This window comes from Phalangium opilio, unplaced genomic scaffold, assembly GCF_054372755.1.
Source record: "Phalangium opilio isolate 3A_F unplaced genomic scaffold, DU_Popi_V2 ptg000240l_1, whole genome shotgun sequence".
Classification (NCBI taxonomy): domain Eukaryota; kingdom Metazoa; phylum Arthropoda; class Arachnida; order Opiliones; family Phalangiidae; genus Phalangium; species Phalangium opilio.
In genome coordinates, this window is record NW_028324224.1 from 608,084 (window position 1) to 680,172 (window position 72,089).

General features: G+C 36.3%; 1 protein-coding gene and 1 long non-coding RNA gene across 2 annotated transcripts; both read left to right on the forward strand.

Annotated features, from left to right (window-relative positions):
- Positions 1-16,745: 16,745 nt before the first annotated feature.
- LOC149612614 (uncharacterized) lies at positions 16,746-17,110 on the forward strand. Its single transcript, XR_016376375.1, has 2 exons — positions 16,746-16,865; positions 16,925-17,110. It is a non-coding gene; the product is annotated as an uncharacterized LOC149612614 (long non-coding RNA).
- Positions 17,111-38,911: 21,801 nt separating this feature from the next.
- LOC149612615 (uncharacterized) lies at positions 38,912-48,337 on the forward strand. Its single transcript, XM_089858396.1, has 4 exons — positions 38,912-39,125; positions 39,191-39,649; positions 47,717-47,983; positions 48,162-48,337. The coding sequence occupies exons 1-4, from the start codon at positions 38,912-38,914 to the stop codon at positions 48,335-48,337; spliced, it is 1,116 nt and encodes a 371-aa protein (XP_089714522.1).
- The last annotated feature ends 23,752 nt before the right edge of the window (positions 48,338-72,089 follow it).

Here is a 72,089-nt window from a genome sequence, read left to right on the forward strand (position 1 = left end):
ACTTTTTCAAATATCTCGATAGCAACCAAATCAAGACCCGGCGCTTTCCCCCTGGCAAAACCTCCTTTTACATCCGACATTTCGTCCCAGGTGAACGGTAAGTCATCCGGGGTATTAGGGAAGGCTGAACACTGAGTGAGTCATATGTCACCAACGCCCGTTACTAATTTAATTAGTAATCTTACTACTATTCTCTCTCTAGTATAGGTAGGTTCATTACGAACAATTGAAGCTATAAAGATGAGAAGAATAATTAGGGATCCTAAAATTATTGGAATAATTAGAGAGACAGAGAGATGATGAACTACTTTTACTTTGAAGTAGAGCTGCCAATTTGTACAATTACATGGGTTGCTTTCGCACAGTGTACCGTTCCGTTAATTTATTACAATTGTTGTAATAATCTTTTTAAAATCGTTAAGCTATAATTTAAAATACGCGTAAAATTTAGATATTAAAAATAATAACTTAATTAGTCTTCGAAGCGAATAGATGAAAGTTCAGTATGTTACAGAGTCACGCACAACTTATGTGGCTACTTCGTTTATTAATGTCCTTTGTAGGTTAAATTTTCGGCCTAAATCAACAAAACATTTTGATATCGTTCCGCGCGATCCTACGTGTAGGCCAATAGTTTCCCACTCTATCTTGTCAGGGTAATCGGCGAATTGCGCGACTCCAAGACCTTTTCCTGGGAGATTTGACCATTCCTCGAAGGCGTTTTCCGTAATGTGTCTCTGAGTTTTTATGACAAGATCGCTGTACCTGTTGGTCCTAACTGGAGGCATAGTTTATCCAAACATTCCAGACGTTCAGTTTCGAAGTTTCGACATACCGAGAAGGCTGGATCATCGTTATTAATCAGCTTCAAAGCGAAGCTGTAATGCTGTAGATAGGCCTCCCATGACGCACATACAATTCCTAGGCCTCGAAGCTTTCTTGGGGAATAGAACACTATATCTGGACTGTCGCTTGGAATTATGATTATTTGTTTGACGAGATGACGACGCCACGGATGAAAACATTGATGTCCTTCAGAAATAGCTTGGTATAATTTTTCCATGGGTCATTTTGCAATGGATAAACTACTAAATTAATCTAATGTATAAGGAAGGTTTTTTGATTGGTTGTTTCTTTTTTTGTTTTAGGCACTGAACTAAAATTCTGGCCCTTAATGTGTGGTTAAAATTCCAAAAATTTCTATTTAATAGTTAATTTTATAAAAAATAAAGTTAAGGTTGGTGTTCATTTCCATAAAACTAATCACAGATTTTAAAGAAAAATTGGAAAATTTCCATAGAATTAACATGGGAAATTTTCCAAACTGTAGGCCCCACAAAAATTGTAGGCTTACCCTAGAGTAATACAGCACTGCTTTTCAATCCAAAAATTTATTTAAACTCACCCAGTAATCTTTAAAAGTAAAAAGTAAAGTAACAAAAAATACAAATAGAAAGATGAGCTTCCTCTCCTCCGTCAGCAGCCAAAAGATATCCTCCTGGTCCCCGACCCCTCCTTTTATAGACACAGGGTCTCGAGTCGGGTCTAAGGGTTCCTTCCCCCTTGACATTTGGTCAGGGGTTAAGTCTCTGTAGGAATTCCGACGAGGACAGTTGCGCGGTGCAATAGGACTTTCTTAGACCCACCCTAGAAGTTTTACAAGCGTATGCTCGTTCCGCTGCCACCCCAAGCTCGCTAATTTTAACGTTATGAGGATTATACTTTCGTCTTTATACCACGGAAATAGTCAAATTGTTAGAGCGATTAGCTAGCTTAATGGACATTTTGAACAATTAACGTCATATACTAGATTACCAAACAAAGTTTATTACACTCGCTTAACGATTAAATAAAAATAAACAAGGTTTAATGTTAAAAATAATTAAACTAGGTTAAAAGGGTGGTTTTAAGAATACATAAAATTAATCCGATATAACAAGCGCCTACCAATTGTGAATTAAGTTACCAAGCGCCTACCAATTGTGAATTAAGTTACCAAGCGCCTACCAATTGTGAATTAAGTTACCAAGCGCCTACCAATGGTGAGTTAAGTTACTAAGCGCCTACCAATGAGTAGTTAAGTTACCAAGCGCCTACCAATGGTGAATTAAGTTACCAGGCATCTTAAAAATTGTGAATTAAGTTACCAGGCATCTTAAAAATTGTGAATTAAGTTACCAAGCGTCTAACAATTGTGAATTAAGTTAAGAAGCGTCTACCAATGGTCAATTAAGTTACCAAGCGCCTACCAATGGTGAACTAAGTTACCAAGCGCTTACCAATGGTGAATTAAGTTACCAAGCATCTTAAAATTTGTGAATTAAGTTACCAAGCGTCTAACAATTGTGAATTAAGTTACCAAGCGTCTAACAATTGTGAATTAAGTTACCAAGCGTCTACCAATGGTGAATTAAGTTACCAAGCGCCTACCAATGGTGAAGTAAGTTACCAAGCGCCTACCAATGGTGAAGTAAGTTACCAAGCGCCTACCAATGGTGAAGTAAGTTACCAAGCGCCTACCAATGGTGAATTAAGTTACCAAGCGCCTACCAATGGTGATTTAAGTTACCCAGCGCCTTTCAATGGTGAATTAAGTTACCAAGCGCTTACCAATGGTGAATTAATTAACCAAGCGCCTATCAATGGTGAATTAATTTACCAAGTGCCTACCAATGGCGAATTAAGTTACCAAGCATCTTAAAAATTGTGAATTAAGTTACCAAGCGCCTACAAATGGTAAATTAAGTTACGGTGAAACAAATATGGAATGACTTAAATTTTAATTAAATTAAATTAAATTAAGACTGAAGTAACGGATATTGTAAAAAGTCTTGGTTTAAACAAAGTCTAAAAAACAAATGACAAGACTGACGTTTATCAATTGGCTGAAGTCCAGATATTGAAAATTTTTAATTACTCTTATTCATTGAATCCCTAATTACTATTTGATTCAATCAACTGATTTTACTGTTTAACGATCTATTCCATATAAAATTAATTTAAAAAGGTACATGTCTACGCTTGTTCAAAAAACAATTCATTTTCCGAAAATATTTTATCATGAAATTCATTATTTTGAAAAGATTTCTTGTCGATGTTCAATATTTTGCAAGCACCTTGACGGACAGTTTTAATATTTGCTGGCAGGTTAATTTTTCAATGTTGCTTAATGATAAATTATTTTAGTACGACTAATTGAAAAAAATAATTTCGTTTAGCAACAACCTTGGTCCTGTGTGGTTTCTTTTAGTAAGTAGCACTCCTTTTATGTGCTGGAAAAAATATGAAATAAATAAATTTTACGAACCACCTTGCATTCACTAGGTATATGAGGTGTCTCAAATCTTTCAACGTGCCAAAGAAAACCAAAAATCTGCCCCGTTCCTCGAGTAAAAGCATCGAAAGCCTTTTGTTAGCATAGAAGGGACTTTTTTTAGTTTCAATAGCATGGCTCACAATAGCATGCTATGAAAATAAAGAATGTAGTGGTTAATGAAAAAAAGCATAATATCGGTGCAATGAACGTAAAAATGAAGGTTAAAGGTTGCCAAAGGAAAAAAAGGTCAATTCGTACACTACGCCCGGTTAATGTAATTTAAAAGGCATTCCTCGTTGGAAACATAATAACACCTATTGATTTGGGGGGGGATGTTATATTTTAAAAATCCCACAATAACATAAACTCCCAACCTCTGACCTGGGAATATGCATACTACAATTGCTCCCAGCTCCGACCTCGAATCCTCCTATAATTTGAATCAAAAATATAACCTCCATGACATTTAATTCATTAAAAATTGTAAGCAACAAGATGACCCTGGCCAGATTAGAGACCCATGATTTGTAAGGCTCCAGCAATCGAGAACGTTTTACTTGTTAAACACTAGTTTGTACACAAGCATAAAAAATTCATATTGCATGGTATTTTTTATACCTGAATATCGAGAATAGACAATTCCAGATGAGAAGGAAACGCCTCTCGACGCACTACCTTTAGCAGTGCTAAAACCCTTAATTGAAGAACAGCTAGTTTTAGTCATTAAACCCTCCATGAGTTTACAACCTAGACTTAAGCCGATGCATGCTTATAACATGGACTTATTCCCAGAAGCGTTTGAAAAAGAGAAATAGTTGAGTTCTTTTCCTTAAAAATACCAAACTTTTTATTGTGTGATAATTTAATTTAGTAATTAAATAATGAACCAGGCATTTTCCAGAAAAGAGGCTTATATTAAGGAGAATATTTGGTGATAGATCTATAATTGATAGTCTTTGGTTAGAAAACAAATTCGAACAATTCCACATCAAACGTAATTAGGCTTAGGAAATACTTGTAATATACACCTTTAAAACCTAAAATATGGGTTATTTCAAGCCCAAATTCAAAAATAAATTCTTTTGCCTCTTAATCTACTTCTGCCATATAATTTATCTTGTCTTTCAACCCCCCAACCTGAGTTTCAACTCTTTTGTTTTACTACCTACCTAGTTGGGACAAGCTGACAATAAAAAACCCCGCGTTGCCTAGCACTGTTACTTCATCAGTGCAGGTTTGTTTTAGGGGGAGAGGAATCCACTATAAAAAGAGAGAGAGGGTTGTCGAGAAATACCACATATTAACTAGCTGCTACCACCTCTAGTCTTTAATTAAATGGGGAACCAACTACGGACTAACCGCCGGCCTTTCGCCGATGTCCAGCCGCCCGCTCGCCGATGTCCAGCCGCCCGCTCGCCGATGTCCAGCCGCCTGCTCCCCGATGATCCGCCGCCCGCTGCCGATGTCCGGCCTCCCGCTGCCGATGACCTGCCGCCCGCCGCCTATGTCCGCCCACTCGACGCCGATGACCTGCCGCCCGTCGCCGATGTCCGCCCACCCACCAAGTAACGCAGGAAAGTCCGGGGGTGTGGTACATTTAAAATCAGAGACCTGCCCCCCCAGATGCGGGGCCCACCGAGCCGTCCACCAGCGCCCCGACCGCAGGGCCTCCCTAAAAATCGACCCACCACTTCGTCGGCAAAAGCTGAAAAAATGCTTCAAATGTAGGGTGGTGGGCCACTCTTACAAAGTGTGCGAGGCCACGCGTCCTGGTCCCAAAAAACGGAAGGGGGGCCAAATATTTTATTTTAATTTTTAAAAAAAATAAATAAATAAAAGAAATCTTTGCAATTTTGTTCTTTAACCTATCATATATCACAGTTATTATCCATATTAACAGAGAGGTCTGGTGTGAGCTTTAAATTTTACATTCTAATTTCTATTTCCTGCTGCCAAGCAAGGCAAGGAAATATTTTTACGTTTTGAGTGAATAGCCCTTTTTATGTGCAGCCTTTAATTAACAGTGCTATAAGGTTTAGCAAGAATTCTTTTCTTTTTTTTTGGAAATCCTCGAAAATAGTAATACTAACATTGTAAAAACGCAAAAAACTACATGCGTTTGGCCTTGATATTATTTCTCAAAGTTGTCGCGATTGATAGTTTCATGATCTACACCTTTTATCTCTTTATTTCAATTGAAGCCATGTATTGCTGGGTTCCGTCACGTCATAGGTTAATAAGATATGTTCCATAAGTTTGTCACAGATTACTGAGAGCTTGTCATGAAGTGACGTAGGTCAAACGTCATTGATTCTCATAGAACGACGCCTGGTGAGGCGCTATCAAGGACTTAGTACAGACTAAATAGGAAGAAAGGTATAATAATGATTTATTTACGGGAAACGAAAGCAATAACTGATTATTGTGACCCGCGTCATGACACAGATAATAATAATAAAGAAAAAAATAAAATAAATTATAAAAAGAAAAATAAGAAAAACGAGAAAATAGAATACAAAAAGATTAAAATAAAACAGAATAAATCAGCACTTACACAAAGCAAGTAGGCTTAAAAAGGTTAGCACCAATCACGCAATTTGTCCAGTCTAGATTTAAAAGCAGCCATAGACGACTGCTGTTTAACCGCGCTAGATAGATAGTGTCATACTTATGGAACCTATCTTATAAACTTATGGTCACGTCCATTTCTTAGTTTAGGTGGAATTTGATGGGCTGGGATAGCTCAAAGTGTAGTCATAGTAATAATATTAAGTTTTACTAGCATCATCTTCCATTTTAAAGAATTTCATAAAAAATAAATTACTATGAATGCACAGAATTATAAAAATATAAAGTTTTAATTAGGGTTTAGGAGGAGGAACCCTCTAAATAGAGCTACCAAGTCGGCGTGAAGATAGCGGCTGCCTAAAAAACCCGAGTTTCAGGGGATGGCAGCTTTGGCCTATAAAACTCGTAATATAGCATAAAGGTAACCCTGCGCTGCCATCCTCAATAATGCACAAACTCAGGGGAACTCTCTCTTGCCTCGGCGCGCGGATTGAACGTTACCAACGGACAAACTGACCAATAACACTGCTACTTGAAGTGCCTTACTATTTCCTCGGAGGCGCGGAAGGAAACCCAAAGTCGACGACTAAACTATGACTGAGATTCTTAAGCATTTTCGACTTTAGAAGAAAAAATGGTTTCTGACCTAAAAAAGATCTATTGCGCTTGGCGTGATGACCTATTGTCATTAGATACTAATTATTGTATACCCAAATTTGAAGAAATGTGCGAGTTGAATCAACCAGTGTTCAGAATTGTTACATTGAGGTGTAGGGAAAAGACTCCAATTTCACAAAGCATCTTGAAACACTTCCGCTGTCTTCAACCAATTGAAAGAACGAAGCAGCGCAGTAGTAATTAACGATTGAATTAAAGTAACCATCAGCACTCCAATTAAATTTCCTACTGATGTTCTTCTTGGCGAATGGAAATTACTGCACTTCGAAGAAGATCCTCATTCCTGGGTTAACACCCGAACAATTGAAAATTATTGGAATTAATATTTCAATATGAAAAATGGGATAGGCGATAAAAAGTATCCAAATGTAAAGCGACGGCCACACCAGAAATACGCGTTACCTCTCTTCGCTTTGCCATTGTTGCAAGGTTCGCAAGCTTGAAACGCGTTCAAGCCACATATAGCAAAACCTCTCGTCCGAGGTAACTAAGATTGGCGAACTGAGTCTCCGATATCTGCCAGCCAATCAGAGGGAGCTCTGCAATACGTCGTTCGTGCAGTTGAGCAACTTGAGCCATCTAGCGTGCCACCAAGGCTTAGTTTTACCTAGAGAGTGGACTGCTCATTGTTTAAAATAATCATAGCAGATATTAAAATAAACGATGAGGAATTAATGAACGTCGTAAGAACGTTTCCAGAGCTGTGGAATAAAGCCTGTTTTGCATAAAGACACAACAGGAAGAAAGATGGAGCGTGGATTAGAATCTCTGAGAGGCTACATAAACCAAGTAGGAATATTGTTTAAGCCAGTCGACAGACTGGCTGATATATACGGGTCGTTCGAGTTTCCTGTCTTTCTACGAGCAAATTTTTAAAATGGGAGAGCAGATATTTTTGTCGCCAGAAATAGCAGGCCTTTGGATTAGAGCGAATAAACGCCAATTGGTTTCTAACCCTTATTCCGCAAACAGGATCCTTCACCGTAGGTATTTTTGAGGTGCAGAAATGGCAACCCTACGGCTTCACGCGGATAAACGGCAATGCGTTATTAAGCCTTCTGCTGTTAAAATCAGCGACGAGCGTACGTTTTTCTGCATTGTTGGTCTATCTAGCGTACATCACGGTGGGGGATCTTTTTACGACGTACTCGAGTTCAAAATTCTCGTAACTCCAAGGCACTGAGGCTAAAATGCACGTATCTCCGATTCATTTATTGAGAATTGGTATCTATTTCAGTTAATATTCACGTAACTTCAAAAATGGCAGGCCTATGGCTTCAAGCAAATATTGGTTTACAGGTTTTTTAGGAGGGAGCACAGCAGAAAGAGATAATTTAAAATTACACAACATGTACAGACTGTTAAAAAACTCTTTGCGCGTTGCAGTTTTTGCACGTATTTTACTATATTTCGAAAACTATGCAAGCTAGCGCTCTTCAATAAAGTGCATTATAATAATTTTTCATTTCTCTTTCATATTTTATCCGTTTCATAGTTGTACGTTGCAAACTTTTACCGGAAACCGGAAGTGTCCAAGTTAACAACTTTTTAAATATTGGATTCTCGTGGTTATAAATGCGATTTGCGGATTCCTTAGAGTCGATTCATATTTGCAAAGTTTTCACCAAATTCAATTCGGATGAGTAGGTCACGAGTAATTAACCTTTATTCCAAATCTGCCAAATTCGATTTAAATGGCGATAATTCATAATCGAGAATCGAATCTTTGCCGAAATAATGCTTGTTAGATGTTATGGCGCTTTATGCATATATATATGTTAGGTCTCGTGGCGCAATGCTTTAAAACAAATCCGTCGTTCATTAAGAGAAGTCCTTGAAGAGGATAAGCGGTTTGAAAACGTTGTCAATTGGGCAACGACATAATAATATCTAGAACTCGTTAATTATGTCTGGGTCTTCAGCCCGACTCATTGCAGCCCAGTGAAAATTTCATTCGTGATGGCATATACGCTGCACGAGAGCCCAACAACTAGACAAATTGGACTATTCCATATATATAAAACAACTTCAGAGGAGATAGCTTTCATGCTAGGAACATTCGCTACACGATTGAGCGTCGCTAAACGGAACCTAGTGTTTTCTATAGCCTTGTTGAAAATAAGTATATGAGGTTTGAATTGTTGTGCATTTTTGTATGAATGTTTTATAAAGAATTAGGCCTAATTCACGCGCGCGCGAAATATTCATATTTTTTCTTTGTATTAATTTGTGTTTTATATTTTTTCTAAACTTTGGATTATTATTTTTCCTTGCAAAACAGTATAGATAGCTTTACTCGGACATTTTGTATAAGAAAAATATATAACTGTTTTAAATAGAATCTTAAAACAAAGTAGAAAAACTAGATAGTTTGGAAAGGACTGTTCAAAGATTCAGGGTATTATGTGAAATGCATTATGCACGTGCACTGTTTCAAATTTAAGAGTTAAGAAAAATAAAAGAGAAAATGAGAGGATAGAATAATATGGGTAAAGGCCGATGCTCTGGTCACAAATGCAATTGGTAAAAACAAAACTGAACTTTAAATATGGGGGTGGAAAATAGAAATTGAACTTTGAGACCCAGCAAGAAGTTAGGAATCCTCACTTGGACATAAGAGAAAAGTCAGTTGGTTATGGGCTAGCGAAGAAGCGAGAAGTCATTAGATAGACATAGAAAATAAAATGTTGTTAGCAAGCAAAGAAGCTAGAAGTCCGTAGTCGGTCATAACTTAAATGGAAATTGTTGAGATCTGGTAAAGTAGCTAGAAGTCCTAGTTGGACATAAGAAATAATATAAATGGACATAATAATTAAAGAATGGAACTTGGAAATTTTGAAAGGTAGTCTTCGGACATAATATGAAACGGTAGTCTTTGGACACAATTTGAAACGGTAGACTTCGGACATAATTTGAAACGGTAGTCTTCGGACACAAGCAAGAATACCAATTGACGTAAAACCTTGACTCCATTTTTATGTCTGGGTAAAATATTAGAGCTTTTTAGAACCACTGCCGTTGAAGCGATTTCAATCACCTATGAAAAACGTAAAAGATTTGCGTTTTGTGATACCCAAAACAGTGTTAAATGAGGTTTTACGTTAATTGGTTTTCTTGCTTGTTTTTCACTTGCAAAACGAAACGGTTGGTGTAATATGTCTTTTTACGATGAAAAAGTTTGTATATAAGGTCCCGAGAGCTCGTTAATTGTATTCATAAATCATGCCTCGTATTACAGAAGAACAACGCTTGGAAATCGTTAGAATGCGGCAAGAAGGCTGACTTGAAACAACATTGCGAACCAAGTTGGATGTTCAAGTCGTGGAGCTCAGTATACGTATGCACGCTACCAAAGGTTTCAATGTTACTTTTGCTAGAACCGGTAGTATATAGCTAGAGCGCCTTAACGTTATGTTTACATATATATATTTAATTTAATGGGCTTAGTTGAGTGTAATTCGTTTATATCGCTGTAGGATCTAGATAGGTGTAGAAGACCTTTGGTGTGAAATGCTCGGCAGCATTGAGCGTTAATTCGAGACGCTAAAACTTATAAGTGCTTGTCTATAAGACAATTACGAGACCGTTGGGAAATTAGGGACGGTGTTCGGGTTACCGCCCCAAACTGTTTGGGGTAGATTGAAGAAGGCGGGCGTAAGGCGACGCAGGTCCGCAAACAAGCCATCATTGACGGCAATGCATAAGAGAATACGCCGCCAGTTCTGCAGGGAACTTTTATGCCTGGCCAAAGGAAGATCTAGAACGATACATCCTATTTTCGGGCGAAAAGGTTCAGCGAATAATGTCAATTAATTTTGGTCAAAGCTGTTATGTCTTACTTCACCCGTATTATTTTATAGACGTTCCAAAGCTCATCTTCGTCGCCTGTTGTGTGGGTTTCGAGGATTCAAAACCAGCGATACGTTCCTGAGTATGTGAACTACACGAAAACCAGCGGTCGTTTTAGCGTGAACGTTTGGGGCTGCATTGGCGATGGACGAATGGGAGTATTGCAACCAATTGAGGGTCGTCTCAACGGCAAAGCTTATATAGATATCTTGAGAAACGACATGTTCCCCTCTATGGCAGCTATAAATAATGAAAACGACCGCGACCGGTATTAATATTAATAAACTAATCATTATTCTTTTCTAACTTAAAATATTGTTTTAGTGTATGGTTTCAGCAGGACAACTGCCCAGCCCATTCGTCCCGAATCGTTGCAAGATATCTGGAAAACAATGGGATTGACGTTCTGGACTGGCCCGCTCTCTCGCCCGACTTAAATCCGATCGAAACCATGTGGGCTTACATGATTAATCACATGGAGAAACGAATACCCGCGAACAGGGCCGACCTATTGTATATGGTCATGGCAGCTTACAATGCTTTTCCTCCTAATTTTATTCCGCTTTCATGTCAGTCGTTTAGAAAAAGATTAAGAATGTGTTTAAGGGCTAGGGGAGAGCAAATAAAACATTAAGGAACAATTGAAACAGACTGTCTTGTTTTTAAAAGTTCAATAAAGCTAACGAACATTCTTCAGTTTGAAACTCTGAGGAAGTCGTGTTATTTGCATATTTTGTTATTAATGTGTTTTACTTTTTAACAAATTATCAATAAAGATACTAAGTATAATATATTACAAAAATTCTTCAAACAGACACGGTTTCTTTCCTTCTTAATAGTATAATATTTTACAAAAATTCTTCAAACAGACACGGTTTATTTCCTTCTTAATAATCTTAAAACTCAAAGTTTCCCGAATATCCCAATATATATGTGATCAAGTTAACAACAGCACGGGGTATTTTTTTTTTCAATTTGCTACATCTCGATTCGCGAAGTTAGTGTTTTTGCCATAGAAGATAAACAAAAGGAGTAGCAGGCCAGCAGCGCAGTGAGACCAACTTCACTTTTTACCATTCGGGCGCATTTTAGCTGTAAGCAGTTATTTTCAGTTTTTAACTTGTAACCGTAAAATTTAAAATATAATTAAATAAAACTAGCAATTTTAGAAGTCCCCAGGTTACCCGTTTAAAGGACTTAGTGTCCATGACTAGCAATATTTACCAGATAGTCCATTGAAGTAAGAATAACGCAGTCGAAAATAGAAATAATACTTGGAAACTTTATTACAAAAAAACGCGTCTGAACTTGCTCGTAAACTATTACATGAGAAGACTACAATTTTTCTCTCCTCTCCGCGCTTTTTTATGGCGGTTATAAAAAACAATATCATACGGTGGCGCTCGAGGCGCCACCCCGGGAAAATTTACACAAAAACTATTTTATATTTTTTTTTATTAGACGCTTACGGCGTCAAAAAGATCAGCCAAGGAGCAGACGACATAGGAGGGGTGGCTTCTTCGTTACATCCTCCCCCCTAAGAAAAGTCGTCTGCGTCACTCTGCGTTAGGGGGAGTCGGACTCGTGGGAGTCATGCGGCTCCGGGGACCTCCTTTTGGCTGCGGTCGCAACGTTCTTTTTATCCCGGTTACGGCGACGGGCTTTGTAAGCCTCGCTCCTCTTGGGCCTTGGCTTGAAACAATTCTTTTCGTGATGACGGCCTACTTGACATCGGCGGCATAGGGTGAACCGTTCATCCGGCACCATGTTCGCTGGGGCCGTCGCCGGCTTCACCGAGGCGCTCGTAGGCAAAGGCGTCGCTGATGCGGAACCTCCACAACCACTGTCTTTGGAGATGGTTTCCCTTATCTCGGTGATCGGGGTTTCCGCCCGAGGGGAGGGGCGTAGTAGGAGGAGTCCCAACCCCCTACCAAATGACGCTGAGTCGGGCACGGTTCCCCTGGCCCGTCCTCGTCCGGGAGGAACTGTAGATTCCATAGCTGGAGCAGAGGTGTCAAATACGGGTGATACCCGACCGAAGTCCGAGGGCCGGCAAGGGCGAGTCGGAACATCGGCGGCGGCCTGTGGGGCGGCCGCCGCAGCCGCGTCGGATTCAGGCGTCCAGTGCAGTGCAGCCTCGGCCCGGGCGACCGCTTCTAAATGCTCTTCCGCATTTACCTGCACAGCTCGCGTCGCTTGTTCTCGGGGTTCCGTTTGGACCTCGGCCTCGGATGTGTTCATCACCTCGGATATGAATCCTCTGGGAGGGGCGTCTAAAGCGCGTGCGATGCACGGTGCGAACAGCAAACCTTCGCATCGAAGGCAGGGGAAGATCAGGCCCCTGAGCCGGCGTAACCCGGCTAGGTCCAGGATGAGTATTGGCCGTTCCTCCTGGATCACGAGGGGTGAGATGGCAGCGGAGGTGATGTCAACCACGCGGGAAACCCTTATTTCGGGAGACTGGGCGAAGAGGAGGTCGGCGGGGGCAAATGGCCAACGTTGACGGAAAGCGTGGATCTGCCAATACAGCAGGCGGATCCCTTGACGGCGCCGTAGAAGCCGCAGTGCCCCGTGCGAGACCATGGAGAATGGCACCGACAGCAGGACGGTCGCGGGAACTTGGCTTATACACCTCCACCTCGAATGTCTTTGCCATCTAGTGACGGACGATCCGCCCGATAAACGTTATAGAGGTTCGGAAAATAGTCTTCATTTAATGTGGCTTAGTTGAACCAGGTCTCAGTGAGACAGATGATTTCACCATCATTTAGAGTCGCATTTAGAAAAAAAATCTTTGGATTTAGTCCTTAGCCCTCGAACATTTTGATATATGAGGTTTAATGTTAATAATTGAATTGAATTGAATTTTATTTCGTGCATGATAACATACATAAGTACTTTTTACAATCGTACACGAGTTAAATTAGGTCTTTGAACATTAAACTTAACTAAAATAAATAACAATTAATAATTTACTTCATATATATGTAAAACTTTCCCGTCTATCACGTTGGGGTATGTAATATAATTTACTTTTCTAGTGAATGTCATTATATATGTTTTATCTGGGTTTAGCGGTAATTTATTTCTCTTGCCCCATTCACTTATGGTTTCTAGTTTTATGTTTAGCTCTTTGCAGTTTTGTACTGTTTCTATTTCGTTGAAAGCCTTATTGTCATCGGCGTATGCTAGCGAGTTGTCCTCTTTGGTCCACAGTAAGTGATTTATGAATATAACAAATAGTAGGGGGCCTAAAGCTGACCCTTGCGGGACTCCTACGGTGGTTTTAAAACTATTATCGGTAGGATCTTGATTTATTTTTAAGTAATTCGTTCGGTCCTTTAAGTAGCCTTTTACCCATTCTAACAACTTGCCATCCATACCGTACCATGATAGTTTCAGAAGCAGTACACTCTAAGAAATTGGGGTGTGCTTTAACACCTTTAAAAGTAGTTTATATGGGTCCAAATTTGACACCGTTACAGGTGTTCATTTACACCCATGAAAGTGTTTAATAACACTTATTTGAGCAATTGGTGTTAAAGATAAGAATAAAATGGTGCAATAGAGGTGTAGTTTAACACCTTTTTAACTCTTATATCGAACTAAAAGTTAATTTTTTACTCTCATATGAGTGTTGTGCAATTCCTTAAAAGGTGTAGAATAGCACCTTTCCGAGTTTAAATAACGTTTTTAAGAGTGTAGCATAACACGTTTCTGAGTGACGCATAAAACCTTTCAGAGTGTCGTATAAAACCTTTCAGAGTGTCGTATAAAACCTTTCAGAGTGTCGCATAACACCTTTAAGAGTGTCGCATAACACCTTTAAGAGTGTCGCATAACACATTTCAGAGTGACGCATGACACCTTTCAGAGTGTCGCATGACACCTTTAAGAGTGTTTGATTTATTCGCGAATAACGCTATATTCATAGCAAGGTTCCACCTTGAGACAAGAGTTCTAACATGCAGAGCTATACCCCTTTAGGCAAGGGTAGTTCTCTCATGCAATGTGAAACTGCATAAAATTCAGCGTGAATCTGCGACTTAATAACTTCTGAAAAGGCAGAAAGTTTTAAATTAGTATAAATGCATCGGGTGCTAAATTGGTTTTGCGGCTATATTATCCCAGCAGTAGATACAGACGAACTCGTTAAATTTAACAATCTCTTTTCACGAAGAGTTTTTCGAACACCAGAAACGCGTTTGACCTAATCTACTCTAAAATATTTAAAAAAAAACCATTTTCTACTCTAATTTTTCTCAAAATAAAGATAAGACATGTCACAAAAGCATGTGCCCCACATGTTGGCCTCTCAAGCTGGCGTCTATAATCCATAACGGTGGAACGAATTCTACGCTACACCGCGGCCACAGGTCTCTTCAAGGCCTGAATATGTGGGTGCACAATATGCCTCTGGCATCGGTGCAAGGATGTGAGCCCCCCTCTCCCCAATAGTAACAATGAATGAATGAATCAGTTTATTGTGTGTAAAAAAGCCTTGCGGCTCACGAGATTACACACGCGATCATACACAATATCACAGACAATACAAATTTAAATATAAACTTTACAGGTGGTAAAAAACGCTCTGTTATTTATATTTTACAGGAAACAATTTTAGTAATTAAAATAAAAAAAAATATCAAGTCTAAACTAAATCAGCGTATTTACATGAGAAAATGTCCAGTTCTTTATCAAAGTTATTAACAGTTTTTTGCATTCGTTGTAAGGGATTCAGTATACGCGTGGCTTCACAAAAGGTTTTATGATAGCGATGCGTTCGCGGCACTAAAAACTGTAATTGCTCCAAGAGTGTAGGTAAGTTTATCTTATTACGAACTAATTTAAAAATGAATTTTACATCATTTAACCGACACAAGTAATCAATAGTTTTAAGATCAAGGATACCTAGTAATGTGTGGTAATCATAGGGAGCTGTACTAATGAATACCTTTTGACAATATGCCACGAATTTACGTTGGACACATTCTATTTTTGCACGTAGGTAGTTAGCACAACTCCCCCACGCTAGACAACCATATAGTGCGCGAGAACGAACCAACGCGAGGTAAAGAATTCGAAAATGCTTTAAAGAATTTAGTTTCTTGCAAATTTTGAGACTGACGGATAAAGTCCGCCGACATAGACCTACGGTCTTGCTAATGTGGTCTTTAAAATATAGTCCTCGGTCAAATTGTACACCGAGGTCCTTCACGGTTGTGCGATGAGGAATAACCACGTCTGACAGGAGGTATGAGGTAAGTAATTCACGACCAACTCTCCTCGTGAATGTTACGTGAATTGACTTATTAGGGTTAACCGCTAGGTTATTTTTGGAGCACCACTTAGCAATCGCATTTAGATCCTGTTGCAAAAGATTGCTGTCAAGTTTAGAATTGATATGCTTTGAAATTTTGTTATCGTCAGCGAATTGAAGTAAACAAGAGTGACGGACCGAAAATTGTAAGTCGTACAAATAAATGTTAAATAGTAGCGGCCCCAGCGATGAACCTTGCGGAACACCGCAAGAGACCGCGTATCTGCTGGAAGTAAGTTTCGAATTACATTTCAGGACGTTCGTACGACCAGCTAAGTAGTGCATAACCCAAGCCGAAAGGTCACCCGATAAACCAAGCGCCTCCAGTTTGTCACCAAGGTATTGATGTGATACACGGTCGAACGCCTTGGCAAGATCGAGGTAGACTACATCGACCTGTCCCTGACCCTCCACCGCCGGAGCCACATAATCCAGGAACGCTACATGGTTGGTGTCAACACCACGCCCTGGAACAAAACCATGTTGACAATTGTTCGGTAAGGCACTAAACCAACGTTGCAGGTACTGATGCATTACACGATCAAAAATCTTTGCCAAAACACATAGAAGCGAGATTGGTCGATAGTTTTTGACTTCGCACGACGCCCCACCTTTATAAATCGGAACTACTGCAGCTATTTTCCATTTCTCGGGGAATGTTCTAGTACTAATCGATAAATTAAAAATATGAACTAAGGGTGACAAAAGCAAATCGCCGCATCCTTTTATAATAAAGGCGGGAATATTGTCTATGCCAGTGGAAAGCTTGTTTGGCAGGTTCATAATGGCCTTGTAAACATCCAACGAAGAAATATGCTGATAATTGTAAGAGTCAGTAGCAGTAGCAGAGGCGTTACTGTTCATGCGATACTTGGATCCTGGCAAGGAGTGGTCAACTGCTATGTTTGAAAAGTGTTCCGCAAAGGTACGCCCGAGTTCTTCCGCCTCAGTAACTAGTTTTTTATCAATTTTCAAGGAGATAGTATGATGCCCTTCCTTGATGTTGCCGTTTACGTAATTCCAAAATTTTTTGGGATGAGCCAAAGCGTCCTGGCAAACCTGGCTAGCCAGATTGGACCTATCGCGCTCAATGAGTCTACTCACAAGAGCCCGACAGGACCGATAACTATCCAGGTCAGTCAAATCGCCGGTGCGGTTTTTCTTTTTATAATAATATTTTTTCCTTTTAATAGCGCGTTGAAGCTCATAAGAATACCAATGCGGAAATCGTTTATTGCATCGCGAATATTTCAGGGGTATAGCTTTGTTCATGGCATTAGCCAGACATTGTGTGAGGGTAGTAACACAGAAGTTAACATCGTTCGAGTCCAAAACCAACGACCAGTCGAAATCTCGCACCATAGTGTAGAGATGGTAATAGTTTCCCTTGGCGAAATTATAAACCGGGTCACGCATTGCAGCTACCGCTTTCAAATTTGCAAGAAACGAAACAATGAATGGCGGATGGTAATCATCAATTGGCACCAATGGCTCCTCGAGTGGCAATAATAATAATAATAATAATAATAATTGCTATACTGTGAGGCCAGTACCTAACCTAGTCTCGTTTTTTTAGTGTCACACAATACTTTTAAGAGTATCGCGTAACATTTTCAAAAGTACAATAGCGTTGCTAGGGTTTGAAATTTGGGGGCTTAATCTTATTATTCGTATATTAAAGATATACAAACTTTTATTGATAAAGAGTACGGAACCGAGTTATTGACTATGAGACAATTGTGGATGAAAGAATTTCACTCGTCTTTAGTAAGTTTAGTTTTCGTTTGCTTTTAGTCCCATGCACTACTGTTTGATATTGAAATTCATATCTACAAAGATGAAACTTAACGCACTTTTCATTATAATTTTATACACTATATTGTTAAAGAATTTTAGGGGGCTACGAGCAATTTTTTTGGTATAGTTTACAGATTCTTTTGAGGGGGTTAACTTTGAAATTTGGGGGCGATATAGCCCCCCATAAAAGGCCTAGCGACGCCACTGCGAGAGTGTCGCTTAACACTTTTAAGAGTGTCATCTAACACGTTTAGCAGTGCTTTATGAATGTACAATACCGTCGGATTACCAATTTCCTTGTTAATTTTATTTATAGGATAAAAATATATTCTTTCATGAATATTATCTTTAAAAAAGGTTTAACAATTACGTTTTTCAATATTTTTTTACTGTTTGTATACGGGACTTACGAGGTTACCGCCCCCTTTTCGGAGAGTTGTTCTGCCAAGGTTACAGAGCGCGTTCGACGACAGGCAATGTCAGCCACTAACTAAAGGCCGCCGACAGGTTATGGCAGCGCCCACAGAAAACCTCTCGTAAATCCCGTATTGACTTTAATATTAAAACATTAATGAAAAAGAAAGACCTTTCTTAAGAAACCCGCAGTATACTATAATTTTACATGTTTAATTTCAAAACGGTGTTTTAATAGTGTTATTGTACACCGAATTTACACTTTAATTTGGCCCCTAAAAACTCAAGGTAATAAAACTCTCTTTTGGGTGTTTTTACGGTGTTTGCACCATTTTAACACTTTTTTAACACTTCCATTTCTTAGAGTGTATCTCATGGTCCATTCGGTCAAAAGCCTTGCTTAGGTCCATGTATATGCAATCCACTTGCTTCCGGTTTAAAACTCTTGGTACCAAGAAATTCATAAAAGTAAGTAGATTCGTGTTTATTGATCTTCCTTTACTAAACTCATGTTGCGAAGGCGCTAGAGCCGACTGGAACCAATTACTAAAGTACTTATGTACCATATTTTCGAAGAGCTTTGCAAACACGGAGATAATGGTTATCAACCGATAATTGTTCACGTCTTCTTTCCGCCCTTTTTTAAATATTGGTACCGCCAAAGATATTTTCCACTTTTTTGGAAAAACACATTGTTTCAGTGATGTATTGAATATGTGCCTAAGTTGACTGGATAACGACTGCGCGCAGGCTTTAACTACAAATCCAAGGATATTATCGATTCCTATGGCCTTGTTCGGTTTAATGTTTCTAATAGCCTCATCAACATCCTTGTCTGTGATTTGAAGACAAAGGAAATGTTGTAATAAATTGCCTCTCATATTATTTAATACTATTGTTCGCTCCTTGTCGGTGAGTAAGTCTCTCTCCCCCCGCATAATTGTTCAAAATGGTGCTTGAATGTTTGAGCTATTTCTTCATTTTCGACAATGGTTTCGTTGTTTACCCCTTCCAATCGTAAGTTCTCTCTAACTTTAGGCTTAATTCTGCTGTTAATGTAGTTCCATAAATTTTGAGGCTTTTCTTTCAATTCCTTCACTATTGATCGGCCATAGTTGTCCTTGTCAATCCTTAGCAGCTTTTGAGCTTCCTTGCGTAGCTCTTTAAACTTTTGTAGGTCTATCCAATTGTTTGATCTTTTATGCTTTCTATGGAAATACTGTTTTCGACACAGGGTTTTTCTTAGTTCCGGCGAGAACCAGTGTGGATATTTTGAGGATTTGCAAATACTTTTTAGTATGAATCGATTTATCGCGTCATCGACTACGGTATGGAGTGCCTCGACGGCATCGTCAACTGGCTGATCGGCTAGTATCTCTTTCCAGGACTGATCACGGAGGTAAGTATATAGGTTGGTATAGTTTCCTTTTTTGAAGTTGAATCGTTTCTGAATGTTTTTCTTAGGTACCATGTGCAGGTTCTCATTCAATCGTATGACGATCGACAATGGTGGGTGAAACACATCTATTTCAACTAGTGGTGTCTGGTCTGCCTGCTTGTGAGAACGAGATCCAAAATATTTCCAGAGACATTTCGGAAAGAATTATACTGATGCAAGTTTAGACTCAGTGCAAAGTGAAGAACGACTTCCGCCTTTGGTTTTACTCGAGAATTGCATTCGCTTGTCTGACCAATGTCCCAATTGACTCCAGGAATGTTAAAATCGCCTACAATGACAATGTCGCCTGGGCCATTTTCTAATTTGGCGTAAAGTTGGTCAAAATATTGCGCGTACTCTTCTTTTGTTATTTTAGGAGCGAAATAGTGATTCCCGATTAAAGTCTTATGTCCATTTCTTCCGTCTATTTCAATCCATACACATTCCGGTCGGAGCTCAAGTTCAGTCCGTCTCTTTACCAAGAGACTTTTTCGTACTAGAATCAGACTCCCGCCTCCTCTCCTGTCCTTAACGTTTAATTGTTGGCGATCAGCTCGAAAAACGTGCATATCAAGTGGAACAAAGTCTTTGTCGAAGTGTGTATGGTTTAAGAACGTTTCCGTCAAGCAGATTACATCTTCGGTGCTGCTCAATAGGTTTGTCCTGATAATGTCTAATTTCGTCCTTAGGCCTCGTACATTCTGGTAGCCAATTCGGAGCTGTTTTAATTTGAGCGGTGCCATATTACCGGTTGCTGTTGTCTTCTTTGGAATTTTTACTTGTTATTCTTCGGCAATTATTGGTCGGGTAGTCTAGTTTTCTTAATTGACAACTTCTACAACTATTTCTGTTTCTGTTAGAGGACGTGTCTTATTAATGTTATTTGGACTCTGCACTGGGGACGTGTTATTCGTAGCCTGCGAGTCTTCATTGTTTGATGCGAATTGTTCTTGCGCGATTGACCTATTTGATGGTCTCGACTCTTTGCCCTCCGCATCTATTTGGTTGTTGTAAAGACTTCCACAGAATGGTTTTACATGAACGTCTTTCGGCCAAATTTCGCTGTCCAACAGTTTGTCATACTCGTCGTGAGAGGAGGATATGTAGAAAGATGAGAACTTGTTATGTTTTAATTTGAATTTCAGACATTTAATTGTTTTAAATCCGTGTTCGTCTAATAGCCATTTTGTAAGGTCGATGCTAGTTAATGCAATTTCGAGATGGGTCGCAAAACAGCCTTTTTCCGAAGAATGGTGGTACGTTCCTTTTCCGCTGCTTTGAATAGAGCCCCCGTAAAGCTCCCGACTACCACGTGCTTTTTCTTCTTGGTAACTTGGTAAGTATTCACATTTTTCGTGGTGTTGTGGTTAATCTTCTTTGCTTTTCGTTTCGTGACCTTAGCCCACGATGGGTTGTTGTTATTATTACCATGCTCAGCATTTTCCTCGGTCTCCTTGTGCATGCGGGTCATGGGGGAAGTATCGTCTTTATTGTTAAGTTCTGAAACCTCTCGAAGGGTGTCTGCTGATAGTGTGCATTTCCTAGAGTTTTCGAGTTTCAAGGCTTGAATTCCCTTTGCCAAATTATCCAATTTTGTCGTGTCCTCCGAAACCGCGGATAGCACATCAGTGGACAAGATTGCTAGTTTTGTGTTTTCAGATTTTAGGTATTGCATCTCCACCAATAGTGTGTCCAATCGCGACGTATCCATTGTAAGTGTCGCTAACCTGATATTTTCCGTTTTCAAGGCCTGTAGCTTCTTTGCCAGAACGTCTATGGTTACAGCTAGTGACTTTATTTCCTTCGCTTGCCTTTCAATGATACATTTTTGAATGTTGTTATTATCTAGCACTGTGCTTGTGTGTTCACTTATCAGTTTGGCGATGCATTCCGCAAAAACGTGTCTTAGTGACTTGTTTTCACTTGAAATATACGTTTTAATGGAGTTAACCGAGGCTGTTGTCAAGTTAACTGTCGGTACTCTTGTCTTAGTTGTGTCTTCCTTGGAAGAACAGCTTTGAGAGTCAATGGATAATAGTCTATCACTAATCTCTTTGTCCCTGCTACAAATTACATTAATTCTATTATCGTTGGCGTTTACTATGGATGGGGTGTGATTTGTGCCCAAAATTTGGGAAAAATCAGGAGGATTTATCGGTAGTAGACCTTCACTACTCTTCCTTTTACACATACTGCAAGTATACTTAGATTCATTACCATCCCAGAATGCAAGTATATCTTCCTCTAATTTCAGGTTCATACAATCCGTGTGAACTCTAACTGGGCAAAGTTTGCAGGGGATGTATTTTTCTTTCCCAAAAATGCCCTTTTCACACTTTGGGCAAGGTATTTTATAAGGCGCCATAGGCAATTCAATATGCAACCGTTAAGCGTTTTTGTTAGTCAGGTCTCAGATACAGTTATAGTAAAACACACCGTCATGAGTCCGGCAGAACAAAAGCCGCGAGCTTGGTAATTTGGTAATATGGCAAACCGCTGACAGTAGATTCAAACTAAAGGCTTCGAGAACACGAATAATGTCTATGGTAATAATGGTAATAACCATAAGTTCGACACTATAACCATAAGGTAATAACAAAAAGTTCGACACCAGAGTTATGAGCCTTCAAAGTTGAGTGTAATGTTAATCCTATGGAGGGTATGGTTATGAACATTTTGCGTAATTACTCCGCCCCTGTTTGACGCAAATTTCCCTGAATTTTACTAAACATTCGAAATTTCCCTGAGGTTTTTGTCCCTGTTTTTGAGTCGCGAATGTTAAGGGCACCCTAATGCTACAATATGTTTTAGGAAATGTAAAATAATATTGCGGTAAATTTTGGACAATTTTTGCGTAAAAAAATGAACATATATATTGAGTGAGTTTTTATTGCTCAAAATGTTATTAAAATACGAACAATATTTCGCATTCGAAAAAAAGTCTGTGTATTTAACGATTTATATGTTATGTGTGGTCAATAAAATTGTAAGAGGTCCACGGACTCAACATCAACACTTTTATTATGATAAAATATATTCAATATAATTTAATAATATGGAATATGATCAATATATTTGTCCAATAAAATTTTAAATTTTTTGTCCTATATCTTGAGCTTTCAATATCATGATAGATTTTTATTTGCACAGTTAGTGAAAAGTCTTGGTAAAAATTTAAAAGATGATGAATTTTATGTATGTTCCCCACTTAATTTGTGCAAAACATTGAGCGTGTAAAGGTCGCTTTATATGGCCGAAACATGACGCGTTCCCCATTGCTTCTCCCAAAAAATATGACTCGCACACCTTTTTTGGCCTATTGATTATAATAGGTCTATTTTTTTCCTAGTGAGCCACTTTGCCCCCTGGCGGTCTATTCCTACAGCTGGTAAGAAAAACGTAATAGAAATTTTATTCTCTCACTAACGTGACTCCGAAGTGGTAACTTGGTAAGCGCAAAATTTCATTGCAACCATACTTTAAAATCGTAATTAGGGTAATTTTTGTATTTAATTTGAATTTAAACCATAATTTAGGTTAACTTAATTAGCCCATTATTAGTTGATAAAATACGGAATTCCTAAGGTTTCATTTGTATTAATTATGGGAACGATTCTTTCTAAGTTGTAGCGGTAACTGGTGAATTGTCGCGTAATTTTAAGGTTAGATGTTTGGCACATTTAATCGTGATTAGCGCGTATTGGCTTCATTCTTGCCTGTCGGCTCGCCATTTTCACCCTAGCAATCCGGTACGACCACGTGGTTTAGGCTTAGCGTTGACTATTGTTTTCCGATTAGCGTTTCTACAAAATCATTTGAGACTGAATTGAACTAGCTTCGATGTAACAAATCCTCAGGGTCGGGACGTACAAGGATGGGGGTGGGGGTTGATTCATTGGCGTATCTGCGCCAGTTTTGAAATAGCACACTTTCTCTGGTCCAAAACCAGTTTATTAATTGCTTGGACTAGTTTTTTAATTCAAAAAGTTGGAGTTACTGGTCCTCGGGACCAGTTTATTAATTGCAAATCTATAATAGAACAAAGGCTGAGACCACTCCGGAGACCTCAGACCAGTTTATTATTTAAGACACTAGGGGGTCACTGGTCCCAAGGACTAGTTTAAAAAATATCCTTATTTCCCAGACTGCAGTCTGCGCAAACTTAAAAATAATTTAGTTCCTATTAGTTAAGTCTCATTCAACTTTATGTAGGTTAAAGGGATTATTTTTCTGTAGGGAAAGGGACTTGGTACACGATTTCTTCGTCAAGTAGGCGGGAAAGATACAGCGCGAAAATCAGTTTCCCTATTTACGACCGAACCTAAATTCTTTCATTATAAAAGGGGGTTAATTGCCCACATAAATTGCTAGGGATTTGGTTAAGTTTTGCTTTTAATGGATAATTTATGGATCAAAAAATTAAGGATATCTTGCTTAAATGAATTTTTTTTTGTGTTAAATATTTCTGTACTTGCTCTAAAACCAAGATAAAGTTAATTACTAACTACCAACTAATTGTTGTTTCTTTTGCCAATGAAACACTTTGGGACCTTCATGCCTACTAATCATAGCGCTCCTCAAAACTTTAATTACCCGTAACTTATCGAGAAATTCTTGAAAATAAGCTATCAAAACACGCAGAAACTGATTATCTTTCCGTTTTAAATAAATTTTCGAAGTTATTTTACATAATTACGACTAAATATAATGATAAAGTAAGCTGACAGGTCCAGATCGTCGGCTTCACCAGGGATGTTTGATATATCGTCCACACTCTATACTGGATTTACTAGACGTTTTCTGTTGGCGCTGCCATAACCTGTCTGCGGCCTTCAGTTAGTGGCTGACATTGCCTGTTGTCGAACGCGCTCTGTAGCCTTGGCAGAACAACTCTCCGAAAAGGGGGCGGTAACCTCGTAAGTCCCGTATAGTGTCGACGATATATCAAACATCCCTGGCTTCACCCTCCGCATTTTCTCCGCCAAATTTGGCGCCAAAATTCCAAAAATTAGGCTTAGGAAAATAACATACTAAGTACTAACTACCTTAGACTGGGGCTGAACATCAGAGAACTTTCAGCGAGTTATTGGTTTTAACGCTTTTGCCCAAAATGATTTATTCTTACCATCAACTCCAGTAATATTTCTCCATGGGTTTAAAAGTTGCAACTTTCTCAGCTTCTTTCCTGGCTTCCTGCTGTGATAAACCGAATTCGGCGCCGGCATAGATCACGTGGCTTCTTTTGGCTCCTTTTATGACCGTGGTTCGCGCACTTTGTTCGTGGTCTTTTAATTTTACGCCGCTGAGACAGGGTCAGCGTTGCTGTTTAGGATCTTGGTTCTTAATAGTATTCTAATGTCTATGTACTTGACTTCTATTCATTGATACGAATTTAATAGTACATAGTTGTTAATTAACCGTAATTAATAAGTAATTATTACTTCCCGAAGACAGCGAAGATGTCAGACTTCGACAAATATTTAGGTAAGTTGGTTTTATAAATGACATTGACAACGATCACATCATCACAATGAATGAGTCATAGTCATTAGTTTCATTTTATTAATTAAATTTTAGAGGCTGCTACGAGCCATTATCTTGTTGAACCTGATTGGGCTTCGATTTTGAACATTTGTGATTCTATAAGTCAACAGGATGTCCCGTATGTATCCAAAATGACGTAACCTTGGGAATTACAATTAGGCGTAAATATTAATTAGATTCAACTATTAATCAGGGCTGAATACGCCGTCAGTGCCATTAGGAAAAAACTCTACGCTCGGAATCCTCGAGTAGCTTTAAACGCGTTTCATGTTTTAGAAAATGTTATTAAAAACTGGGCACTCCAGTTCATAATGAGATTGCATCTAAAGAGTTCAAGGAAGAACTGCGGGAATTACACAAAGTAGGCGTTATTCACGAATAATTACTACTGTGAAAGCAGTTCGGAAATGGGGAACACGTTTGCTCCGATTTGGAAACTGCGAACGCGGTCACGTGGGTGTAACAACAGACACACAGACACACACACTCCCCCACACACCCCCACGGGCACACGATTGACACTTGGGGACCGGTAAGGAGTGATTGACATCTGAGGACCCAATTAACTATAGTTCATTAAAAAGAGGATTTAATAATTAGTTGAGCGCCGTAAAGCATATAATTAAACGCTCGCCGTGGAAAAAGAACCCAAGACATTTATATGTAAGGACCTGAAAACACACGATATTTTCACCGCATAAATGGGGACCTTAATTCCAGATTACTTTCAAATTTCAGATATAGATGTCGCTAGGTGAAAGTCCCCACTTGTCAATGAAGTCACTGCGTGGATCTTGAAAGTGTATAATCATAAAATGTCCCCAGATATAAGGTAGGAAGACGGTTTGGGTCCCACTTGTAAACCTGAAATTAGCTCAAAACTTAAGTGTTAAGCTAGAAATAGGACTGATTACTTAAATTTCATTCTGATAATCAATATTTTAACTATGAAATTATAATATAAATGAAATTTGAAAATGCGTGTTTAAAAGACCCCACTTGTCTGTTGAAATGACAGTGAAGGTCCCCACTTGTAAATTTATCGAGTGTGAAAAATGAAATTAAAATACTTGATGGAACCATATAGGCTTTGACACTAATTCAAAATCTAAAAATATATACACAAATGTCCCCAGCTATAAGGTAGGAAGACGGTTTAGGTCCCCACTTGTAAACCTGAAATTAGCTCAAAACTTAAGTGTTAAGCTAGAAATATGAGTGATTACTTAAATATCATTCTGATAATCAATATTTTAACTATAATAATCAATATTTTAACTATAAAATTATAACATACATGAAATTCAAAAATGTGTGTTTAAAAGAACCCACTTGTCTGTTGAAATGGCAGCACATCCCAACAATGTGGAGATCCAGAAAAAAAGTGTAAATGGTTTCCAAAGTTCTGAAAAATGTGACACTAGAAGCAACAGTAGAAAACGTGTGCACCGCACAAAGGTTCAAAGAGTCAATAGAAACAAGATGTTACACGGTGACCCTACTGAAACGTTAAACACAAGATACACGAGAACCGAGAACAAAATTAGCAAACTAGAAGCCCTTGGATATACAGTCAATGTCAAATGGGAATGTGAATGGCAACAAGACAAAACAAATAACACCGAAATTAATGACTTTTTAAAACGAAATGATATTCGCGTTAAAACATCCAAAAGATTAAACCCCCGAGACGCTTTCTTCGGCGGACGCTGCTGTGCTAACAAGCTATACCATAAAACGACGGGGACAGAGAAAATGCACTACGTGGATTTCACTAGCTTGTACCCTTTCGTCAACAAAACGGGAAAAATTCCTATTGGTCATCCCAAAATTATTTTGGATAATTTCCCCGATATCTTCTCTTTCGATGGGCTTCTCAAATGTGACGTACTTCCGGCTCAAAACCTGATCCATCCTGTTCTGCCTGCCCGTATAAACGGTAAGCTCACCTTTCCCCTCTGTTACACCTGTTGTAAAACTCAATTTCAAGGTGACTGCACACACACACCTGATCAAAGAGAACTGAGGGGGACTTGGGTTACCGATGAGTTGAGGTACGCCGTAGAACGAGGGTACAAAATCACGCGGATGTATGAAGCCTGGTCATATCAAATAACCCAATACGATCCCAATACTAAACAAGGCGGTCTTTTTAAGGACTATGTAAACGCCTTCCTCGAATATAAAACTCTGGCTAGCGGATTCCATGCCGAATGTGTCACTCAGGAAGACAAAGAAAACTACGTCAAAAATTACAAAGTAGTCGAGGGGATCGATTTAGACATCGATAAAATTGAAAAGAATGAAGGCTTAAGATGCCTGAGTAAACTCATGTTGAACTCTTTTTGGGGGAAGTTTGGACAAAACACCCGACACGCCTCAACAAACATCATAAAAGACGCCAAAACCCTATATGAACTACTTCTTAACCCAGACAAAGAGGTCAAAACACTATTGACCTTAAATGACAACACTATTCTAGTCAAATCAGAAGATATTGCAGAAAACGAGATAGCTCACAAGCATACGAATGTAGTTATAGCGTGCTATACAACAAGTATGGCACGCCTTCACCTTTTAAAACATCTCGAAATGGTGGGAGACCTATGTTTTTATATGGATACGGACAGCCTGATCTACCTCTCGCCAGATGGCGCTCCTATACTCCCCACAGGAGATTATCTTGGAGAGCTAAAGAATGAGCTAGAGCCATACGGCAAAGACGCTTACATTTGTGAGTTTGGAAGCGCAGGAGCAAAAAATTATTCCATGAACATTTATGATCCCGCAACAGAAAAAATCACTAACATAATTAAAGTTAAAGGTTTCTATTTAAATTCATCAACAGAAAACCACGTAAACTTTGATATTATGAAGAAACTATTAGGTGTAAACAACAACGGCAAACCAGAAATGAACTCTGTGCAAGTACCCATTGGTCCCCAAATTCGACGATTACCTAATCATACTTTAATTACAATTGATCAAACTAAAACGTATCAAGTAGTCGTCGACAAAGTCAGAGTTTTCCCAGACTACACCACGACCCCTTACGGGTATCTTAAGTAAATTTAAATTTGTAAAGTTGTATATAATTGTATAATTTTTGTATTTTTAATTAATTGGGGGTTTTGTCTGCAGACATTTTTTTCCAAATATATGTTTTTTTGTTTAATTTTTAATGTTTCTTATATATGTTAATTACAATTAGTTTTAATACGATTAGAATAAATTTGTCAATAATAATTTTCACTTTATATTGTGGTCTTTATTCCTACAAAACATCCTTTTGTTATAAGCCTATGCAATCAATCAATCAAATATTGACAGGTAAAGTGAGGAGATCGGGAAAACCCGGCTCCTCCCCCTTGAGTGGCCGCCATCTTGAATTACCGTATACTGGCTGCATATTCTCTTGTACCTTATGCGAGTGCTTTAGTTTCTCCTGAAAAAACTAACAGAAACCCCAGTAGTGACCTAATTTTTGATGGTGGTAATGGTGCCGATTGAAGCCTAAATTATGATGTGACTGATACAGATACCGAGACCCTATTTGCTAGAAACTTGGGGCTTTTTTATCTGAAGCTTGAGACTAAAAAGTTAATTCCCGTGTCCACCATACAAACAATTATTGAAGAATTACAGTCTCTAAAAGAAATTGAATGAGATCATTTCGAAATAAAACTTAGGTTCAAACTTAATGAAATGGGGCTTGATGAGACAACTGTCTTGCAAGTTTTAAAATCTATAAAAGAGTGCGATTTGCTAGGCACAATGAACGATTCTATTCGTAAAAAGTTCAACGAATAACAACTTAATTACGTACCCCCGTAGGCATTTTTCTCGGGTACCACGAAGGCCAAAAACTATTTCATAATTACGTGACTATTAAAAACTTACTTAAAACATTTATTTCTAACCATGAAGTCGCGAAAATGCTTCAGTTTGCAAAGCCAACTTACAATAGAGAGTCTAATTTGTTACGAGACGTAACTGATGGTAAAGTCTATAGGGAAAATCTGGCCTTTTCAGAAAAGGCACTAAATTTAATAATATTTCAAGATGCATTCCAGACAGTAAACCCATTGGGCTCAGCTAAATCAAAGAATAAATTAATTGGCGTATATTATACTCTATTAAATGTACCACCAGAAAACAGATACAATATACAGGGTGGAAAAGATCAGAGTGCCCACATTTTTGGGACATTTTATAAAAAAACCTCGAGATCAATAATCAATGTTGGCATGCGTTATCACGCCCGCGGGCAAAGTATGGCACTATTCCAGAGCCTGCTTTCGTTTGTGCATAGTGGGTTGCCAATGTGGCGGGCACATTGGGCGGGTTCAATTATGAAATCATGTCAAATATTGAACTGAGGGTTGTGAAGGATAAGGTCATCAGTAAAGGGCAATAGAATCATGTGCCATAAACAGTTTTGGTTGGTATTTTGCTTTGAGTTCAATGATTTATGTTGGAACTGGGTTTTGTGAAATATATTATTTTATAGCAGTTTGGTATCCTTTCAAATATTATTTGGTGGCCGGTTACTAGCAGCCAATAGAAAAAAACAAACATTACCTCTTTCCCACGTTATATACCTCGATCAAAAGTGCTTTTTCATTGGTTTATAATTACAGAGATGTCGATATCTACCTTTAGAAACTAGTAATTTACCTTTGCGAGTCACGTACAATGAGTTACCAGGACGTGTAAATATATTAACAGATATTAGTCCCGATATCTGGTTAAGAATTCGGGATACAAAGCGTTATTTTTGAGAGAGCAGAGGGAGTGAAACCATTAACAGAGAGCCGATTATTTTGCTAATGAAATGGATTTGCGTCTTCTTTGCAAAAGGTTGTCAAGCATGAAATTGTATGCGTCTATTATAGAGCACCCGCAACTACACGAATTGAACGCTACACGATCTTTAAGTAACTATTAATCTATGGAAATGTAAAAATGATAATCTAATAACGTTTATAACCTTCGATTACTGTAAAACTGGCTGCCATTAAACACTAAAATAATATCTAATCGTCTAAGGTCCACATTCGTACATTCTGTTTTAACGCGAGATCATTTCCTAATTTGATTTCAATATCAGTATTTCTATAGAAAGTGTATTGACAGACTCAAGCTTTAAAACAAGTTTTATTGTTAAAATAAGAACTAAGGATGCATTTTTTAATTCCGTTTCTTTAATATGCATTATCTATCGTAGAATAGCATTGAAAATTTTATAAAACCGCACATTTTGGCTTGTTCGGACAAGCAGGACTCGACCCAATGGGCCAGCAGCATACTCTCAACACGACTAGAACTCAAATAAGTGAAAACTCACTAACAAAGTTAGCATTTCTACTTAAAATTAGCGAATCTATATAAAATCTGTTCGGAAATAGTTATAAAACAAAGGTTCTTTCATACATTAAATTACCATTCTCAACCAATCACAACGAAACCAATATCCTGAATTGCACAGTTGCTTACGCGTCATGGTAACGCAGATTTAAAAAAAAGTTGATTTTTCGTGGTCAAGAGCCAGTTGTAGACATTATCGTAGGCGAAGCCTTCCAATTTTAGTTGTCTGTTTCACGTAGCATAACAATAAACGTCTGGTCTAACCAACACCTGTATATAAGGTTATGTTCAGTGAAAGGCCTGCAAAATAAAAAATTAAGAGCTTAGAAACGAAAACGTCGTAAAGCCTGGTCAATGAAATCATCAAGCGCCATTGTGGAACTGCACATTTTGTATCATTTATTTTCGGAACAATGCCCGCCAGCAACAGCGTGCACACATCGGTAACCAACAAACCTAGTAAAACTTAAGTTCAACCCTCTGAATGACAGTCGTTGCCCTGTGGACACTGCCCGCGGTCGCATGAGTCCGCTATATCTGGCATGATAATTCACCTCTAGTCCCTACTTCTAAAATTAAATCTATCCCTGATTTTAATTAATATTTCTATAGTTTGATAACAGTCCCGTTTTATTTCATCTTTAAACATTTTGTTTTGCATAGCCAGTAAGAATTGCCTGTTTATTTGGAGTTCTAATTTAATATTACTAGCGATGCACCGATATATCGGCCTATCTTTTCGATATCGGTATCGGCGAATATCGGCTTCATGAAAACCGATATTTTCGGGAAAAACTTTCAAGGTACTCAATGAATACTAATTGAAACACATCTCACAAATTTAACATTTCTCTTTAAAAATGCAAGGTTTTCCACAATCTCAGTTTTATGCCGTTGTTCACGACTATGAGTAAGTTTCCCATACCTAGAACAAACAATCGAAGTCGACACTGACGCTCTAATGCGTTTGGTGTCACTAATGTACACTTTGAAATTTTCACTTGTGGTCCATAAGTTTGCTTATAACGCTACTTCTTGTTGAACAAAGAAAGGAGCTGCATTTTTACTAAAAATCAAGCAAGGATTTAACTAAGACCACACCATTTTTAAGGAAGGCGGTTAAGGCTAAAATATGTAGCGATACCACATTAAACGAAAGAAATGTGACACATGTCTCTAATAAAACAAAGTGAAAACGTAAATGGTCCTAAATAATGTTGATTCTACTCTTGGAAACGACATTCATGGAGAAATAATATTTTTTTATGGGCCGATAATATCGGCCGATATATCTGCTAGGAATTTCCGATATGTCGGCTGTACCCATATCGGTGCATCCCTAAATATTACTAATAACACTTTTATAACATTTCCGTCTAATTTTATCTCCAAATATTTGGTTTTGCATAGTCCGTAAGATGTTTCTGTTTATTTTGAGTTTTCATGTAATATTTACATAGTTTGAAAACAGTTTCGTTTTCTTTTAATATTTTGTTTTGTATAGCTGGTAAGAATTCTCATAATATGCCAAGTTTGATAGCAATTTCCGATTTATTTTATCTTTAAACATTGTGTTTTTCATAGGATGTAAGATTTTTCTGTTTATTTCCGTTATTTTTATAATCTATGCTTAGTTTGATAAAATAACTGTCTTATTTAATTTTAAAATATTTTCATTTGCATAGCATGTAAGTTTTTTTGTTTATTTCTAGTTTTGATTTACAAGCACCATAGCATTTTTCGTTAAATTTTCATCTTTATACGTTTTGGTTTGCATAGTCCGTAAGATTCTTCTGTTTATTTCCATTGTTTTTATAATTCTGTGCCTAGTTTTATAACATTCTCCGGTTTTATTTTATTTGTAAACATTCTGTTTTGAATAGTCGGTAAGATTTCTCCGTTTCATTGCATTATTTTTTGTTTAAATGTATTATAGAAATTACGCTCGATTACGCTTTCCTTTTCTAATGAAATGATGCGTTAAGGTTATACACAAGTTTTGGATTTTGGCACTTTGAGACGCCAAAATCACGTAAAAGTAACTTTTGATAAGCGATTTAACGGCAATTCGTTTACGAAAGAGTGATTTCAAAAACAGCCTTAGTTTCTTATAATTCCAATTTTTTGAACTTAAATCACGGATTTCTGTTTTGAAGCACTATTAATTTAAGAATGGATGTAACAATTTATATTTAAAAGTCATGATTTCGGTATTTATAATTGGTGCCTTATACTATAACATCACAGCTGTTCTCATACAATTTTATGTTTTTTTTTAATTCTTCACGTAATAAGTGCCAACATTTGTTAATTTAAAATTTTCTTAAACAGGTAGAAAGTAGTTCTATTCAACCAAGAGGAGTCAGCACTGCACCAAGGATATTTACACGAATTCAACCGGAGCCACTTCAACCATAAAGCAAAAATACTTGTATAATCGACATACGTTCTGAACAACTTAAAAATATTACACGGTTACGCAATTAAAATTATGATTAATCCGAACTGAATATTTATTTTGATGAAGTGTTTGGTGAATTTCAGAATTAGTATTGGAATAGAAAATCAAACCAAACTAAGAAGGATATGTACAGGGACTAGGATCAACCTCAATGATTACAACACAAAAGAGAAGATAAAATTCAAAAATCTTTAATTACAGTATGATATGAGCACTGTAAAGTGTAAACATCAACTTCCGCTAAACTTCCTCTACAAAAATAGAAATTTTCTTTGATCATGTATTACTCAGGTATTTTTTGTCAAATTTGTCTTTATTCTAAAATATTAATCTAAACTTTATTACCTTTTGTTCATAAGGGATGATATCCGCTGTTTAGTTATTCGGATGGAGCTCGAAGTACTATTATTCTTTGATTTATAAATTTAAGAAAGATCAATACGTACACATAGCGCGAGCATAATAATAATATTTCTAATAAACTACCCCTTTTGGTTTTGGAGTTCAGAAAGGATGGTCAAAAGGTATTGGCCCGCCACCAGAATAATATGAAGGTCTAAAATTGAGGTTGGTTTGAGTTTGTATTAATTTTAGATAATTATTTAAAGCCCATTAAAATATGCAAAGAGTTGAGTCGCCATTACGGTTTTTTTAAAACTAGGATTTTTAAGCGGTTTGGCAGACACGACATGGTGCTATTGCTGTATTATAATTCAGTATTCGAATTTAAAAACCTAGCCCAAAACAAACCCGGGGGCTGGGCTTTTTTATTACTATTAGAGAATAGGAGGGCATAATAGGGAATGAACCCCCTCTGCGACCCCCCTTTTCCGCCCCCCATTTCTATTTCAGGGAAACCCCCCTCCCCCATTGTCATACTTGAGGGAAACGGAAAATTTTCCGCGACCACCATTTCAGCCCCTATTGGCACTATAGGGAAAATATATTTCAAAGGTGAAAATCTTTGTCGGTTTATTCCTTTTTCATCCCCCATTTCAAGTCGAGAGGACACTCTTTAAGCTTAGATTTGTTCTTTTCGGATCTTACTTAAAAGGGTACGTTTTAGTAGGAAAACAAGATGACCAAGACCCAAATATTAGTTTTAAAAAAATTGTCAGACATGAATAAAGTTTAAAAACTTTATCACCGCAAATCAATAACTAACGGTATAAGAGACCTTTTAATAGTATGAAAATAGTACCAGTACAACTGAAATAATATTTAAATGTTACAAAGGTCTACTACCGATACAATAAACATAATATAAACAACACATAACATAAAAAATACATTTAATAAGACATTTTTAAAAATTCATGCAATCCTTTAAAATATAAATTTGACCGACTAATATACAAAAGATATTGTAACTGTTAAATTCGTTATCAATTTCGTGATATTTCAATTTTTCTTCAAATTATTTTATGATTTTTAAAGGGGAAATGTAATTTGTAAGATAACTGTAAACGCGATCAAATCTTTCGTGTTCTTCAATCATGTATAAATGAGAGGGGAGTATTATAGTGTCGAGAAGCATATCGTAAATACTTGAAAGATATTCATTTATAATTTCAAGCATTGTTCTGAATACGACCTTGAGATCTTAGTTTATGTAAATGAGTGTTAATGGTTTCGGAGTTTCTATTTAGTTCGTAAGCTTCAAAGGAGTTAAGAGTTATTTCGGACAATTTTTTATCGTCAATTTCGGAATAGAATTTCAAACTATCTTTAGACGCGAGAGCCGTTACTTTTCTATTACCGTTGTTAGAAAGCAGCGCGTCGAATTGACGGGGTTCGTTGCCCGATGTCCAACCGGCAAGAGGACCAAGCTTTAAGAGCAGATTGTGAAACTCGTCGTCGGTCAAAACGAAGGTTTCAAAAGTGTTTTTGCTAATACAGAGTTCTATGTCTAGGTGTACATTCTCAAATCCAAAAGATAAATATAATTTATCGCTTAAATGAAAACGGGTATTGATTTTCTTAATCAGAGAAATAGAAATTTTTCTTTTGACGCCGGAATTCTGGTCGTAGAAAGAGACTTAGAAAAATAAAGAGAGTTTCTTTAAATATTAAGAGACAGAGAGAGTAAATTGTTAAAATAAGTATTTACTGTTAGAGTCTCCGTGTTCCATGTTTCTTCGTCGGTGTTCATCGAGAAAGTGTTGGTAATATGGGAAAGTAAGGGATGTGTTTATACTTAGAAAGTAGCATCGGTACTATTTGTTGTATTAACAAATACCAAAATTCTCAGAATTACAAAAAAAAAATCCAATTACGATTTGTTGACATGTTGACAGGTGAAGGACAACTAATAATTATCCGTAACTAATTGGGTTATAGGAGAAGGTATTTATACTCCGAAATTAGCATCGGTACTATTAGGGTACTGTTGTAAAGATAAAAACCGTGGAAAATCAATTGTTACGTTGTTCGATTGTAAATTTATCTTAATGTCAAGGTTCTTAAACCACAAATTAACAAATTCCAGAATTAATAGAAAACACAAAGGAATAAATAATGAACTAGACGGCCGTACAATCCTATCATCAGAAGATGTTTCCGTGTTGATAGGCGAATGACACTTAAGACCTTAACAAGTTATTTATAGCTTTTTAAGGGAAAAATTCGTCACGGTTTTGGAGAGGTCTTTATCGATAGCAGGAACGAATAGGAATTTTTCGGCTACGCTAATAGTTAATTGATTAAACATTCGATGAAGAAATAATAAGTAAAATGCTTCTTTAATGGAAATATTAGATACGGTTTTGAAATAGTAAAAAGATCTTTGAACGATGAGTCACTGTATTTCTCGCGAAAGGATAAAATAATACCTACAATAGGAATCAATTGTTGAAACGGTAAATTACCTCCTTAAATAAAGAGAGCAACTCGAGTAATTACATATTAGTCACGGAGCAAATTGGGTAAGCGACCTTGATATTTATAGATATTTGCAACACTTTCCATGCGGAGGTAGGGGGAAGGGTATATTTGCGAAGAGTATAAATACGTAAATCAAGGGGTACCAGACGGACACTCGTTTTACGATCACCTCAATGACGTTTCGCGGCCAACATCAACAAATAGGTAAAGTTACAATAACGTAATAGATTAGTTTAAAAGAATATAAGTACCGAGTCGTACTCGACTTGTAGGTAATAGCTTTCCAGAATACGTCTCGAGAAACACTCCTATCGTTTAACACGGGACAAAAATATTAAACCTTTCCAAAGATAATGGACGCGGAAGGTTTGACTTGGGACTTGGAGGAATTAGCCAGTTGTAGGCCTTGGCCTATCGAAAAAATATATAGATTTTATTTTTTCTTATGTCATTTTTTACACGTCGATCCTTTAAAGAGTTTCCCACTAGAAAAACCGACATTTCTTAAAAACGCGAGTTTCGGAGTTATAGAAGCGTTCGTAGAAATAATTCGATTTATGAGCTCTGTTAAACTCTCGCCGAAATCTTGCGAAACCTTGGAAGAAATACAGACTTTACAACGTTTTATACCTCAATCTTTTAGAACTTTATACGAAGAGAGTATAGAAAAAAGACGGTTAGAATTAAATGAAAACGAACTCGATACACTCGAGAAAGAATTTATGAATTCGCAGTATGATAGAGATATATTGAAATATCTCGAAGAAAATGACAACAAATTAGAAGGAGACGCGATAGAGGCGGAACCAAATGAAAACAACGAACATTTCTCAGATATTGAACCGAGCGATGACGAATCAATTTGGGAAGTTGAACTTTTGCCCAATTCTAGCGAAGAGGACGATATTGCCTATAACCAAATAGGAATGGGCGTCGAACCCTCTTTAATAAACGATTTACCGTATTGTCAAATCATAACTCAGAATCAAAAATACATAGAACAGTTCAATTTACACGGAAGAGAATTAGTCGTTAGAATAACGGACGATATAATGGAAGGTATGCGGAATATAATCGAAACAGTTTTGAGGCGGTACAAACCAAAAGATTATATTCAAATATCAATGAGTAGTTTTAATTTGCCACTAAGAAACGAATTAGAAATATCTTTGCAAAGAGCGGATCAAATCGATATTGAGTCGATATTTGACCAAATAGCCGAGATTTTGTATGACGAAGAGCTAGAACAATTCTTCTTAGGTCCGATAAATATTACATTTCACGTAGTAAGGGTTCCCGAAGGTCACGGCCGTAAGAGACCGGGTAGTCTTAAACCTTACAATTTATTTTGCCGAGATAGAAAGGGAATTACCCGTATTGAAAATTCGGATGTACTATGTCTTGCGCGTGCCTTGGTTGTAGCGAAAGCGCATTGGGAATATAAGAACAACAATACCGGTGACGTATTCCTTAAACGTCACTGGGAAAACATCAGAAAGTCTAATAACTCGAAGCAGAAATACGAAGCCCTCAAGCTTTGCGTCAACGCGGGAGTTAGACCTAACAAAGATTGCGGTAGTGCCGAATCTCTCGTTAAATTTCGTTCGTATTTAAATCAGTTTTCTATATTAATATATAAACTCGAAAACAATGTACCCGTATTAACATTGGGTGAAATAGACGACGAGAGACCCAGGTTATTTCTCTTAAACGATAAAAGTCATTATAACGTGATAACGAATGTTCGACCCCTTTTCGGTCACAACAGATTCTGTTTTAAATGTTTAGTCCCTTATTGGAGAACCCGAAATCATAAATGCAACGAATTCTGTTACAGATGCATGAGAGATAAAATTTGCGTCGGCGAAAATCTTAATTGCGATCAATGTTTAAGAACGTTTAGGGGCGAGGAATGTTTTCAAAGTCATTTACAAGGCCCTAAACCCCTTTGCCAAAACTTATTTAACTGCTCGGAATGTTTTAGGTTATAGATTTTAGTAAAAGAAAAGAAAAATATACGTGCTTGGAAATGTACTGTAGCGTGTGTGCAAAGTATCAGGGTTCTGACCATCTTTGTTACATTCAACAAATCAAAGATTTCCCGATTTTAGCTTCGTCCGCGAAGAAAAGACAAAGTAACCTACCGCAATTCGTCTTCGTATTTTTCGACATAGAATCTATACAAATAAAACGTCACGAAGAAGATGGAAAAGAGAAAGGATTCGAACATCAGCCAAAATTACTTATGAGTCAAATTGTTTGCGAAAACTGCGTTGACGAAACAAACTCGAGATTTTGCGCGTTATGCGGACAATTTGGAAACAGAGAGAGAAAATTCGACGGCTCGAATCCTATACACGGATTTATCGAGTATCTAAGAACTATGGCCGACGTTAAAAACGTCATTATAATTAGTCATAACGGTAGTAAATACGACCAGCAATTTTTATTAAGAGAAATAATGGGACGCGACGAAAATTGGCAACCGGAATTAATCGTGAATGGAACCGAGTTATACCAGATAAAACTTTACAATTTAATTTTCTTAGACTCGTACAAATACGTCCCAGTAGCTCTGGCTAAATTTCCAGCCACTTTCGGTTTTAGAGAGGATGACGAATCTAAGGGGTATTTCCCTCACTTTCTATTTAACGTAGTCGACATTAACAATCAAGAACATACCAATTACGTCTTAGAGAAAGGATTACCTCCTAAAGAAGTCTATGGATGCGAAAATTTTACCTCAAAAAATTTGGAATCGTTTCTAAAATGGTATAACGAAGAAAACCATTCTGAAAAGGGTTTTAATTTCTTAAAAGACCTTAATAAATATTGCTCGAATGACGTCACTATCTTGAGATAAGGTTGCTTGATATTACGAAAGCTCTTAATAGATAGAATCGGCGTAGATCCGTTTCGTTGCGGAGCGGTGACAATGCCAGGGTTTGTAGTCACGTCTATCGCAAAACCTTTTTAAAAAAAGATACCATAGGAATAATACCTAAGAATTTATACCGTCTTAAAGAAAATCAGTCTTGCGTGGCCATTGAATGGTTAGTATGGTTAAGTCATAAAAGAGACATTTCTATTCAATCGGCGTATACGGGTAAAGAAGCGAGAGTCCTAAACATGAAAGTAGACGGCATGTTCGAGAGCGAAGTTTTTGAATTTTTCGGATGCTGGTTCCACGGGTGTAAAGTTTGCTTCCCATTAAGTAGACATAGACCTATATCTGGCGATCCGGGGCAAACCTTGAATACACGGTGGGTCAGCACAATGAAAATAATTAACAGACTGGAATCGATAAAGAATATAAAATTGACCACGATCTGGGAATGCGAGTGGAATTTAGAAAATAAAAATAATCCCGAAATTGACGAGTTTCTCTCGAACGAGAACTTATTAACTAAAATTAAAGAACCCTTGAATCCTAAAGATAGTTTTTTCGGAGGTCGGGTAAATACCTTGAAAACATTCCACGAAACAAGGGGTACCGAACAGATTCATTATTTAGATTTCACATCTTTATATCCTTATGTAAATAAATGTAAAAAGAACGTGGTAGGTCACCCCAAAATATAACTCGAGAATATATCCGACATTTTGAATTTGAAGGGTTACTTAAATGCGAAGTTTTGGCCCCGTCTAACCTATACCATTCAGTTCTTCCGGCTAAAATTAATAATAAATTAGTTTTTACATTGTGTTACACGTGTGGCAAAACTAAAAATCAAGAGGAATGTAACCACGAGCCTCACGAAAGACAATTAAACGGTACTTGGGTAATTGACGAACTTAGGCACGCGGTTAATAGAGGTTACGTGATTTTAAAAAAGATCGAAGCTTGGGTTTATGAAATAACCGAATACGATAAAGTCACCGGAAAGAAAGGATTATTTCAAGAATATATCGATAGCTTTTTAAGATATAAAACCGAGACTAGCGGTTTTCCATCAAATTGTAACACCGAACAAGAGAAGCGAGAATACGTTAAAAATTATAAATTAATGGAAGGTATCGATTTGAATCTAGATAACATTAAGACAAGTTGGAAAAACCAAAACATTACCTCTCCGAGTCAAGAGGACTACTACTACAAACTTATTATCCTAGATATAGAATTATTGCTCTTTTTTGAAGTAAAAATTTACGAATTATTAAAGCAGTATTCCAAGCATAGCGAATATACAGTAAAGCAGACGACATTTACATCCCACTGTTAAAAAAAATGGAACTGTTTGACACCTTTAGAGGTGTTTCCTAATGCATCCCCAGTAGCACTTCTATTGGTGTTTAAAAGCACCATTCGAGAGGATGTCAATACGCACCTTTCAAAACGGTGCGAAATAATACCTTCTCTGAAGGAGCTTTTTAAATCCTGTTAGGTGTTTTAATCACTTAGAATAGAGATGTATATTAATACCAGAAAAAGTGTTAATAAACCCTTTAAAAAAAGGTCTTTTTGAGACAAATTAGGTGTTTTTAAATTCCATTGACGTTGGTGCTTTTTAATTCTTGTTAGGTTTAAACCATCACCCTTAATAGAGGATTATAATTATACCAGAAAGGTGTCTATAGACTCTGTAAAAGGTGTTTTTTGAAATTATTTTGTTCAAAACACATGAGTTACCATAGATTAGTCTATCAAAATAGCTGCTCAAATCCAGTGGATTAAGGGTAAACGTTTTTCTGCTGTAAGCCTTATTCAACCGTGTAAGAATTGATATGCGTGTGAAATGGTTACTTTATCCTTTACTGTATATCCTCAATAGTTCTATTTAAGGACCTGATTTACTTCATTTAAATGTGTATTTAATTTTCGGCTCACTGTGAACCGTCAAGACCTCCTCAAAGACACACGAATTCAAGGAACCAATCCGAACAACGCTTACCAAAACATTTCGAAGTAACATTTAGTGAAACTAGGAAAGTTAAATTTCAAGTTTAACCTGTATATAAATGTAGTAAAGCTGAATTAAAAAGTAAACACCAAATTTGATATATTACTATAAAAGTTCTTCTTGGAATATTGAAATGAAACAGAACTTTATAGCTACAAAACTACTTAAAGAATCGTAATGCCGAAACATACTTAACATATTTTCATTTAATATTCTACAATAAGAAAATGTTATGGTTTTGTAAGAGATAATTTTATCCTATTCGCTTTATATTAACTTTGATATGCGTGTAGTGTTTCGACTCAGATGCAATCTTCATTACTCGTTCTATATAAACTTTCACTTGTGTCGTTCCGAAGAAAGAAAATTATCTTAAATATTTAAATAAATATAAATGATATTAATTTTTTTAATCGTCAATATTCTACCTTAATTCTAGTTAAGTGGTTTTAAGAACGTTATTCTTAAAATGATTTTAAACATAGCTATTGTTGACGTTTGACTTCTAGCGTAAACCGTTTTCACAATTTTTGGAAATTTAGGGTATATAAGGCGATTGATTCACGAATGGTAGGAATAAGCGCTATTGCGTGAACCTTTGGTCGAAGCCCTGCCATTGGGAGGCTGGTCGTTTCTCGTAACTTAAGCCGATCGCGCGTACATCTTAATCCCAACGATGTTAATGGAGTAGAAGCCAATGTTTCAGTTTGGCGTGTATGTGGTATACACAGAAGACTATATGATGGTGTTGTCAGAAGACAATAAGTACAGATTAGCGTGTATGTGGTATATACCATTAGAAAAACATGTGTGGCGATAGAGTAATGAAGTAGAATTTTTACCTCTCCCCGAGTGACTGGACGTGTCTGTGGGTCTGTCTGTCACCGCGTTCGCAGTTGGCAAATCGAAGCAAACGTGTTCGTTATTTCCGGAACGTGTTTGCAGTATACAGAAACTCGGAAAATGTTACTTCGTTGCAATATCCATCTTATTTAACGTCAATCATTAACTATCCGTTACACCTTCATCTGCTGTCTAACAACCAATTGTTTCACCCAATGCTAACCGGTATTTAATGGTTTCTAACAACAACACCATGCACTAGTCATTCGTGCACACCACATACGCCACACGTGAGACATGAGAAACGTCTAGCCTCCTAATGGCAGAGCTTCCACCAAAGGTTCACGCAATTGCGCATTTCTATCTCTTAGTGTGAATCAATCACCTTATATACCCAAAATTTACAAAAGTTCTGATATAGGTGTTTCCTAGAAGTATAACTTTATAGATAGCTATGTTTAAAATTATTTTAGGAATTAATTTCTTAAACCTACCGAATTATAATTAACGTAAAATACTGACAATTAAAATAATTCATAGCACTTATATTTATTTAATTATTTAAGATAAACTTCTTTCTTTGGAATGAAAAAAAAGAGAGTTTATATAGAACGAGTAATGAAGATTGCATCTGAATCGAGACACAACTCGCATATCAAAGTTAATATAAAGCGAGTAGGATGATAAGATCTCTTACAAAAGGATAACATTTTCTTTTTGCAGAATATTAAATGGAAATATTTTAAATATTTTTCGGGATTACGATTCTTTTAGTAGTTGGGTAGCTATAAAGCTTTGTTTCATCTTAGACACACAGATACGTCCAGTGTAATAACTCTCCGTGACGTCATCGTCACTCGGAGAGATAAAAACCTGTGTCAAGGGCAAATTCAAGTGATAATTTTATTAATTACTCTAATTCCAAGACATTCCAGCATATTGAACTCTTCGAGAATTATTTTCCCATGATTGAAAAATCAAAATAAGTATAAATTCCTTCAAATATTAGAATAAGCTAGTCCTAAGAAATGTAAAATCATTTAGATTTTTAAAATCTTTGGTTTATTTTTAGGAAGCTTCACTGCGCAGGTAGAATTAGTAGATTATTTCCTTCTGAGCTCATATTAATAACCTTTCACTTTAAAAGACACCATATCAGCTTAAAATGTGTAAAGTAAAGCCCAAAGGTGTTTATTCGCACCATTCGAACAGATTTATATTAAAAACACTATTTCCGTTTAAAAAACAATTTAATAAGGGTCAATTAACACCTAAAGGTGTGCCTACGTACCAGTGAATCACCATTTCCTTAAAAAATACCTTAAAAGAGTCAACTAGTACCTTTTTACGGAGAAAACACCATCTCAGTTAAAAAACACTCCAAAAAGAGTGTATAAACACCTCAAGGTATTTCCGAACACCCATGAAACACCTTTTTTTCTAACAGTGTAAAGATATGTCTTGGACACATTTAAATCAGTTAATGGGGAAAAACAGGAAATGAAGGGTATAAATTTTGGAGGGATATAACCTTTATGTGTTTGAAAAGCCTCAATTGTCTACGCCTCTCTGTTAACCCTATATTCTTATAGCTACATACACAACTGGTTAGCAGTATAAACACTATTGTCTCGTTTCACCTCAACGATATTCTTAGTTTGCCAACATGAGTGTAACCGTTAAATATCAACAATGCTGACATGTGGTTAGGCTGAAAGTCAATGCGCACCATAATAAGAACGAAAACTTCTAAGCTAAAACCCGATAACGATTACTCCTTTCACTGAACTGATGGCCACCATGATAGTTTCTTCTCTTATAAAATCTAAACCTGATTATTTAAACGTGTAATTAACTTTCGGCTCACTCTGAACCGTTAATGTCCCTTCATTTCAGACACGAAAATTAAAATCCAAAGTTTGCTTCACCTCAGGTATCAATTATTTACTTTAAGATTCACTAAGCCTACACTGTTAGAAAAAAATGTGTTTCATGGGTGTTCGGAAATAACCTTGAGGCGTTTATACACTCTTTTTGGAGTGTTTTTTAAATGAAATGGTGTTTTCTTCGTAAAAAGGTGCTATTTGACTCTTTTAAGGTATTTTTTAAGGAAATTGTGATTCACTGGTACGTAGACACACCTTTAGGTGTTAATTGACCCTTATTAAATTGTTTTTTTAAACGGAAATAGTGTTTTTAATATAAATCTGTTCGAATGGTGCGAATAAACACCTTTGGGCTTTACTTTACACATTTTAAGCTGATATGGTGTCTTTGTAAGTGAAAGGTTATTGATATGAGCTTAGAGGGAAATAATCTACTAATTCTGCCTGCACAGTGAAGCATCCTAAAAATAACCCAAAGATTTTAATAGTCTAAATTATTTTACATTTCTTAGGACTAGCTTATTCTAATATTTGAAGGAATTTATACTTATTTTGATTTTTCAATCATTGGAAATAATTCTCGAAGAGTTCAATATGCTGGAATGTCTTTGAATTAGAGTAATTCATAAAATTATCACTTGAATTTCCCCTTGACACAGGTTTTTATCTCTCCGAGTGACGATGACGCCACGGAGAGGTATTACACTGGACGTATCTGTGTGTCTAAGATGAAACAAAGCTTTATAGCTACACAACTACTAAAAGAATCGTAATGCCGAAATATATTTAAACTATTTCCATTTAATACTCTGCAAAAAGAAAATGTTATCCTTTTGGAAGAGATCTTATCATCCTACTTGCTTTATATTAACTTTGATATGCGTGTTGTGTCTCGATTCAGATGCAATCTTCATTTCTCGTTCTATATAAACTCTCTTTTTTTTTCATTCCAAAGAAAGAAGTTTATCTTAAATAATTAAATAAATATAAGTGCTATGAATTATTTTAATTGTCAGTATTTTACGTTAATTATAATTCGGTAGGTTTAAGAAATTAATTCCTAAAATAATTTTAAACATAGCTATCTATAAAGTTATACTTCTAGGAAACACCTATATCAGAACTTTTGTAAATTTTGGGTATATAAGGTGATTGATTCACACTAAGAGATAGAAATGCGCAATTGCGTGAACCTTTGGTGGAAGCTCTGCCATTAGGAGGCTAGACGTTTCTCATGTCTCACGTGTGGCGTATGTGGTGTGCACGAATGACTAGTGCATGGTGTTGTTGTTAGAAACCATTAAATACCGGTTAGCATTGGGTGAAACAATTGGTTGTTAGACAGCAGATGAAGGTGTAACGGATAGTTAATGATTGACGTTAAATAAGATGGATATTGCAACGAAGTAACATTTTCCGAGTTTCTGTATACTGCAAACACGTTCCGGAAATAACGAACACGTTTGCTTCGATTTGCCAACTGCGAACGCGGTGACAGACAGACCCACAGACACGTCCAGTCACTCGGAGAGAGGTAAAAATTCTACTTCATTACTCTATCGCCACACTTGTTTTTCTAATGGTATATACCACATACACGCTAATCTGTACTTATTGTCTTCTGACAACACCATCATATAGTCTTCTGTGTATACCACATACACGCCAAACTGAAACATTGGCTTCTACTCCATTATCATCGTTGGGATTAAGATGTACGCGCGATCGGCTTAAGTTAAGAGAAACGACTAGCCTCCCAATGGCAGGGCTTCGACCAAAGATTGACGCAATAGCGCTTATTCCTACCATTTGTGAATCAATCGCCTTTTATACCCTAAATTTCCATAAATTGTGTAAACGGTTTACGCTAGAAGTCAAACTTCAACAATAGCTATGTTTAAAATCATTTTAAGAATAACGTTCTTCAAACCACTTAACTAGAATTAAGGTAAAATACTGACGATTAAAAAAATTAATATCATTTATATTTATTTAAATATTTAAGATAATTTTCTTTCTTCGGAACGACACAAGTGAAAGTTGATATAGAACGACTAATGAAGATTGCATCTGAGTCGAAACACTACACGCATATCAAAGTTAATATAAAGGGAGTAGGATAAAATTATCTCTTACAAAACCATAACATTTTCTTATTGTAGAATATTAAATGAAAATATGTTAAGTATGATTCGGCATTACGATTCTTTAAGTAGTTTTGTAGCTATAAAGTTCTGTTTCATTTCAATATTCCAAGAAGATCTTTTATATTAATATATCAAATTTGGTGTTTACTTTTTAATTCAGCTTTACTACATTTATATACAGTGTAAACTTGAAATTTAACTTTCCTAGTTTCACTAAATGTTACTTCGAAATGTTATGGTAAGCGTTGTTCGGATTGGTTCCTTGAATTCGTGTGTCTTTGAGGAGGTCTTGACGGTTCACAGTGAGCCGAAAATTAAAAACACATTTGAATTATGTAAATCAGGTCCTTAAATAGAACTATTGAGGATATACAGTAAAGGTTAAAGTAGCCATTTCACACGCATATCAATTCTTACACGGTTGAATAAGGCTTACAGCAGAAAAACGTTTACCCTTAATCCACTGGATTTGAGCAGCTATTTTGAAAGACTAATCTATGGTAACTCATGTGTTTTGAAAAAAATAATTTCAAAAAACACCTTTTACAGAGTCTATAGACACCTTTCTGGTATAATTATAAACCTCTATTAAGAGTGATGTTTTACACCTAACAGGAATTAAAAAGCACCAACGTCAATGGAATTTAAAAACACCAAATTAGTCTCAAAAAGACCTTTTTTTATAGGGTTTATTAACACTTTTTCTGGTATTAATATACACCTCTTTTTAAAGTGATTAAAACACCTCACAATATAAAAAGCACCTTCAGATAAGGTATTATTTCGCACCGTTTTGAAAGGTGCGTATTGACATCCTCTCGAATGGTGCTTTTAAACACCAATAGGGGTGCGGCTGGGGATGCATTAGGAAACACCTCTAAAGGTGTCAAACAGTTCCATTTTTTTTAACAGTGTATTGCGGAAATTAATTGATTTACCCGCCATAGTCCAGGCCTTAGCTTTCTTCTCGAAATCATAAAAGACAGGAATTTATTCTATATACAGATGTAGTATAGATTAAGTAATATATAAACAGCCATTTCAAATAACAATATTAAAATATTTCATTGGAATATCAAAATGAAACAGAGCTTTAAAGCTGCAAAAGTACTAAATGCATCGTAATTACGAAAAACATTTTAACATATTCACTTTATATTATGGAAAAATTGAATATTAAGGCTCTGTAGGATTTCTCTACACATCAAACCAAAGCGAACTGCTAACGCAGCCCACTAGAGTAACAACGGACGGACACACACAGACAAAAAAATAGACTGCTTTTTAACTCTTTCCGTATTAATTTTGAAATAAGAAACAAGATTATCTTAAATATTAAAATAAATATAATTAATATTTAATATTTTCTTCGTTATTTTTTCCCCTTATTGAGCGTTACATCGTTTAAAAAAAGAACAATTAAACATTCTTGAGAGACTTGACTAAAAGTGACGTTTGAAATGAAGCATACGCCTGTTGCTTCGCCTTACTCAAATAGGTAGTATATAAAGGATTCGAATCGCAGCTGTAGATAAGAACATCGCAATTGCGTGAACCTTTGGGGGAAGACCCCGCCATCGGAAGGCTAGACGTTTCTCGTAACCCTAGCCGATCGCCGCGTATGTCTTAACCTTAAGGATGATGATGGAGTAGAAGCCAGGTGTACAGACTGGTGTCCATGAGGGATGGACAAAAGACCAGAAGATGGTGGTGTTTAGAAGCCAGTATATACAGACTGGTGTCCATGTGGGATGGACAAAGACCAGAAGATGGTGGTGTTTAGAAGCCAGTGTTTACAGACTGGTGTCCATGTGGGATGGACCAAAGACCAGAAGATGGTGGTGTTTAGAAGCCAGTGTGTACAGACTGGTGTCCATGTGGGATGGGCAAAGAGCAGCAGATGATGGTGATTAGAAGCCAGTTTGTACTGACTGGTGTCCATGTGGGATGGACTAAGACAAGAGGCTTATGGTGTTAGACAGGCAATGATGTAATAGCCTATTAGTGGAATACAATTTCCGGGAACTGTACATGCGCTCCGGAAATTGAAAATTCCTTTGCTCCGATGTGCAAACTGCGAACGCGGTCACGTGGGTATAACAACAGACAGACACGTCGAAATTAGAACCTCTCTGTGACATACGTCACTCGGAGAGGTAAAAAACGAGGGGTTAAGATCATTGGCAAAATTTATGCTCAATTCTTTATGGGGAAAATTCGCGCAAAGAACTGTTTTAACCAAAACGGAAGTTTTGAAAAATGGTCGAGAGTTATTCGAATTATTATTAAATCCCGAAATTGAAGTTAGAAGTATTATGACTATAAACGAAAAGACGCTTCTATATATCCCTACCGAAGGAAACGAAATTGAACACAAACACACGAATGTAGTAGTCGCCTCATACACTACCGCAATGGCGAGGCTACATTTACTAGAGTCTTTAGAACAAGTTGGTCAAGCCTGCTACTATTGCGACACTGACTCATTATTGTATTTATCCCCTAACGGAGAACCTTTATTACCTACGGGAGACTATTTGGGACAACTTAAAAATGAATTAGAATGTTTTGGCAAGCGAGCATATTGTCAATTATTCGTAAGCGGTGGCCCTAAAAATTATAGCATGATAATATTTGATCCTGACTCGGGGAAAATTTATAATATTACTAAAGTGAAAGGATTTAGATTAGACACTAATTCGGAAAAAAATTATAAATATAAAAAACCTAAAAGCCTTATTGGGCGTAGAAATTGAAGAAAATGAAACTACTGATTTAAAAATACGAATTCCGAAACAAATTAGAAGATTACCAAATCATATTGTCGTATCTCGCGATGAAACTAAAGTATACAGAATAATATTAGATAAAGTAAGAATTTTACCTGATAATTTCGAAACTGTACCATACGGTTATAAACTTTAAAGGAATGTAAGTTTAAAATGTGAAATAAAAGCGCAATTTACAAATTTAAAGTGTTTTTATTTTCTCTTTTATTTTCTTTTTTTTAAAAACAAACAATTTTATCATTTTTTTTAGAATCAACACAATAAAAAATTTTAAAATAAATATTTTCTTTTTTAATAAAAATTTGTATTAACAAGAAATTTCTTTTTTAAAAATCAACAAAACATTAAAAATTTAAAAATTAATGTTTTTAATAAAAATTGTTATTAACAAGAAATTTCTTTTTTAACAATCAAAAAAAATTAAACAATTAATTTTTTTAATAAAAATCGGCATTAAAAAATTAATATTTTTTAATGCAATGCGCCAGGATGTAAAAGAGGCCTTCAAATAAACATTCGTCAAGCTGGCCATGACGAATGTTTATTTGCAATATTTGCATCCTGGCACGGAAGCCGCGTAGTTAGATCATTTCCAATTGGGCGCTAATCGGGAAAATAAGAAAAAAAAATTAGGAACCAATATTTAATCCAGAGGGGGGAAAAATATATGTGAAACTTGTTAGCAAATTGACTGATAAAAAAGAATTTAGGGAAAACACGTTATAGCATAAAAAAAGGTTTCTAAAGATATTTAAACTAAACAATATTAATTCTTACTTTTGGTTGTTGTTGACCTTATTATGGTCAATAAGTCGGTTTAATTGGAACAAAAGCGAATCCACATATTCATCATCGTTGATAAATGGTCTTACACCCGTGAGATACGTCTCGTACTGAGTTTTGACACTAGATGAAAAAATAATTTAAACATTTTGGAGCGCGTGATTGATGTGAGGACGCGCGTGCGATTGTAATTCGGAGATATGAAATAAAAAAAAGTTTAATACATACATGTCAGAATGGCAATTTAAAGTATCTACGGTTGGACCAGGTCCAATAACCCATGGCGTTAGCGTGAAATCAATGTTGTTTTGATCATCGGTTGATGATGGTGATGGTGGAGAAGGGAAGCCGTTTACAGGGAATAAGGTTTCTAGTTCGTGAAACGGTGAAGGAGAAAATGGCGTATCAACATCATGCAAATAACTATGAGAGAGAATAAAAATTTAGCAAAATCGCAATAAAGGTAATAGTATCAAATTACTTACCAATTTGGTCCAAAGGTACAAAAGTGCGTTTCTTCGTTTCGATCCATTTTAGTGATCCGATAAAATTTTGTTCTTAACTCGAGTTGAGTCAAGTGAAAAATGATGGTCCCGAAATAGGCCTAAATGCTCTTTATATTTAGAGAAAGGCCTAAATGCTCTTTATATTTAGAGAAGAGGGATAGTAAAAAGAGGGTTTCCAAAATCATATGGTCTTTTTGACCACCGATGAAGTTTATTTAGGTGGTAGAATAAAGGACTAGTAGAAGCCAAAAAAAAGAGTTTTAAGATTTACATTGAATGTTCTCTAAAAGATTCCTAGTAACAACCCCATCTCTTTACTTTTGGGATTTTAAGTTAGATTATGGTTGACGATGTAACCACTCCTACCTAAAAAGAGAAAGTTGTCAAGTTTTTTCCAAAGAGTATAGGAGAAAAAAGGGTATTTTTCGATAAGAATTTTTGTTGAAAATATGTAGGTCAAGAAAAGTTTGTCAGCTCAATGATAACGTTGGTGATAAAGGTTAGAGCAGAAGAAGAATTTAGTAAATAGTCAAGAAGCAGATGTTTTTTTTTCTTACAAAATACTTAAAAAAAATTATTTGGAGGGACTTTGTCCCTCCAAAAAATTTTGGGGGGGTGAGGGGGACGGCCTCCATCCTCGTGCGTGCGCGTAAAATCCGCGCGCGTTTAAAATTAATTTTCCGCGAGCGCGCGAACGCATTAATTATTTACTTAATAGCATTTCTTATTTTTCATTCATTCGTATTTATATAAAGTTCGAAGTAAGACGTATGATAATACCTTTCGAACATCCAGCATCGATATTGTTAGTCGGTATTTCCGGTAGCGGTAAAACAGTATTCTGTTATAGAATTATAAAAGAATTAGAATATATGTTTAAACCTAAAATTGATCAAATTGATTATTATTATTCGGAATGGCAACCTTTTTATGACGATATGAAAAGTAGTAATATTAATTTTATTCGAGGATTACCGGATGATTTTACTATTTTCGACGGTTCTAAAAATATATTAATGATAATTGACGATTTAATGAGCGAAAATAAAAGTACTTTAATAGCCGATATATTTACTAAATATAGTCATCATAGATCTATATCGGTTTTATTTTTAGTACAAAATTTATTTCATAAAAATATAAGAGAAATATCTTTAAACTCTAAATATATTATTTTATTTAGACAAATTAGAGATAAAATGCAAGTCAATTTTTTATTCAAACAAATCGATCCGTATAATTGGAAATTTATTCAAGAAAGTTACAAAGACGCTACCAAAAATCCTTATTCTTATTTATTATTCGATTTAAGTCAAAATTGTCCCGAGGAATGGAGAATTAGAACTAATATTTTCCCGAATGAAAAAATTACTATCTACGTTCCTAAATAAAAGAAGATAAATTTCGATACCTAGCTTCATTTTTAAGATGGCTATGAAACGTAAAAGACCTTCTTCGAAACGACGAAGGAAAGGAAATTTTTGTCAAAGTTTAGCTAAAAAGAATATACACTTAATTAAAACTTTAAGTAAATTAAAAAGAAATCAACGTTTAGGTCTTTTGAAAAACGCCGATAAAGAACTTATCGAAACTCTAAGCGAAGTCGCGCTTAATACCCTTAACGGAAATCTCGAATTAAGTTCGAACAATTTTAAAAAATTATCTAAATATAAAAATAAATTAAGAAAAATCGCCGATAAAAAAGTTAATTGGAAATTAAAAAGATCGCTATTAATTATTCAAAAAGGCGGAGGGATCTTTTCTTTGCTTTTACCCTTGGCCGCGTCTGTTATTGGATCTTTATTTAGTTCTAGAAAATGAAATTCGCTAAAAAATGACTTTAGTACCCTACGAAAAACCCGAATCGTCTCCGGTTTCCAACGACGTCAATACGTTAACTATTTTGGAAAATGATATGCGCGAAATAATTAACAACGTTAATTTAGACGATAAAACTAAATGGGTTTTATATCAACAATTATGGCAAAGATATCAAACGACTAAAAATCCTCAAGAACATAATTCTTTACAACCTTGGATTAATTTATTTTCTATGGAATATAGATCACGCGCGAAAGATATTTTAAATTATTTGTCGATTAACGAAAGAAGAGTAAAGTGGTCTGATAAAGACGGATCCGTTTTTATAGACGATTCTCGAGTATTAAATAGCGATATTAGCGAATTAGTTTATTACGCTATTAAATATTTCGACGAAGGAAACGTTTTATTATCCCCGCCTATTGGATGGAAAGAATTCGAACCATTTGTCGAAAATTACGTTAAAAAAACTAAACCATTATTTCTTCAACAACAACAGCCGACCCCACCACCACCACCACCACCACCATCAACACCCCAATCATTTCAATTAACAACAACTCCGAGTTCGTTACCGATTAAAAAAAGACTTAGAAATAAAACTACTACCGCAAAAACGCCGAATAGGTCAATTTTAAAACCTAAAAGAAAACGCGTTCTTCCTATAACCCCGGGAATAAAAAAGAAAAAATTAAACAAAGGAGTAGGAGTATGGGAGACTTATCGAACAATCAAGGAAAATCCTTAAACGAAATCTATTTCGACGTTTCGCATCCCGCTTCATTTTCGAGTATCGAATCTTTATATAAGGCCGTAAAAGATAAAGGAATTTCGAGAAAAAATGTACGCGAATTTTTAGAAACTTCGGAAGCTTATACTTTACACAAAACCCCTTTAAAAAAAATTTCCTAGACGTAAAATACCCGTTTTTAATATCGGCGACAGATTCGAATTGGATTTAGTCGATATGAAAACCTATTCTCAATATAACGATAATTTCAATTATTTATTAATAGGTATAGATTGTTTCTCTAGAAAAGGTTTCATTGTCCCTTTAAAGCGAAAGACGGCCGACGAAGTATTGAAAGGTTTAAAAATTATGTTCTCTCCGGATAAAAGCAATTCGCCTCGCAAAATCTATTTCGATTCGGGTAAAGAGTTTGTTAATTTCAAAGTCAGAAAGTTTCTTAAAGAAAGAAATATTAAATTCGACACGATGACTTCCGAACCTCACCACGCCCCTTTCGTAGAAAGATTCAATAGAACGATTAAAACACGAATGCATAAATATTTCACCCATTATAATACTTACAGATACATCGGTCAAATTGATAATTTTCTTAACGCCTATAATTCGGCTTATCATTCGAGTATTAAAATGGCTCCGAATAACGTCAACCCTACCAATATTTTAAGAGTTTATAAAAATATTTATAAAAAAGACCAGAAAACGAAGAAAATAATCGTTAAGACTCCCAAATTTCAATTGGGGGACTACGTGCGCGTGTCGAAACTGAAATCGGCCTTCGCTAAAGGGTACGAAGGAAACTTTTCGATCGAAGTATTTAAAATTGTCGGTATTTTAAAATCGAGAGTTCCTCATTTATATAAATTGCAAGATTTGGAAGGTTCAGATATAAAAGGGTATTTCTACAGTCAACAACTCATTAAATGCTCCAAGCCTCGTAGCTTCAAAATAGAATCTATTCTCAAGAAAAGAAAGCGTAAAGGAAAACTAGAATATTTCGTGAAATTTTTAGGTTTACCCAAATCTCAAAATTCTTGGGTGTTAGCCGAAAATGTCGAACAAATCGGGATTTTACCTGACGCTACCGAGTGATTCCTCTATGGATTTTTTCCCTTCGAACAAAATCTCGTCGTATATTACAAAATTACCTAATCCTATTAATTTAGAAAGTTCCGATAAAAATTGGGAAGTAGCTTTAGTAGAAATTATATATACAAACAGTTTCTATAACGTTTTAAAAGAAAACGAAAAAGAAAAACTCGCGAGGAAAAAAGAAATACATTCAAAAGCTTGCAAACGAAAGAAAGAAAAATTTTAAAAACCTCCCCCTTCTAAACGCCTTCTAAGCGGCTCAATACGCTTTCACTCGCACCGAAACGAAAGTTTTCACAATTTCTCCTAACATATTAACTACTTCTATCGAAAATATATATTTAGGACCCAACCCTAATAGGTCTTTAGTGTGTTTCGTAGATCACGAGGCGTATAATGGGTCTTTCTCGAAAAACCCTTTAAATTTTGAAACTTTCGGACTTAATTATATAGCGTTTTTTGCAAACTCTGAACAAATACCTTCCAAACCCTTAAAACCTGACTTTGACAAGGGGCTGTACGTACGATCTTACTATACTCTTTTCAGCGGCTCTGACACACACTATAGTGACCAAGGAGTAAACATTAGTTTCGAAGAGTTTGCAGCTGGTTACGCCATATTCTGCTTCGATTTAAGTCAAGATAATTCCGCTAGTCAAACAAATCATTGGAACCTTGTTCGACAAGGGCAGCTGAGGCTAGAACTAGGATTTAAAAAGGCTCTCGCGAAAACACTCAGTTGTATCGTATTTTCGGAATTCCAATCTTTGCTAGAAATTGACAAGAATAGAAACGTCTCTATTGTTAGTTAAACACAATGAATATCCAAGAAATAACGACTATTTTAAAGAATTATAAACATTTCAAAGGGGTTTACCCTAGTGACATGTTACCAAAAATAATAGAAAATTACCCTTCATCGGTAATAGTAAATTTAGATCCTAAAAGGGCTGAAGGCTTTCATTGGATTGCTATATACTTTGACGGACGTAAACACGCCTACTACTTCGATTCACTAGCTATTGGTAATGTAGTACCATCAATCAGGATATTTGTCAAAACGAATTCTTCTAAATGGTCTTATAACAAAAGAAGACTACAATCCTTATCAAGTTCATCTTGCGGACCCTTTGCATCGCCTATATTTTACATAGATCTAAGAAAAAAAGTTCCGCCTCTTTCATGAAAAAATTCAAGAAAGATCCTTTGAAAAACGAATTTATTATATCCAAAATGTTTAAAAGCATTATTTCTACCAAACCAAAAGATGTTCGACAGTAATTACTATAGTTGACAGGGTATTATTAGCATTAATCTTCGCGCCACTTTTGTTTTCTCGGGGTAGTATAAATAGGACCTATCCCTATTGGGACTATTCGTACTCTTCAACTAGAACTACGCTGGTACGGATCTTCATTTTTTCTCCGACAATATGTCTAAATCAGTCGTGGTAGAATTCGACTATCTTTTGGGAAAAACTAAAGAAAATAAGCGTCCGTCGTTTATACCTAAAGAATTGGCCATCGCTACCGTAGAATCAACACCCTCCGTCATTTCATGGACCTTCAAATCGCCGTACGATGAATACCACGTAGATCCCGATAACCGAAGAACCAATTTTTATACTACCCGATACATCCACGGCATTTCTTTCCGAGATGGTGACGTACCTTCCCATATACTATCGGCATGCTTTAATTACGCAACGCGAGACGTTGCTACCTATTTTTCTAAAGGAAAAGAAAAATGCGCTTTTTTAGAAGAAAAGTTTAATATTAAAGACGTTATTGATTTAAACGAAATTGGTTGCCCTAAGGCAACGGAAATTGAGGATGAGCCCCCCGTTAAATGTTTATTCCCCCATCGATTTCTCTCCCATCGCTCAAAACCGTGCGCTTTTGATAGAAGCGTACTATTTGCTTCGTATTTGTATAAAAACAAAGAAAACATTAACTTTTAAATTTTATTTTTAATTGTTTCATTCGTAATTATTTTGTAAAACTTTTAAATTTAATTTTTAAATTTTCATTCTTAATTATTTTGTATTTTTATTTTATTGTCATTAAATATTTTTAAAATGTATATATCGATCTTATTTATTTTGACGTCATACACCTTTTTTTTTAACTTCCTATAAATATCTCTACATCGTCGACAAATTTCTCATTTACGATTTAGACTCCCCAATATGAACTACGAAATTCAAAGATATCACAGTTTTTGTCATTTTCCTTTCCCCGAAATTGATAAAGGAACTTTAGCTAGAGTAGGCTTTTATTATTTACATTATGGGGATCATGTACGCTGTTTTCACTGTAACGGTATTTTAAATAACTGGATGAAAATCTCAGACCCTTTCGAAGAACATTGGAAACAATTTCCTACTTGTAAATTTATAAAAGGATATCCTACAAATAACATACCGAGAATACCCGATGTACCCGATATTATACGTCTTAAATCTTTTAAAACCTGTCATGATTTAACTAAAATAGAAGAAGAAAAATACATAAACTAAAAATTATGGTTAAATTTAATAAGGTTATAAAAATATATCATATTTCCCCCGAAGATCGAAGAAATTATTTTTTAATAGATAAATTAAGATTTAAACATAGAATACATCAAATAAATATATTATTAGGACCTTTACTTATTAAAAGAATCAACGAAAACACTTACATACCCTCCTCACCCCCCTTCCCGATCAATAATTATATAAAAGAGAATTCGAACGCTTTCGAATCAACATTCGCTAGTTTACAACCGAACGAGCAACATCACGCCTAAATGTCTTCTGAAATTTCTAATAAAAGACCTATCAAAACCCTGAATCTACCGTTACTAAAAGAAAGAAGATGGAAGGACGTCTTAAGAAACTTAATTCGAAATTTCATCTTAGTAAAACGCTTTATCTTACATTCGGTCTCGTCGATGATATGGAAATTGAACTTTTTCTTAGAAGAAAAACTAATCTTAAAGGATTTCCTTTACCTCTCGAAACCTGGAAACATTTTATGGACAAATGGAATGATATATATCAATTAGTAACTTCGAATCCTGATAAAAATTCTAAAGAATTTTCCATTTTAGAGGATAAGACGAATCAGAGTTATATTAAACTTCACGCGTCTTTAGACGGAATAATTTTTACTTTTCAAGATATCGAAGACTTTAATTTTAAAATATCACCCAAAGAAGTCCTAACTTTAAACAGACAAATACCTAAAATAACGAAACATTTAGAACTTTTAAAGGCTAATACTTTATCTCTGGAATGCATGATTGAAACTGTATACGATATTCTTTTCAAACTTAACAAATATTTATTCGAAGACGAACCGTACATACGTATTCTCGAATCATTCTACGAAAACTTCGATGAATTAATTAATTATATTATGAATTATATTACTCCTACTGAAATCATTCTTAAATTTAAAGAAAACCTAGAAAAGAAAAAGTGCATGTGCACTTTAAAACCATTTAATCTTTATAACTTAATAATTTCCCAATAAAAATATTTTAAAACTAGATTGGAAAAAGATTTGTAAAATCTTGTAAAAATAAAATTTTTTGAAAAACATATATTAGGGTCTTAGTCATCTTGTTTTCCTACTACAACGTACCCTTTTAAATAAGATCCGAAAAGAACAAATCTGAGCTTAAAGAGGACCCCTCTCGACTCGAAGAAATTCTTCTTTTTTTCCCTCAAATAAGGTTGACCATACCGACATCTAGCGGTGAAAAAAATATCTTTCCCTATAAACCCCAAAAAAGAGTTTCGCCTCTCTAAAACATATATTTTACCTGTAATACCAAATGGGGTGAGGGGAGGGGTGGATGAAAATATGGTCGGCCAGGTTCCCTATAAACCCCCAAAAAGATTTTCCCTATAATACCAAATGGGGGGTCGGCAAAGGGGGGGTCGCAGAAAAAGAGGACATATATGGGGGGGAGGGGGGTTTCCCTATAATACCAAAGGGGGTCGGCTAGGGGGGTCGCAGGGGAGATCCATTCCCTGTACTGCCGTACTATTCTCTCTCTGTAAAGCTATATGCTCGGTATCTTCTGTGAGAAAGTTCGGGAATTTGGACTAAAATCGGAGATACTCTGTTTCCCACCGTTATAATATGGGATGGAAACATGAAATTCTGCGAGATTTCTCGATTTTATAAAATATTACACTAAGATTCTTAATGTTCGTAACGATTCGCGAAATACTTTGAATATTTACATCATACTCTTCATATTCTCAGTATACTTTTTGTATTACATGTATTACACCACCATACTTTGCAATATTTCAATATTTCGAATATACTTCACATTACTTTTCGATATTTCTTAATACTTTAAATATTACAAAACCAAATGTACACCTACTTCACGTAGTGGCTACCCCCTCGGCATCCGCATTGTACTGTCATGGGTAAATCATAATCCTTTCTCCTTTAAAATCACCAATGAATGAAAAATATAACCTTAACACAATTTATCCCTTTTCACTCTAAGTGTGTTAATTTATTTGTGCAGAGTACATTTCCAATGCACTGTTATAGACAAATCATAATCCTCTCCCTTTGAAAATCATTAATAACTCGTTTCATTCTCCCTTTAAAAAGACGAGCGATACTTCTTCTTCTTCAGACCAAGTCAAACTAATACCCCCATCATTAGATGTTCATCAAACGATGTGGCTAAAAATAAAACAATATGAGGTACACAAGCGATTTGACCAGCACTGCCTATAAACAAAAATTATCAATTGAAGTTTGAAATTTGCCCATAAACGTTTATTATAATTTATATAATAAACTTTTAATTTTAACATAGAAGATCACTCACACAATAATCATCACTAATCTTCAGAAACTAATTTCTTAAATAAATAAAGTACGTTGGCGGTGCAGAGACAGATAAATATGGTTTTGAGTATTATTTACAAAATTTGCATTCGATTTCGCACGCGAAAAAAAGATAAAAGACGTCGGCCGGAAAGTTTGAATTTGCTACAAACCAACCTGAAAGTGAATCAGAAATTTACAGTTTTTGTCTCTTCAATATATGTGCTTAATTTCATACAATTTAATCTGTATTAAATTCTCAATCGAAAAAGCTTTAGCCTATTACATATATCTTATTTGTTTGTCTTAAAATTACTATTTCTATACTATAAATAAGGTTACTTAACCAAACTTCACAAATAATAATTATTTATTATGACTGGTCATTTAGTTCATTTCAGACGCTTTGAAATTATATTTAAATATATTCCACATTCGATTAGGTAACCTAACTTTAACAAAAATCTAATTACCATCACGCACAAAGCCAAGAATTTAATTATCAGATTTTAATTGAGTAATGAAAATAAACTATTATTTACATTGATATCGATTACCGTGACTAAACTTTGTCTAACCCATATAAAAAATTTAATCATGGAAAAAAGTGATAAAGAATACTTTACTAAACTAACCATCAACGATAAATACACCATTACATTATTGCCACGCGTCAAGAAGCGTTATTAGAAGCAGTGCGAGTCGGAAGAGACACCTCCGCCCCTGCTTGTTGGATTCTCAACAAGTAAATACAGGAATGGCCTATTAACTTAATGCAGCTTGCTTTCGATACAGGTTGTGAATGCAAATTTTCTAACTAGATCACCACGGCTTAGTTTATGTTCCGTATTTTACGAAGTTTAATTTTTTTTTTCAAAATGTTCACCGCTATCGTTGTTTTTCATGATCATACGTTTATAAATTAAAGCTATTTAATGTATTCGCTACTATTGCATTTCGTTGTAGCCATTTCAGTTCGCGGTTATGACTTTCAATGAAATTCAGCCTTTAATCAAACATTTGACATTTTAACCTGATAGGAGTTGCCTTACCAAAACTTCTGGAATCGAATCCACCTGCATGTGTTTTCCCTAAGTCAACTGTTTTAATTCTTCACCATTTTATTATTAAGGAAAGTTTTGATTACAAAGGATTTCTGAAAAACTCGTACCCCATACTCTCACTTACAAATCGCTTCATTTCTTTTTTGTGCGCAAATAAATTTTTAATTTTCGTCCTTTGCAAAAATTAAAATGAATTGACTATTGGAATTAACGGATTTAACTTCAAGTTAGTTACTTTGATTGGCAATTGAGTAAGTGAAGTTTATTGCAATTATAACTCAAGGAGCTAACCAAAATTAATTTTGAAGACTTTAGGGCGCCATTCAGGACCTTAATTATGTGATATGTTTCAGATTATTAATTTTATGTACTCAAGTTGATGATGATCAAGTCAAAACTCTTGAAAGCGGCACTAGTCAGCGCCGCGAGTCAAGAAAAAAAATCAGCGATTAAAATTAAATCTCTTAAATTAACTGCTTATATTAAAGAACTAGATTTAAGTTGAAATCAACCGTAGAAAGTTTGAAACGTAAACAAGAAATTTCATAATTGAATGAATTGAATATTGAAAAGGTACAAGAACATTAACTGTTGAAGGTGAAGTATGAGACATTTCAATAAAAAAGCCTACTGTCTGCTGAAAATATAAAAAATTGTAATAAAAGCATCAAGTTTTACACTGGACTCGAAAATTATTTCATGGGCCTCTTCAACTATTTAAACCCTGGGGAAAATGGTGAAAATTTGAAAAGATGACGCAGGGCCGAAAAATCTTTGGGGAAAAAATGGGACGTCCTCGAAAGCATAAATCATTGTATAAATTTTTTCTCTTCATGATACGGTTAACATTGGGATTATATGAATATGATCTCGCGCAGCGTGTCCAAATCAGTGAAAGTACAGTTTGTCGTATCATTCTAATTTGGATAAATTTTATGAACGTTCCAATGGGGGAACTCGAATTCTGAGCTCCTCGAGAAGAAATCTATACTAATATTCCCCAAGCTTTCAAAGAGAAATATCCATCCACTAGGAAAATTATAGATGCGACAGAGCAGAGAACTGTCAACACAAGCCAGAATTTGCTACTGTAGCGGGGACAAAATGGCTGTCTAGTATTAAAGTCCCATGGAGATGAAAATTTGAGCGGGGGCCTTCGCCACCGCTGCCCTTGTAGTTGACATGCCTTTGCGACAGAAATCAAATGTGAAAGACCAAGCTCATTTGTTTTGCAGTCTGGAACATACTCGCACTTCAAGTATACAGATACGTATGAAGGGTTATTGGGTTTCGCTCCAGATGGAACACTGACTTTTGTTTCGTCTTTGTTCTCTGGCAGTATATCAGAGAAAGAACTTACTGATAGATGTGGCTTGCTCAATAAACCATTCGATAATAATGACCAGATAATGGCGGCCAAGGGATTCACAATCGTTGACCTACTTCCAGAGAATGTGTATTTAAATATTCCTCCATTTTTGACTGATAAACGTTTCTCTACAAGTGATACACTAGATACTCAGAAAATAGCTTCCTTAAGAATAATGTGGAAAGGAAAATTAGTCGAATAAAAAATTTCCACGTTTTCGTTAGTCCTTCCTCTTTCTCTTGGCCCAGTTTTCAACCAAATATGGACTGTTACCGCTCTTCTCACCAATTTCGAATCTCCAATTTTAAAAAGCGGTAACGACATTACTGAAATTGATGAATTAGAAATACCTTTGTGCGAGGATCCTATTAATTTAGAATATGATGTCGGAGCTCAGATGGTTCTAAGTCCAGTAGATTAATGAACTAGTTAAACACGAAACAGTGAATATTCTTAAGTTTAATATTTTTATAATTTATACAAAATATCAATATGTAAAATAAATAGTAATTCAAATATAATTTTGAAATGTTTTGAATTAAAATAATTTCCCTTATCACTTAAGTTTACAAAGAATCACAAAAGAATCACATTTTCTTACAGCAAAACCATTCCACGGGAAAATAAATCAATCAGACACAGAGGTCCAAAAACTTTGTTGTATTAGTTTAGGTGTAAGCAAACCATGGAAGCATTTCTTTAAAACAGAACCCGTCAAGATCTATCACAGTTTTTCCCCACAATTCTTTCGAAAACCTAATTCTTTGAATTATTAGTTACCTACCAAAATAAACGACGAAATTGCATCAACTAAGACCAGTTACTCCAAGTTTTCCCATTACCCAGTGGAAGTACAGATGGTTCCTTTTAAGTTTAGGTTTACCATCGATTAACTCCATGCAAAATTAACAATCTTTTAAGGCAACATGGAGGGTTTCCAGCCTAAATTTTCTTCTTCTTTCGGATCATAACAACCATTGTCTGGCGATGCTCTTAGCCATGGGTTAATTTAGCTTATAACCAAACCACTCATAAAGACTACCTTATGACCTAGTGCATTAAACACACCTTCATATTTTTTTGGCAGCTATAGGTTCACTTTTAACTCCATAAGGAACAGCTGGTATATTGTCAATTTGTTTGGGTCGTATAAGGCTTTCTAACGCGGATTCAGACCAAGCTGACTTTTGGAGTAGAACGCGTCCGAATTTTGACGCAAGTCAGTCGCTTTTTTTTCTTTTCTGTACACGTTGAGCTTAGTACTTGCGCCCGGCTATTTTGTTTTGTTTGTCGCACTTCACTGACCGAAACTAGATTTTCCTATATTTGAGCTCCAACTGTTTGAACCAAACTAATATACTGACTAACAAGAAATAATATTTACCCGAAAAATAATATCCTGGTCCATTGGTAATAGAAAATAACACGCACCGGTCTCAAAACTCCGTAGAGCACTCAAATTTGGGTAGACCATACCGCTGGCGGGTTTTCTAACCGTAAACTCTCTCTTATAAACTGGCAAGTTATGAATTACCGCACATCCACACTCAATGAACGCCTTTTGATGATAAGTAGAGAATCTCCCAAGTTTCGTTTCAACCGATGGCTCCGCTGAATTTTTGGTTCTGTCCAAGATACTGCCAAACACCATGTTCCCATTCCATTTTAGTGTAGTACCGAGTTCACTAACAGCTTCAGCGTACATTACTTCATATCTTGCGAATTTTCGGGGATCGTGAAGTTTAGAAGTCATTTTTCGTTTAGCTAAACTTTCTTTGGTAGAATCAAACTTTATATCAACTACTTGGAAATTCTCAATAACATCCCCCGGGGTCTATTCCACATCTGAGGCAGGTCAGTGCAAGCTAACTCGGGTAGAGGTTCTTTGTAATTTTTCTCTTGCTGCAATCAAATTAGTTTCAGTACCGCTATATAATGATTGCAAAACTGACCAGCACCTATCGGGAAATTTGAATTCAAAAAAGAGGTATTTTTGTTGAAAAAGCAAAGGCAACATTGTACGGAGCGTGTGTCTTTTCTTGCTTTTGTAACATTTTGCCTTAACAAAACAAGTGGCGGCGGTCCTGGAATTTATTGTGAAGTACTTTAAATATCAACATTATTATATTTAGAACAGTTTTGGTGTGATTTACCTTTTATAACAAACTAAAATACTTTACGGACCAACATGTTCTTCTTTAAAACAGTTTTCGCTGCGTTCTAAATGTCTTGCACTCGAGCACCTTAATTTACAGTGATTATTGATGTCATTTAGAGTTAATTTAGGTATGTTTTCCAATAAATTACAGTAGCCGGTATTTGGGAATATAACACAATTAATCCGAGGCACTAAATTTGTTTTATCAAATCCTTTAGTGGCTAGAGTAATGGGGAAATAAGTTAAGCTCAGTAATCGAGATCTGTCATCCTAACTAGAGAAGCAAAATAATTAAAAAATCTTACTCTTGTCTGTAGTTTTTAATCAGATTATCAGTTTAAGATTGTTTGTTTTCGATTGAGGTAAAATATAAACAAGCTGCCCCAGCAGAAAGTACACTCGTGCGGGATATGTAAGATAATATAAAAATTTAAACAATAGGGGCTAAAAAAGCGAGCATTAGATAAAAATTTCTTTGCTAGACGCCATACCTCCAGTCTAATAAATATTAACAGTAGAATTCGCAGCAGACAACTCCTAAAGACTTAAGCTATCCACTTGCACCATGCCTAAACCACCGCGTGCCACCATCCTTAGCCCACCGCACCAACGCGTGCTTCGGAGGAGGCGGAGTCTATTTATCCTTTTTTGTGGCTTCAACTAGAGTTCGTTCTGGTGGAGTCACCAAATAAGTGTTTACTTTAAAACATCGAAATCGGAATGATGGGGATGAAAAGCCCGAACACACGGTATTCCTGTCGCCATGCATTGCCAAAAGCTATGCTAGAGAGACCTTGAAAACCGGGACCAATACTCGTGCGAGGGGGATTCTCCCCCGCACGAGTAAAAAGAATTTCCAATGCTAAAAATGTGACTGCCTGAAACAAGCCAAGTCTTAATGCAAAGGGCGGCCCGCTTTCGGAACCAAAAATCGTCACCAGATGGGGCTAGGATCGGAGATAATTTATTCAGTCTCAAACTAGTGCATTAGGCACCATTGATTAGTTTTTTCCAAGCACCACACACCACGGCTTAAATATAGTAACCAATTTTTAGCATTGAAATGATGTTACGATGTTAGTCTGGTATCGCTGCATTGTTCGCCTCCCAATGTAACGGTTCTAATTTAAACTCGCGAGACCCAACGGTTTTAGCTCGCCACGTCGCGTTACCTGTGTGACAGCTTACTTTGTCTTAAGTTACTAGTGTATGTTTGGGAAATTCTCAAATGATATTTTAAAATTCTGAAAATACCACAGTATTAATGGTTTGTGGTTATGCCTCCTAAAAGTGAGTAGCGAATTTAATTTATAGTATTTTTGAGTATAAGTTTTTGAAAGCAAGTGTTAAGATAACCATTAGGTACAAAAAATAAGATAAGCCTTGGTGATGCTTTCGACACATTTAGGGAAGAGCTCAAAGTTAGCAGTGAACAATTCGCGAATTTGTTGTTAAAAAATGGACGACTGGTTCCATCACGAGCAATGTTGCACCACGAAATGATACTACAGAAATTGATATACAAACAGAAATACTGGTAAAGGTGGGTTCTTTCTCGAGAGAAACCAATACTGAATTTAGTTGTTTTAACCCAAAAACGTATCAGCGTATAAAAAAACCTAGTATGTTTGCACTATAAATTGAGAGTTAAATTGTATGTATATTATATATATTAAATATACCTGGAGAACAAAATCAAAAGGGTTTTTTGTCCTCGAGGTATCCCAGCCTTCGCTTGTAAATGATATGAATCCTCCATGTGTGTAAACTATCTATATCTCAAAGATTATAAAAATAATTATAATGTTTATTTTTTAGTAAAAAATAAATTCTACTGTAGCAAAAAGATGAAGGACAAGTCCCATTATCGCACTGGTTGCCAAAAAAGACATACAAAAATTTAAATAGAATAAATTAAATTAAAACAAAAAGAACAATTTTTAAACATCATATCGCTTTTGTTTGAGATAACTATTAAGGTCATTTTTAAAAGTATAAATTGACATAGAACATCTAATGTTAAAAGAAAGCGCATTCCACTGTCTAATAACACGATTAAAAAAAGAGTGTAAAAAAGCATCACATCTACATTTTGAAATATAAAAAGTTAAGCATTCATGCCTCTCGTTAATACTAATATAGTCTAAATGGGGAAAATAATAACATCCGTTAATGATTCTATAGAAAAAATTAAACCAGCTTTTTGACTTAACAAATACATTGGCAAAAAATTCAATTGTTTCAGACGAGTACTATAATAAGATCTTATACGATTTCGATTGATGGGAAAATTTAAATAGGGTTGACCTAGGTAAGGGATGTAAAATAACGCAAAACCCTCTCGATAGAATCTATATCTCTCTTTAAATAAGGTGACCGGGACCCTATTCTGTAATTTTCTCGATCCCGACCGTAAACCTTACGGTTCCAGTATAGTTTCCAGTTTTCCGTTTTTCGCATAACGGTAAGCTGAAAATTCCAGAAAAATGCTATTCTATAACTTTTCCGTTAGGTAAATTGTCAACTTAATTCACATTCATTTATCGCGAAAAATGCGTTGATAAGCAAAACATAACCTTTTTTCTTCTTCGGCAAAGTGAAGAATTCCCAATTTCATAAATCGGTAGATCATTTTAAATATCACTCTCGAAACTTAATTGAAATTATGACCAAAAATAAATACGTTTGTAACAATTTAGTATATATCAGTTTAGTAGCGTTTTTGAAATAGGCTTAACAACTCGTTTTTAATCCGTAAAGTCCAAAACGGATGCCTTCGAGCTCACGAAAAGTTAACGTTTACCGTTACCGTTAAGTTTTCGTCCAAAAAGTTACAGAATAGACCTTTTCTCAAAACGGTTTTAGCCGATCGTAATCTTTACGGTTCACGAAAACTATACAGGCGAAAACGCTTACAGAATAGGGTCCCAGACCTTAGTAGGTGGGGTGGCGTAGCGGTTGGCGCTTTCGCCTCGCAGCAAGAGGATCCCGGGTTCGATCCCGGATTGTGGCACCGGGTGAAAATCTGGGAACAAATCCTTCTGCGTAGAGTTTGCACGTTCTCTCCTCGCTTGTTAAAAAAAGTTTGCCTCCGAGGTCTAACCCTGTTTCTCCTTTCCATCAGAACTTGCAGACGTTAACGGCAATAGTTAGTATAGGGCGCTGTAGGTTAGCTGTGGCATAGGGGCTAGCCACCACCCCCTATGCATTATAAAGAGAACCACCTGTAAACAAGCCACAGGTTTATTGTGGAAATCTCTTCAAAGACAAAGCTTAGATTATTATTATTATTACACCATATTGTAGCAATGGAATAACCAGAGCATTAAAAGGTATAAGCGACGCTTCCGAACGTCCAAACGTTCTACGAATCAAACCAGCTATGCGACGGGCCTTAGCAGTTATATAAATAACATGGTTAGACCACTTAAGGTCACTTGAGAATATTATACCAAGCAATTTACACTTAAAAACACGAGGAAAAGAAATATCATTAATCTTATAATCATAATTTAGCACATTGCGACGCCTCGTAAAAATTATGAAAGAACGCTTTTTAATGTTTAAATTAAGCAAATTAAGCAAACCCCATTCAAAGATTGCGTCAATGTCACTCTGAAGAGTAACGGAATCCTACAGGGTCCTAATAGCACGGGATAAAAAGGAATCATCAGCATATTGCCAGAGAGTGCTTTGTGCAGATATGTTCATCCGAAGATCATGAGCGTACAAGTTGAAAAGTAGTGGTCCCATAATAGAGCCCTGAGGTACATCAGAAGTAGCAGCAGCAAGAAACTCGAGGATTGACCCTGATAGACAACCTTCTGCATTCTATCCCTCAAAAATTCCGAGACCCAGAGCAAACAATTACCACCGATACCTAGAGCCTGCAACTTAGAGACGAGACGATCATGGGGTACAGAGTCAAAGGGTTTCTTCCAATCAAAAATTACTACGTGTACGTCAGGAGCATTAATGGTGTCAAGGGTGAGAGCCCAAGAGTGGAAAACTTGTACAAGCTGAGTTGTACAACTAAAACCTTTACGGAAACCAAACTGACGCTCGGGAAGAACATTATTATTCGAGCAAAACTCGAGGAGATTATCACAAATAATAGATTCCACTGCTTTTCAAAAGACGGAAGAGAGTGATATTGATCAATAAGATTTTAGCTCTGAACGACTCAAAGAACCAACCTTTATAAAGGGGTACTACATTGAGCTTCTTCCAGGCATCAGGTTGTTTACCTATTCTATAAGTGTATTTAAAAAATTCTGACAAGGGTTTAGCTATGCTCGTAGCGCACAGCTTAATCATTTTAGAAGAAAACCCATCGGGTCCAAACGAAGAACTGGACTTTAAGCGTACTATAGTAGCAGCAACGGAACCGGGAGTAGAAACGAGATCTGGGTCCCTAGTCGGATTAGGCAATGAAGCAACATCAAGAGGAATTGAGTCAGACTTATTGAAGCAAGATTGAAAAAAAGAGTTAAACATTGACGCAATCGAAAGGGTGTCAGTGACAGGGATATAATTATCAATATTCATAAAGTTCGGTATCCGTATTGTAGTTTTACGAGCGACAAACTTCCAAAACTTATCCGGTTTGTCCTTAATCTTAGAGGACAAGTCGTTCACGTAATCATTAAATTTAGAGCGAGTTTTAGCTTTTATCAAATTACACGACCGTCTCTATTTAGCTCTGTTAGCCTCAGTTGGATTAGACTTTAAAAGTTTGTATAAAGTTCTTTTGACATTAGAAACGTGAACAATATCACCGGAAATCCATGGCTGCCGAAATCTCTTTGAGTATACCGTCCTTGAAGGAACACTGTCCTTAAAACAAGACCAAAACAGTTGTAACCAAAAGTCGCATGTTTCATTAATGTCCTCACTAAACGCTAAACGCAACGGAGCATACTCTATCAGGCCATTCAAGCCCTTCACATCAGAGCGACTCAACTGTAGAACTTCCGTAGAAGAACTTCTTGGCGTTGCACGTTCACAAGCGATTAGACCAGTCACCGCATCATGATCTTAACCAGGAAGATTATTGATTGTTTTAACTTCCTTAATGAAGCGACGTTCATTAATATAAACCAAGTCAAGAGTATTGCCAAGTCTAGTATTATCAGAGACAACTTGTGTTAGACCGATATTGGATACGCATTCATAAAAGTCCAACGAGAGAAGACTTTCAGGGAAAGGTCTATTAAACCCAAGGCATGCCATGTTAAAGTCATCGAACGAGACAAAGATATCATGACTGTTAATAATATCTGTTATCTCACTGAGTAGAGAACATAAACTCAATATGTAGTCTTGGGTAACCGGAGGGGGGACATAAACGCAACAAAAGAGAATTGATCTTGAGCCGCATTTAGTGGACGAAAAAACGACTTTGAGACGTTTGCCAGTGGCAGTCTTATATAGTTCATTATCAATGAGTCTCGGCAGGCGAGAGATTTTGGCTCATAGCCAAAAGAACTCCACCACTCCTAGTTTCACGATCATTACGAAACACCACATAGTCTTCAGTAAAGATCTCAGTACTAGAAATATCTGCACTAAGCCATGTCTCAGTAAGTCCAATAACATCGGGTAAGTTCCGTTCGACAAAAACCGATAAGTCCAGAAATTTATTTTTTAAACTTCTAACATTCGCCACATGAAAAGAGATCAGCTCTCTTATCTTTATCGCCAGAGGTAAATTCAGTGAAAAAAGAGTCATTGAAAATAGGTAAACCACAATTTAAACACACGAAGCCAGAGTCCTAAAGATGAAGGGATTTTTAAAACATTCGAATAAACACACTTGACGTGAAAGACGAGATCACACACACTGCAGAGAAAACGTTTTTGAGGCTTACGAAAAGACTTGAGGCAGACTTTACAACGACTCTTAAGAGTAGGTCCCGGATTCACTTCAATATCATCCGATAAAATCAAAATAATGGAGACAAAAGTTAACTTACTGCACTGGCTGCATAGAGGCTTCAAGGCCCGTTCGCAAAGGCGCTTTTAGCTCAAGCTGATTGCTGAGAGAGTAGGCGGAGTTCGTTCTCGGCGTCTTCCGTGACTGTTCTCAAAAGAGCTTAGGCGGGTTTCATACGGGCGTACGCTGGTAGCAGAGGCTGATTGTCGGAGTCAGCCTCGATCTATCGCTGCTAGATATATAGCTGATCAGCGTTATCTTTTGTCGTCTACTAAAACACAAAGAAACCTTTCGTGCTTGTGTGGGTAACATGTCTCTGAAAAAAGTCGCCGAAAAGGCTTTAAAAGCTGAACAGAGAGCGAAATAAATTGCAAATTTTGGTTTAGGTTTTTTTTCTTTTTTAACAATTAAAGCAAAACTTTAGCTCGATTTCCATCTTCTCACAAATACTATTTAAACCTTATAATTTTGATCATGTCCTATATTATCCTTTAATTTCAGGAAAGGTCCTAAAATATCCGATATTTTTTTACTATGTCGAAGTTTTCCTAGGGTTTAGCATCAAATTTATCAATATTTATCTCTTTTATTGTGATCATGTCCTATATTATCCTTTAATTTCAGGAAAGGTCCTAAAATATCCGATATTTTTTTATTATGTCGAAGTTTTCCTAGGGTTTAGCATCAAATTTATCAATATTTATCTCTTTTATTGTGATCACATTTGACTAGACACCGAAATTTCGGAGCTTTCTTTGCTTGCTCAGATTTTTTAAACTATATTTTAATTAAGTTCCTCTTTTCAAAGTATAGTATTTTTTTATGATGTACGCCAAAATAATACTATATATAAGCATTTTTATTTCAATATTTGCCTAAAAAAACAGTTTTTCTCCTATAAAATCCCATTTTTCAAGTAAGGAATTTATAAGTTTTGGCTGCTCTCCCTGTGTTCGTCCTCTATTTTCTTGACGCCGGTGATTAAATTCAAAAATCAGCGCGACCATACCGGCGTTTATGTGAACGACTTCGCGGAAGCTGAAGCTGACGGCGTAAAGCAGACGCTTATCTAGTAAATTGGAAGCCGGAACTGCATTCTGTTCTATCAGCAATAAGCTTGAGCTAAAAGCGCCTTTGCGAACGGGCCTTAATAGTCAAAGGATTACTCTTAACAAAGTGATGGCCTTTGAAAGTAACGACATCAAAACAATGCGACGTAGCCGAAATACGAAACGCAGGAATAGCATGTTCACACATAACAGAATTAACTGAGCCTTTGAGGCAAAAAACGGTAAAAAACATTAGCACAATACACACTCCGAGGAGACCCGTACCGCGTTTCGTCATATTGATTAGATAACGATAATCAGAGAGAGAAAAAATGTTGCGACTCCACTCGATGAAAACCCAATTCCTAAACCCTCCCGCCAAAATATCAATGCTGATTTATTGAGCAATTATTCGTTTCGTCGGTGCAAATACTTAACCTCAATTTTGGCCGAATAATTTGGTCCGACCAAATAATAACAAATAGTCTGCACGGCCCTAATGACAATGTTGAGTAGGAACGCTGATAAAATTCTCATCTTAAAGGGTGCTGAAATCTTCTGAAGGTGAGACTGGAGGAGTTTTTCTCCAGCATGGACTATAGCGATAGACAGGGGTGTAGACTATCCCTTCCTCTGGGAGTGCCATTTTAATGAGGAGATAATGAGCGTGCAGAGTAGGGTGTCCTCTCATTGGATAGAACCTCATTCGAACGATTTATCTGGAATATGATTTTAAATCCCGTCCTTTGTGCGGTGAAGGAGGATGTATAAAGGGAGGCTCGGATTCAGAAAAAATGCATGTAGCCCCTCGTTCTGTGGCGTTCCCTAGTTACCATGGTTACCTCTAGCTCTCTTGACAAAACAGCATACAAAGTCGTGCATGCGTTCAAGCCCTTAGAGCGAGCCTGCGGCAAGTGGAGACACATGAAGGAGAAATTCTCTCTTCTAATTTGTTTGGTGACTCGCGTCTTTAGTCAGGGAACTTTGCGTCAAACAGAGGCCGAGTAATTAAGCAAATTGTTCATGATATGAACATACCCTCAACTGGATTAATATTTCACTAATCTTTGGAGGCTCATAGCTCTGATTCTAGTAGAGATAGGGGGATGTCCTTCGAGTATGTTATTATCGTATTTGCCCCCATCCAACGATACTAAAAACTAGGGATTTCGTCAAACAAGGGCCGAGTAATTAAGCAAAATGTTCGTGAATATTCCCTCCATAGGATTAACATAACAGTATACTTTGGAGGCTCGTAACTCTGATTATATTAGAGATACGGGGATGCCCTTTGATTATGTAATTGTCCTATTTACCCTTCCTCCTTCGTTAACATTTGCTCCATAGGATGCTCCATTTAGGGGAAAATCTGGGAAACTCGGGGAAGTATACGGGGAAATTGGTTTTCCAAAGTTTTATGAACCCTGCCTATTATGTCGGTTTTCTTTATAGCAGGAACGGAAATAAGATAAATTTGAGACACTTATAGGGGTCACTGCCTGACTGGACCAATGTCCTATAAATTGATTGGGTGTGCAAAAATGTTCCTGTTGCTGGACCAGCTTGTTTATCGGTAGTTGCCCTTTGGAACTTCATACCCTCAGACGTAATTCATTCTTCCTCCATGGCAGAAGCGTCGCAGAAGCTAGTGCTAGCGTCCTTAAGTTTTCTTACGGAACATAATTAGATTTGCGGAGGGGCGAGAGACAAGATTCTCCAGTCTTAATACCACCCATTTTTCCGTACGAAAAAAAGGGGCACCAAGGTCGGTTATAATAGCCCAAAGCATTAAGTCGACCCTCTTGGTTTGCTTTTATTGATAAAATTCCAAAGGAGAAACAGAGGAAGAGCAATATAATCTTCCTGTAGTAGATGAACAGATTGGATCATTCCTTTCCTCCATCCCTCCAGTTATAAAGATAATATTCCAAAATTTCGGGGGCCAGAGATTTGAATCAGTGAGCCAAAGTTTATAGAACATGTTCCAAATTTGCTCGCACTGAAAAACTAAAGCGTCTATTCACATTAACATATTCCAAGGTGAATCTAGCTGTTTGGACTTTCTTGTCAATTATCAAGACTATTCCAAAGACTCGTAATGAAATGGTAGATCCAGACTGTTTCAAATCCGATTCTAAGTTTCCACAAAGTTTAGATATGGCTGTAAACAATAGTTTTATGGAGCTAAATTTGATTTTATCTTAATTTGTAGAAAAAGCACCGCAATGAACATGGTAAGTTAAACAACAGTTAATTCTTCTTTGGAAAAACCTTGATTTCAAATTATTTTTTATGGTTTCAGTAACACGGATGTTTTAGAAATAACCCATAAAATCTTCCGTATTGTTTTACCTTCATGCAAAGCTGTGCTAATTAGCAATTAGATAAATATTTACGAACTAATTTATTAGCCAATTAACAATTAGACATAGAAACTAATTAAATTCAATTAGAAATTAGGCATCTATTTATCAAACTAATTAGTAAGAATTACTAATTTCTAATTAATTACTTGG

Bases quoted from the DNA above. Each gene is read 5' to 3' on its own strand.
- LOC149612615 (XM_089858396.1), top strand. From the start codon at position 38,912: ATGAAAATAATTAACAGACTGGAATCGATAAAGAATATAAAATTGACC. The intron at 39,126-39,190 runs GTACCGAACAGA...AAATGTAAAAAG, and splicing joins AACATTCCACGAAACAAGGG to AACGTGGTAGGTCACCCCAA. The intron at 39,650-47,716 runs GTATCGATTTGA...CCGAAATTGAAG, and splicing joins AAATTATAAATTAATGGAAG to TTAGAAGTATTATGACTATA.